At 33.4% G+C, this 72,089-nt stretch overlaps 3 protein-coding genes across 3 annotated transcripts; 2 read left to right on the top strand and 1 right to left on the bottom strand.

Moving 5' to 3' along the window:
- Nucleotides 1-33,537: 33,537 nt before the first annotated feature.
- Nucleotides 33,538-34,044, top strand: K441DRAFT_668789 (uncharacterized protein; the record flags this gene model as incomplete). The annotated part of the gene is made up of 1 exon (XM_067650051.1): nucleotides 33,538-34,044. A coding segment is annotated over one exon (171 nt), but the record flags the coding sequence as incomplete, so codon positions are not given.
- A 7,718-nt stretch (nucleotides 34,045-41,762) lies between these two features.
- K441DRAFT_668787 (uncharacterized protein) lies at nucleotides 41,763-42,491 on the bottom strand. The gene is made up of 5 exons (XM_067650050.1): nucleotides 42,360-42,491; nucleotides 42,184-42,276; nucleotides 42,061-42,117; nucleotides 41,976-42,027; nucleotides 41,763-41,945 (listed from the first exon to the last, which is right to left on the bottom strand). The coding sequence occupies exons 2-5, from the start codon at nucleotides 42,241-42,243 to the stop codon at nucleotides 41,887-41,889; spliced, it is 228 nt and encodes a 75-aa protein (XP_067498165.1). The 5' UTR covers nucleotides 42,244-42,276; nucleotides 42,360-42,491; the 3' UTR covers nucleotides 41,763-41,886.
- A 3,991-nt stretch (nucleotides 42,492-46,482) lies between these two features.
- On the top strand, nucleotides 46,483-47,024 carry K441DRAFT_668784 (uncharacterized protein; the record flags this gene model as incomplete). The annotated part of the gene is made up of 3 exons (XM_067650049.1): nucleotides 46,483-46,815; nucleotides 46,846-46,927; nucleotides 46,994-47,024. A coding segment is annotated over exon 1 (235 nt), but the record flags the coding sequence as incomplete, so codon positions are not given.
- Between the last annotated feature and the right edge of the window lie 25,065 nt (nucleotides 47,025-72,089).

The raw sequence follows: 72,089 nt of genomic DNA, 5'->3' as shown, positions 1-72,089 counted from the left end.
CTATAAGACCCCTACTATTTGCGACGTACTACACTATACAGTATAGCAGACATTAGTAAGCAGATTAATAAAGGTTAAGAAAAGTAGAGGTAGGGAGTTAACCTTAAGTCTATAACTGACGTTAACAACTATATTAAATTTAAAATCCTTAAATACGAATACTTTAAGCTTATAAATAATGACCTATGGGAGTAATACTAGGAAGACTTTGCGGACTTTACGGAAGCTATTTTTAAGACTTGTGACCGTATAGCTATCTATAATTTACGAACCCTTTTATGTTACTAAGGTATATAGGTTAATAAGTGAGTTACTATTACATGGTCTTTATATAACATACTATATAAAAAGGACTAAATGGAATGGACTAAAGAGGAGATCTTAGACTATATTAATACTAATAGATTCTTTGCCTCTTTTAAACTTAACGAGATCTCTGGTTTTATAGGACCTTTAATATATATAAATTCACCATAACTTAGAGAAATAGGACTTTTGCCATATACAACGTTACATTCTTAATTTGCCTAGTAGCCTACTTAGCAGCCTGCCTAGCAGTATAACCCTTAGCAGCTTAGCTAATAGCAGCATACCCTATAGTAGAACGGTTCTACAGAACGTCTTAGGGGGGTGGTCATACTAAAGGAAGAGCTGGATAAGACGTTAAAGGAAGAGACTATTAAGACGTTAGATAAGGACGAGATATAGGTAAACTCTAGTGGAAATTAATAGGTGGACTCTAGTGGAAATTAAGATCAAGCGATCGATTAAGAGAATGTCAACTTAAAAAACGATAACGTAATAGGCCCGCAAGCTCCGTCTATATAAGCTCCGCCTATATAAGCTCCGCCTATACAAGCTCTATCCGCGCAAGCTCCGTCTATATAAGCTTTGTCTACATAAGCTCCGTCTATATAAGCTCCGTCTGCACAAGTTCTATCCGTACAAGCCCTATCCGTATAAGCTCCGCCCGTACAAGCTCCGCCCAGAAAAGCTCCGCCCGCGTAAGCTCCGCTAGCTTTACCCTCTTTATTAAGTAAAGCTAAGGAGCTACGGCAGCCAAGCTTGTATAAACCTCCGCAACCTACCCAGTAATTACTGCCTATAGTAACCACCTCTACCCTACCCCTAGTAATTGCTCTTACCCTACCTAGTCTTCCTCCCGCCTAGTATCTTTACTCTAGTACTACCAACACTAACCCTAATATGCAGCTGTATATAGACTAACCTACGTATAACCCTTACCTTTCCTAAAATAGGACCTCTATAAAAGTGGAGTAAAACAAGCCATATAAGGCAAAGCCTATAGCTAAGGAGCCCGTTATATAGGAGAAGGAACACCCTAGTTAAGGAATATACACTACCTTCTTTACGGACCGCTACTACCGCCAGCAGTACTAAAATCTACCGCCTATACCGCCGTTTCGGCCACCTATTAGCCAAAAAGCTCCATGGCTACTTTAATAAAAGCCGTTCCAGTTAAGGTGAATTAGTCTATTAGGCTTATTAAGTGAGTTTACTTAGCTTTATAGAGAGCTTACTAGATTATTATAGACAAATATAAGGACATCTAAAAGGAACTGGCTCTATAGATGGCCGTAAAAGCCGTTAATAATACCGCTAGCCCGGACGGACTAGTACCTACCCTTTTAGTCTACGGAGCCTACCCAAGGATAAGCAACCTAAACCCTCCTACCTTATCTATTACGGATTAAGTAGCTGTAATACGGAAGGCAATAGCTAAATATAGTTAAGCTATAGGTTACTAAACGGGTATAGAGAACAGGAGATAAGGAAAATAATATAATTAACTCAGTTAATTGGGGCATAGTACTTTACCATTACGTAACCGCAATTTGCTACCACGTAATAGCAGTCTACCGCTATCTACTATTCTTTGCTAGCACTATAACGACTACTAGGGCAGAAGCTTATTTAGTTAAAACTAAATACTCCTAGTATCTAAATAAGCTTAAACAAGAACTTATGGAGCAATTAACCTATAACCCCTGCCTCCTATACACCCTATTAAACGGCCTTAGTATTATTAGACTTTAAATAAACAACTTCCTGCATAACAAACTTATTATAGCTTGCCAGGAAGTAGAACCTTATAGGTAATACTTAAGCCTTTATTACGGACCGCCGCTACTACCAGTAATACCCGCACCAATTTAAAGTCCCTTTATAACCGCCTAGTTAAACTAGGTACGACACAAGAAAAGAGGCTCATGGTCGACCTAATATGCTTATGTTAGGCCTATAAACAACGTAAGATTACGGAGGTTAAATAGATTAGCGGCGGAAACAACTTAGTAGACGCCATGACTAAGGCAAAGCCGTGTTAAGCCCTTAAAACCCTAATTAATATAAATAAGCTTAATCTAAAGGTTATAAAATAGGTAAAACGAAACTAATGGAGTACTTATAGTTCGTTTACGGCCCGTTAAAAGGCCGTATGGTTTATTATACGGTTCATTTTATAGGCCGTAGGCAGGACTTACGGCCAGCTTGGGGTACTATTTGGAAGGCAGCCCGTAAGGTACCTTGGGAGGAATTTTCTATATATTTCTTTTATATTTTATAGTTTTATTAAAGTAATTACGGAAGCTATACACAAGTGGTTTTATTTTTTAAGTACCGCCAGTATATAATTATAGCACCTATTATACGGAGGAATTTCCTATATATTTTTATTTTTATAGTTTTATTTCTTATATATATTTTTTATATTTTATAGTTTTATTAAAGTAATTACGGAGGCTATATATAGGTGGTTTCATTTTTTAAGTACCGCTAGTGTATAATTATAGCACCTATTATACTAACCGCGTGCTTAAGCGTTCGGTACACTAAGTACGTATTTACGCGTTTAGTGCACTAACCACCCGCTTACGTGTCTAGTACACCCCTAAAGCACTAACTAATTAGGGGGGAGAGGCGCATTAGTATATTGTAAGGGTACTTTTAGTCCCTTACTTGGCTACATCCTGGGAGCTCTTAGGGGCTGCTAAGGCTAGCCTTCGGCTAGGCCTTGGCCACCCCTTATAAGCTCCTCGGGCTTACAGCCTCCTTCCTCCCCTATCGGTTTGTCTCAGTACAGGCTATTGCCTACCCTTATTACCATATTGTCCTCTTCTATTAACTCCCTATATAACTCATGCTCGGCTTACCTGCTCCCTACCGTACACCCTAGCAATACTGCCTTACATATATAGACTACGTAGTCTGCTTTAATATAACTAACAGTCACCATTATCTAATAAGAGTATACGATACTATACCTATTTCGTGCCCCTAAATATAACTTACTTATATTATTAAATTAATATAAACAATATAGAAATGCTAAATACATATATAGATAGCATTTAGTAAAGGGACCAGAATTAGATAATTTAGTACTTTAACTAAGAAGATTCCTAATAGAAAAATGCCTAAATAAATAATAGTAGTGGGAATGCCTAGAGAATATATATCTATAGTATATTAAAGAAAAGAAAATAAATAAATAAGATATTAGCTAAAGAAAGAGCTAAAATTAAGCTAATAATTAGGAAAAGAGGAGGCCTATAGGACTAAAGGGAGCTAGTAGTAAACCCTTAAACCCTTAAAGGAATTTAAGGACAGCACCTAAATTTAAAAATTAAGTAGTAAAATTAATAGTTTAAAGTACTAATAAATAGTAGAGTAATAAGGAACCATATTTTACTAATAGCAGTTAAAAAAATAGGATTACTATATAGGCAGAAAAAGAGGCCTTACTTATTAGTTACTGTTTTAGGAGATCTAATAGTCTATAGAGAAGGTATTATTAACCTTAAAATAGGACCAATTTAGATAAATATTAAAGGAAGGGTAATTATAATATTATTTAATATCCTACTATTAGGGAAGAATAAGCTAGTTTTAGAAATACCTTAGTTACGGGAATATAATCTAAGAAATAATTAAAATACAAAATAGGTTAATATTAGAAATACTTAACGCCGTAAAATATAATAATAAACTAAGTTAGTATAGTATTAAGTAGGCGCAATATATAAAAAGGCTAAAGGCAATTTAAGCTATATACTAAAGAGATACTATAAGTATAATAAGCAGCTATAGGGCCTAGAAAGTAAAAAGCTATTAAATTATATAGTATAAAACTATAAAATAGAATTAAAACTAGAAATAAGTTTAAGGTTCTTTCTAACGTATAAGCTAACCTAGGAGGAATTAAAAGCGTTAAAGGAGTTTATTTAAGAAATTTTATAAAAGGGATATATTAGACTATTATAATTATTAATAGGTTATCTAGTACTATTTATACCTAAAAAGAACGGAAAACTTAGGTTATATATTAACTATAAATAGTTAAATAATATTACTAGAAAGGATAGGTATCCTTTACCCTTAATTAGTAAAATTTAAGATAGAATAGAAAATATATAAATCTTTATAAAGATAGATTTAAAATAGGCGTACTATTAAATTAAAATTAAAGAGGGTAATAAATAAAAGGCAGCCTTTAAATTACAGAAAGGACTATATAAACTATTAGTTATATAATTTAGGCTTATAAATGCACTAGTAACATTTTAATAGCGTATTAATAATATATTAGAAAAGCACTTAGATAAATTTATTATAGTATACCTTAACAACATTATTATATACTCTATAAACGAGGAGGAATATAAAAAACACATTAAATAGGTCTTAAGGAGACTATATAAGGAAAAGATACTAGTAATAATTAAGAAATGCGAGTTCTTTACTAGGAAAACAGATTTTATTAAATTTATTATTAAATTAAACCAACTTAGTATAGATCTAAAAAAGATTAAGGCTATAGTAAACTAGTAAAAACTAAAGAATATAACGTAATTAAAGTTATTCTTAGGGTTTTGTAATTACTATAAAAGGTTTATAGTATAATAGTTAAAAAAATATATATAACTATTTATACGACTAATAAAAAAAGAGGAACTATAGGTTTAGAAAAAGGAATAAAGAAAGCTATTTAAGGAAATTAAAGAGTTATTTACCTAGGAACTAGTTCTTAAGATCTATTAACTAGAACTAAAGACGGTTATAAAAACAAATATATTAAACTTTATACTAGGGGTATACTTTATATAGAAATACTAAAACGGATAGCACTTAGTAGCATATTATAGTTAAAAGATAACACTACTAAAGTTAAACTATAACATCTACAATAAGGAGTTATTAGGTATAGTTATAGTATTAAAGAAATAAAGAGCATTCTTATAAGGTATAAAAGAACTATTTATAGTTAAAATAGATTATAAAAACCTTATAGGATTCTTAACAACAAAAAAACTTAATTAAAAATAGGTTAAATAGGTAGAGATACTTATAGAATACTATTTTAAGATTTAATATACTAACAGTATAGATAATATATAAGCAAACGCTCTAAGTAAAAAGTGGAATTATAAAGTAATAATAAACCATTAGGGGCTTTACTATAAAAGGATATAAACGGATTAATTAGGTATAATTATCTAAAAATTATAGTAACTTAAGAAGATAAACTAAAGAAAAGAGTTTATAAGATACTAAAAAGCTTTTAGGTATAAAGGATTCTAAAGGTATAACTAGAAAATCTATAAGTAGATATATATATAAATTAAAAAGTAAAGTATATTCTAAAAAGCATAGTAAAGTACTTTATAGAGGACTTCTATAAAGGTATAACCTAAGGATATAATAGAGCTACAGGCTTAGTATTAAAACTCTAAAAGGAGTATATTATTAATAAAATCTAAAATATAGCTTAAAAAATTATAAAAGAATATCTAAATTATTAAAGAAATAAACTAATAAGGTATAAGCTATATAGAGGGCTATAACCTATTAAAATACTAAAGAGACTATAGGAGGTTATATTATAGGACTTTATTATAAAGCTACTAAGATTAAAGGTCCCTATTACTAAATAGATATATAATATAATTTTAGTAATAGTAGATAAGCTTATAAAGTAGGGATACTTTATAGCATATACGGAAGAAATCTTAGTAAAAGACGTTACTAAAATCTATATTAAGGAAGTGTTTATAAAATATAAAGCATTAAGTAAAATTATATTAAATAGGGATATAAAATTTATAATAGCATTTTAAAAGGTATCTTTGGCAGAATAAGAAGTTAGAGTAGTAACTTTTACTATATATTATCTGTAAACGGATAGATAAATAAAAAGGCTAAATTAAATATTAGAGTAATACTTAAGGCATTATATCAATTATATATAGAATAATTAGGTATTACTACTACTAATAATATAGTTTATATATAATATAACACCATAAAAAGGAATAGGGACTTTACTATTTAGGGCGAATTATAGATATAAACTAAGAATATTATTATTGCTACGTTAAGTAAAGAAAATAAGTAGTATAGCTAAAGAAAAAATAAAGACACTAATAAATTTTTATAAAAACCTTATAGAAATAGTAAAGGAAGTATAGTAAAGAATAAAAAAGTATTATAACGCTAAGAAATCTAAGGGACTAGATCTTAAGGAGGGGGATAAAGTATAGCTACTACACAAAAATTTTAAGAGTTAACGACTAAGTAAAAAGTTAAACTATATTAAACTATGACTATTTAAAATTATAATAAATTTTTTAGAAGTTATATATAGACTTAACTTACTAGCTAAAATAAAGATTTACTCTATATAGTATATTATAATACTAAAGCTAGTATATAGAGATATAAAGCCACTAGTTTATAAATTAGATACGTATAAAGGGCAAAAAGAAGATAAATAGTAAGTTTTAAAGATTATTAATTATAAAGACATTAATAATAAAATATAGTATAAAGTAAAATAGATAGGCTATAATAAGACTACCTAGGAGCTACTAAAAAATTTAAAGAACGCTATAAAAAAGGTATAGGAGTATTAAAAGAGAATAGGTTAGGTAGTATTAAGAAATACAAATTAAAAGTAAAAGGATTAGTTAAAGGCAATAGAGAAACTAAAAGACTTAGAGGATCTACAACTAGCGTATAAACTATTTCCGCCTCTTCTTAATTAAAATCCTTTTTAGCTTCCTTAGCTTCTAGCTTATAGATACCCTACTTAACAAGGTTCTACTCCTTAAAACGAACCTTTTTATAACCCATCTTAAGGCGAAGTAGACGGGCATAAGTAGCTATTTAGGCATTAAACACTTGCCGTTCCTTAGTATAAATACGCTTATTATTATTATAAAGCTTATAAACTTTAGTAAAGGCTAAAGATAGCTTACCCTTAAGGTAAAAGGCCTTAGATTAAATATAAGACCCTAAAATAAATTAAATAAGGAATAAAACGTCTATAGTAAAGAATTAGACGCTTATATTTAGTATTAAAGATAGATTAAACATTATATAATAATCGCATATTCGCTTACGTATACTCTATATAAAAAGAAGATTAGCAACTAGTTAGGGAGACAATTATAATATATACTAACTTCTTTTTAGTATAATAAGAATAGGACGGTATAACTTTATTAAAAGAGAGTATAGTAGTTACTAGCTAGTTATAATAATTAGATGTAAAGGATCTAATAAAAGGTATTATAAATTAAGGTTACTAAATTAAAGACGGGAATGCTATACCTCTAATTAATAACTTAAAGATAGGAGATATCTTTAAGGGTAAAGATAAAAAAGAGGGGGATAGTATTACTGACCTTATATTAGCAATAGTATTACTACTTAAAAGGGATATAAATAGGTTAATTAAGATAGTATAGAAAGCAATAGAACTAATTAAGCTATAGGATAAGGGGTAGCTAAGTTATATAACGTGTTATATTATTAGTTTAGAACGTAAAAAAGTAAGAATGTAGGAATATAAAACGTACTAACGTACTAATATACTAACGTACTTAGTATATTTTATAGGAGTAGGATTACATATTTAAAGGACCACAGTCCCTACTATAAATAGTTCTCTTCTTTATAGTAAATCTTAAAATATAATTAGAGTTAATCTATTAGGTAACCACTCTACTAGTTATTATTATATTATTAACTCTCTCTTTACCTATATACCCGGCCTATTAACGCATCCATTATAGTATTTCCTATAAGGTGTTATTATACTACTGCTAAAAAAACAATATAAAAGCCGTTCTATAATTAATTGCGAAGCTATTAATAAATTTATAAATACCTAATTTATATATACTTATAACCTACCTACCTTACCCCTTACTAAAGCCCGCGCCCTATAACTTACTAACGGTAGTTATACCATATAAAAGATTACCTATATAGTATAACTCTACCTAGATATAAATAGGCACTAGGAAAAACTTTAGGCCTATATTATACTACTTACTAACTACCCTATTATCCTTAGAATAAACTAGCTTAAATAATACAAACCCGTCATTACCTAGAAGAAAAAAAAGTAACCCTTAACTCTAAATACTGTAAAGAGACTTGCCTAGGGCATAGCCTAGCCGCCTTAATTTACTCCCAAGGATATTAACCTAAGGAACCCCTTATTACCCTACCTATAACTAACTACTACTATATAAGTGCCCCGGCCTTCTACTATATAGCATATAGGAAAGGCTAAACCGTTACTATAGCTTCCTAATTATAACTATATAAGCTTAATAAAGAATAAAACTACGTTATTTATAGTAATAAGATAGACATAGTTAACCTTTTAGAAGATAACGCCCCTACGAAACTTTACGAACTTTTACCTTTAGACTTTAAAAAGTTTATAAAGCTTAAAAAAGGACTTACTAATAAAGAACTTCGCAAGCTCCTCTCTAAGAGGTACTATAACTTTACCGACATATGCTTATAAAAGGGCGTAGATATACTCCCCCTATATTAACCTAATAATTATACCATTAATATTAAATAAGGAAAAATGCTACTTTATAAGAGACCCTACCTAATATTAAAAGATAAACTTTTAGTTATAAAAAAGTATATTAACAAGCACCTTAATAAAGAATTTATTTATCCTAGTATATTACTAGTAGCTACCCCTATCCTTCTTACTAAAAAGCTAAAAGGAGGTATTTAATTTTATATTAACTATAAAGGACTTAACGCTATTATAATTAAAAACTAATACCTAGTACCGCTTATACATAAGACCCTTAAGCGGCTTAGTTAAGCCAAAATCTATACTAAGCTTAATATTATTACCGCCTTTAACTATCTCTAAATACGAGAAGGTAATAAATAAAAAACTGCATTCGCATTACGCTTTAGCTAATTTAAATATACTATTATGCCCTTTAGCGTATATAACGGCCTAGGCACCTTTTAAAGCTATATTAATAACGCCTTATAGAACTACCTTAATAACTTCTGCTCTGCGTACCTAGACGATATACTTATTTATAGTAATAACCCTTTTAAGTATACTAAACATGTTTAAAAGGTCCTATAGTGCCTTAGGGACGCAGGACTTTATATTAATTTAAAGAAATGCAAATTCTTAGTTATAGAAGTAAAATACCTTAAACTAATTATTACTACTAAGGGTGTTTATATAGACCCTAAAAAGGTATACACAATTACTAAATAGTAAGCCCCTAACTGTATTAAGGACGTATAAGCCTCCCTTAGTTTCGCTAACTTCTATTGGAAATTTATATACAATTTCTTAAGTGTAGTAGCACTACTTATAGCAATAATATAAACAAAGGGCCTTTCTGCAAAAGAAAGAAAAATGTACTTACGCTTTACCTAGACGCCTAAATGTAAGAAGGCGTTTTATTACGGCACTGACCTAACACGCACTATCTTGTACTATTTCCTACTGTTAGCTAGCCCACCACTAGCGCCTTGGCGGCTGGCCCTACTGTTTATATATAATACCCCCTTTTACCTTCTTCTCCCTCTTTATAGCATAATATAGTTTATTAATCTACTTTATTACAGCACTATAACAGTTTATACTATCACTAATTGCGCCCTATCGCGATTATCGATTCCCTATATCCTAGTTATCTCCGCCCTAAAGCAAATCGCGACCTATATACACCGACGCGTCTATATATTATAACCTAGCACAGTTTTAAAATAATTCTTAGTTTTTTTTTGCGCTAAAAACCACCTAAATAGGCGATATTAATAACGCCGAAATGGCCGAAACCTAAAACCCCCACGAAGTTTTTGTAGACTTCTTTATATAGATATACCCTAATATTATATAAACAATCCGCCGCTCCCTACTATACCCTTATTAACTATACTAATAAGTTTTTTAGTAATATTAAAGCGGGACTATAGTTTATATATAATATAAACACCGCTAATAAAAAAGCTAACGAAAGCCTTAACGCCCTTATTGCTTTTTAGATAGGAACTATTAACTCCTAGGTAGAGACTATCGCTATTCTAAAATAATTAACCCCTATAATAACGGTAGTAACCTAGTAGAAAAAACAGAAGTCTAAAGACCCGCCAATATTTAGCGGAAAAGGTACCCTACTAGAATAATAAGCTAACTTTAAGACCTGGTATATTAAGATTAAAGGAGTCTTTAACTATAACTAGGACTACTTTAATATAGTTTAATCTTAGATCCTTTATATCTTAGATATACTAGAAGGTAAAGCCTATAAGTTTATTAAGGAGGGCCTAAAGCTTATATATAATATTACAGTACTGCAATAAAGTAGACTAAATAACTACGTTGTGCTATAAAGAAGAGAAGAAGGTAAAAGGGGGTATTGTATATAAATAGTAGGGCCAGCCACCAAGGCGCTAGTAGTGGGCTAGCTAATAGTAGGAAACAGTATGCGTTAGGTTAATGCCATAATAGTACTCCCCTCCCTAGAAGGTTTAGTCCCCAAATTAAACAAATAACTTTAAATAGGCAGTATACGGGACCACCTATTTTCGCTGCAAAAAATTTTAAAAAATCCTAATTGGTCGGCTTAATAAATAAAGTTTGGCGTATAGCGCTCTTAGCGAGAATCTAACTAATTAGACAACTTTAACCGCTAGTTAAAGTTCTATAATATCTTAAACACCACAAATTTTAACCTTAACCATTATAATTTAATATGGTGGTCGGCTACAACCTTAGTATAACTTTTTCTTATCTTGTACTTAGTCTAGGGGTTTTAGTTTCTTAGGGTATTGCTTATAAAAGCGCTATATAGCTTATTTATAACCCTTTAGATCCTCTTCTAGCTACTAGGTTATGTTCTTATAATATTTCCATTTAATCTTATAAGTTAGGCCTTAGGGGTCTTTGTTATATACATTAAGGATTTTTTTAAACTCCTATTTATCTTCTACGTTGCTATTATTATCTCTTTCTACTACTTGTCCTTATATATTACGGTGCTCTATAGTATTAATATTTGCTTAGCTAGGGATCTCTTTAGCAGCTTAAAGGCGGACCTTAGATATATAAAAGGATTTATTTACTTAAATATAGTCTAGGAGATTTACTATAACTACCCCTTAGTATACTGCAAGTACGGGGTATAGGCCATCCTATTTATCGTCCTATTTCTTCTTAGGTTTATTTATCTTTATATTTTTAAGCTAACTATAACTATATCGCCTTTATAGAATAATAAGCTCTTATCCATATAGGTATTAGTATTATCTTTATAGCATTACTATAAAATCTAGGTTAAGGCCTTAAGCTATATTAATATCCGCTTAAAGCGGTTAGCTATAGAGTTTACGTAAAAGAACTCCTTCTTTACTTATACTAATAGTATCGGTAAATAAGGGCCAGTAGGCTTAATTCTAAGGTAAGGGTTAAAGCTATAGTTTACAAAAAATGGGGAAATGCCTATACTCTTATTAACTTAATTATTTATAGTAAACTTAGTAAGTAATAGGTAGTTAACCTAGTTGTTTTATATAAAGCTAATAAAAGTATAAAGATACTTATTTACGGCAGCGTTAATAATTTTAGTTTAGCCGTTTATTTTAAAGTGTTAGGCTAAGCTTAGTTATAAGGTTGTTTTAAGGCGTTTACTTAATTGTTATTGGAAGTCGCTAATAAACTATATGCTATAATTAAAGATATTTATATCTAGTGCGCTATAGAGCTTATATATATTATTAATAAAGCTATTAACTAGCTCCTTTATTAAGAGTTTTATTACTAAAATAAAGTATTGTATTTTAGTTAAGCGGTTTATAATAATAAAGATATATTTATATATCTTGCCGTAGCGTTAGTATACTAAAAGCATTATAATATAGTTAATTAAAATATCGGTTTATAGGTAAGTAGGTAGTTTTAATAGTTTTAAAAAACTAGGCAAAGCAAAGTAAGGGGTTTTAGTATAAAAATATAGGGTATAGTCTTTAATGAAGGTAGCTATAAACTTAGAGATTCCTAGCTACTAGTATATTTAGTTTAAGAGGTTAAAAGTTTTAACCCGGCTAGGGTAATTAGCGGGGCTGCTACTATAAGAGTAATAAATAACTTTTAGGTAGAGGTCTAAAGTATTAGGAATAAAGAGGCGTTAGTAAAAGTAGATTTATCTATTAATAATACTATATTCTAACTTATTGCAATAGAGTAATTTCCTAATCTTCTTTAGCTAATAGCGAGCTTTCTAATTATATAGGGCCGCTACTATATCTCTTATAAGTTTATTCTTCTAGTATCTTAACTAAATTGGCTTATCTAGTAACTTTTTAGCTATTTTAGGGTTTAAAGCGGCTATAAACTCTATATTATTAAAGTTATAGGACTTATATAGTAATTCTTTTAAGATTATAGGGTTAACTTTTTAGGGCGGTATAATAACCTAGGCTTAGTAGTAAAGGCATTTATTATTAACGTCCTTAGCTTAAGGTATTAGGGGGCGTAGCTTTGCTACTAGGTCTATATATAATTATAAAGTTAAACTATAAAAGAAATTCTACCTACTAGACTTAGTATTAGTTTAGCTGCTTAGTAGTTATAAACGTCTATAGGTTTTTATAGTTAGTAATAATTTTAAATAACTCCTTAGTCCTTTATAGCTTAGGACACTATTCTTCTAAAGCCTTAATAATAGCTAATTGTTCTTTATTATAGATCTTATAGTTATACTTTAACGTAAAGTACTTTACGGAGAAGAATACGACCAGTCTTAGTTTGCCGTTATTATTATACTAAAAAAGGACTCCACTAAAAGCCTAATTTAATACGTCTATCTCTACTACTATTTTCTTCGTATAGTTATAGTATACTAGTACTAGTGCTAAAGTAAAGGCTCTCTTAAGGGCCTTAAACAACTTAGCTTATTTTAGTCCCTATAACTATTCAATGTCCTTTCTTAGGAGTATTATTATAGGTATAGTAATAGCAAAATAGCCTTAAATAAATCTACGGTAAAAGTTTATAAATTTAAGAAACTGCTATAATTCCTTAACTAAGATTGGGTTCTCCTATACTTATAAGGCTTAGACCTTTTTAGGGTCTATACTTATTTCTTTTATTAAGATAATTAAGCTAAGGTACTTTATCTTTATTATATAGAACTCTAACTTACTAATATTAATTTAAAGGCCAGCAGCTCTAAGGTGGCGAATTACCTCTTTAACATGCCTAGTATACTTAGCTTAAGTTTTAGAAAATATAAGGATGTTATTAAGGTATGCTATATAATAGTCGTTTAATACATTATAAAGAATATAGTTAATATAGTTTTAAAATATAGCTAGGGCATTATAAAGGTTAAATAGGGTTACTAGCATCTTATAAAGCCTAAAGTAGGTAATAAATACTATAAGCTACTTATAGTCTTTAGTAATACGAATTCTATTAAACGCGGTAATAATATTAAGCTTAATATAGAATTTAGTGCCGTATAGGGCATTGAGTGTCTTATAGATAAGTAGGAGCGGGTATTAGTTCTTAATAGTAACGTTATTAAGTCCTCTATAGTTATAGTAAATTCTTACTCCTTTTTTTTTAGCTTAGTAGTAAGTAGGAGTAGGGCTATAGTAAGAGGTGTTAATTCTTAGATAAAGCCTTTATTAAGCATCTTATTAATCTATTTCTTAGCGTATTAGAGCTTAGTAAAAGAAAGTAGGCGGTTCTTATAGTATAGGGGCTACTTTCCTAGCATAATTTTAATTTTATAGTCCTATAGGCGATATAGTAGGAGCTTATTAGCATTTTTTAGGAGAAACCCCTTAATATAGTGCTTATATTCCCTTAGGTGGCGTTATATAATATTATCCCTAATTAAAGCGGGCTTACTTTTTATAAACTTTTTAATATCTATATTTATAACTTTATAGCAAAGAAACTTAGTATTTATAGTCTAGAGGTTTTCCTTAAGAAAATAGTAAAAATAACTAGGGAAGACCTTACAGGCTTCTTTTATTATATAGTTACCATTAACTAAGCGGTAAAAGGATTCCTCTATTAGGTCCGGTATCTTAACTAGTTTAGTAGGGCGTTTATCTATTAATTATTTCCGTTCTTCTTATTTTACTAATTTTACTAGCTCCGCTATATAGATCCTTATTACTTTTATACCTTTTTATTTATAAAACTAGGCGAAATTTATAGCGTGTATATTTATAATATTATCTAAATTAGGGCGTATTTAGTTTTCTCCTAACGTTATAGCGGGGTTAGCTCGTCTTAGTTAGCTCTTAGGAGCGGTTTTTAGGCAGTAGCCTTATATAAGGTATGCGGGGAGTAGGTATAAGGTTAGGCGTTATAGTGGCGCGGTTTTTATTATCCGGGTCTTAGTAGTTCTATAGCCAGTCCTTATTATAACGTAGGCTATAGTGTGCGTATATAGCATATAGCATAGTTTTAGGTATTAGGCTAGGCGGCTAGGGTTTAAAGGGTGTCTAGGTTAGCGTTAGATTATTAGTAGTAGCGGCGTAAAGCGGACCTTCTTTCTTAGTCTTAGTAAGACTAGCTAGCCCATTATTTTAGCCTTAAGTGCTAAAGTAGTCCAATTTTCTACTATCTTGTTACTTTATAGCTATATAGGTTCCCCTTTATTAGGAATATCTTTTACTATTAGGGCTTTATATATAGTCCTAGGCACTAAGCTTAATAGTGCTAAGTATCTATATAGGGCGTCTCTACTATCGTCGGCTATTCCCTATAGAAGGTAGTTCCTAAAGTAGTAGTCTAAGTTAAAGTAGATCTTAAGCTCCCTAAAGCTAGGGTAGGGCTTATGCTTTTAGAGCTAAGGTATACCTAAAATAATTAAGGTAGTAGGTAAGAGTTTAGTAATAAGAAAAAGTATAGCTTTAGTATAGAGGCCAATTAATATTTAGGCAGTAAAGTAGTCTATAATAAGTAAGGTCGGAATACTATCTATAAGGTATAATAGCCTAGGCGCTAATGGTTTCTTAGTTATAATATTATACTTTCTTATAATAGACTCTTTATTAGTAAATACTATCGCTATACTGCTAAAGTTTATTAGGCTTACTATATTAATATAGACTTAGGGGTATAGGTTACGTAATAAGGAGAGCTAGGTTTAAATAAGGATTAATTTCTTATTACTATTTACTAATCTAAGATTAAGTAGCAGCTTACTAATAAAAAGGACTAATTAGTCTAGTAATAGGGACCTACTTTTTTTTATCTTCCTCTTTATATGGCTTAGACCCTTAAACGTAACTTAGTTTAAGGGTTTACCTTTTAATAACTGGGGTATAGGGCTATTTTAGTGGGGTGGTTTAGTGTTAATCTAGCTAGTGGTATTAGTCTTAGTTAGGGTATAAGAAGATAATACCTCGCTAATAACGTGGCTATATTTATATTTGCTAGTATAGAGTTACTAATACTAAGCGCTATTAATAGGTTAGGCTCCTATATAGGGTATTATTTAGAGTAGCTAAGCTATAGGGTTAAAGGGGGGGGGTATCTACTACGGCTATAGTAGACTTTACAGTCGCCGCGTCTATAATAGGCTCTATAGTTTCTAAGTCTATAATAGTCTCTACAGTTACTGCGTCCACGGTTATTAGTTTATATTATTTAATAGGCCGGCATTAGGACTAGGTTTATTATCTTATTAAGGTTATAGGCATCCTTTTAGTGGCTAGGTAGGCTATAGGTAAGGTATAACCTATTATTAAAGTGGCGCTTACGCTCTATATTTAAGATTCTATTAAGGTTTATAAGTTCTTTAGTTACTACTAAGGTTAATGTTAGTATAGGGGTAAGGGCTTAAATAGGTAGGTAGTAGTTAGTGTTCTTAAGGTTAGCTTAGTATATATAGTTTATAAGGTTCTTAGCAAATATATCTATCTACTTACTTTAACCTATATGGTTACTGTTATTAATTTTATAGTTAAGTCTAAGTACTAGCTCTTCTATCTTTAAAGAGATAAACTTTTAAAGTAAGTTTACCTTTTATTTATCTATCTTCCTAGTATAAACTATTAACTTATTAAGCTCTCCCTTCTAGGACTAATAATTACGCTCGCCCTAGGGGAAATAGTTAAGCTTATTTTTTGTAACCTAGGTTATATTAATAACCTTATAGTAAGTAGCAAGCTCTTTAAGCATATTTTCCTTAATAGGCTATTTCTATATAAATATATTGTTTAGGTTCTTATATATAAGCTCTAAGCCTTACTTAATAAACTTTTAGGCCTTACCTTTTAGTATATCCAAGATATAAAGGATTTAAGATTAAACTATATTAAAGTAGTCCTAGTTACGGTTAAAGACTCCTTTAATCTTAATATACTAGGTTTTAAAGTTAGCTTATTGTTCTAATAGGGTGCCTTTTCCGCTAAATATTAGTAGGTCTTTAGACTTCTATTTTTTCTACTAAGTTACCACCGTTGTTATAGGGGTTAATTATTTTAGAATAACAATAGTCTTTATTTAGAAGTTAATAGTTCCTATCTAAGAAGTAATAAGGGTATTAAGGCTTTTATTAGCTTTCTTATTAGCGGTATTTATATTATATATAAACTATAGTCCCGCTTTAATATTGCTAAGGAACTCATTAGTATAGTTAATAAGGGTATAGTAAGCTTTGTCGGCCTTAAAGGTCTTAGGGTATAGTAGGGAGCGGCGGATTATTTATATAATGTTAAGGTGTGTCTATATAAAGAAGTCTACAAAAACTTCGCGAGGGTTTTAGGTTTTAGCCATTTCGGCATTATTAATATCGCCTATTTAGGTGGTCTTTAGCGCTAAGAAAAAACTAAAAATTATTTTAGAACTATACTAGATTATAGCGTATAGGCGCGTCGGCTGCGCGTATAGGTCGCGATTATTTTAAGGCGGAGATAACTAGGATATAGAGAATTAGTAATCACGATAAGGCGTAATTAATAATAGTATAAACTATTACAGTGCTATAATAAAGTAGATTAAATAACTACATTATGCTATAAAGAAGAGAAAAAGGTAAAAGGGGGTATTATATACAAATAGTAGGGCCAGCCGCTAAGGCGCTAGTAGTAGGCTAGCTAACAGTAGGAAATAGTATACGTTAGGTTAGTGCCGTAATATATAAGAACCTAAATAATATATGTATATAGAAATAGCCTGCTAAAAAAAATATGCTTAAAGAGCTTACTACCTACTATAAGGTTATTAATATAACCTAGGTCGCAAAAAATAAGTTTAACTATTTCTTCTAAGGCGAGTGTAATTACTAGTCCTAAAAGGGAGAGCTTAATAAATTAATAGTTTATATTAGGAAGATAGATAAATAAAAAGTAGATTTACTCTAAAAGTTTATTTTTCTAAAAATAGAAAAGCTAGTACTTAGACTTACTTATAAAATTAATAATAGTAACTATATAGGTTAGAGTAAGTAGATAGATATATTTACTAAGAACCTTGCGAACTATATATACTAAGCTAACCTTAAAAACACTAACTACCGCCCACCTATTTAAGCCCCTACCCCTACACTAACCCTAACCTTAGTAGTAACTAAAGAACTTATAAACCTTAATAGAATCTTAAATATAGAACGTAAGCGCCGCTTTAATAATAGATTATACCTTACCTATAGCCTACCTAGCCACTAGAAAAACGCCTATAACTCTAATAAGATAGTAAACCTAGTTTTAATACTAGCCTATTAAATAATATAAACTAATAACTACGGACGCGGTGGCCGTAGAGCCTATTATAGACGCGGCAATTATAAAGTCTATTATAGCTATAGCGGACAACCCCCCCCCCTTTAACCCTATAGCTTAGTTACTTTAAATAATACCCTATATAAAAGCCTAACCCATTAATAGCGCCTAGTATTAGCGACTCTATACTAGCAAATATAAATATAACTATGTTATTAGCGAGGTATTATCTTTTTATACCCTAATTAAAACTACCACTACTAGCTAGATAAACACTAAACCGCCCTATACCCTAGTTATTAAAAGGTAAACCTTTATACTAAGTTACGTTTAAAAGTCTAAACTATATAAGGAGGAAGATAAGAAGATTAGGTCCTATTACTAAATAAATTAATCCTTTTTATTAGTAAGCTACTACTTAATCTTAAATTAGCAAACAGGAATAAAAAATTAATCTTTATTTAAACCTAGCTCTCCTTATTATATAACCTATACCCCTAAGTTTATATTAATATAGTAAGCCTAATAGACTTCAATAGTATGGTAATAGCATTTACTAATAAAGAGTCTATAATAAGAAAGTATAATATTATAACTAAGAAACTATTAGCGTCTAGATTACTACGCCTTATAGATAGTATTCCGACCTTACTTATTATAGACTACTTTACTACCTAAATATTAATTAGCCTCTATATTAAAGCTATAACGTATTCCACCACCGAGCCGGCAGAACCACCGAGCCGGCAAGTCCATTTCCCCACCAAAAATCGTATAAATCACAATATAATATCTTAACAACCACTTAATAATAAATTTTAAAAATTTATATTTAGACTTTTATATACGCTTTGCAGCTTCTATTAAAGCTGCATAGTAATTAGTTTAGTAGTTTTTAAGATATAGTAATTTGGCTATATTTTGGCCCCCAAATTATAATATTTTAAAAACCACTTAACTAATTACTATACAACTTTAATAGAAGCTGCAAAGCGTATATAAAAGTCTAAATATAAATTTTTAAAATTTATTATTAAGTGGTTGTTAAGATATTATATTGTGATTTTTACGATTTTTGGTGGGGAAATGGACTTGCCGGCTCGGTGGTTCTGCCGGCTCGGTGGTGGAATACGTTACTCTTTTTTATTACTAAACTTTTACTTACTACCCTAATTATTCTAGGTATACTTTAGCTCTAGAAGTATAAGCCTTGCCCTAGCTTTAGGAAGCTTAAGATCTACTTTAACCTAGACTACTATTTTAGGAACTGCCTTTTATAGGGGATAGCTAATAGTAGTAGGGACGCCCTATATAGATACTTAACACTACTAAGCCTAGTACTTAGGATTATATATAAAGCCCTAATAATAGAAAATATTCTTAATAAAGGGAAACCTATATAGCTATAAAGTAATAAGATAGTAGAAAACTAGACTACTTTAATACCTAAGACTAAAATAATAGGCTAGCTAGTCTTACTAAGACTAAGGAAGAAGATCTACTTTATATTACTACTATTAAAAATCTAACGCTAACCTAAATACCCTTTAAACCCTAGCCGCTTGGCCTAATACCTAAAATTAAGCTATATGCTATATACGCACACTATAGCCCGTGTTATAGTAAAGACTAGCTATAAAACTATTAAGACCTAGATAATAGAGACCGTGCTACTATAACGTCTAACCTTATACCTACTCCCTATACGCCTTATATAAGGCCGCCGCCTAAAAACTACTTTTAAAAGCTAACTAAGATAAGCTAGCCCTACCGTAATATTAAATACGCCCTAATTTAGACGATATTATAAATATATACGCTATAAATTTTATCTAGTTTTATAAATAAAAAGGCGTAAAAGTAATAAGGATCTATATAGCGAAGCTAGTAGAATTAGTAGAATAAGAAAAACGGAAACAATTAATAGAACTCCTTATTAAACTAGTTAAGATACTAAACCTAATAAAGAAATCCTTTTACCGCTTAGTTAATAGTAACTATATAATAGAAGAAGCCTATAAGGTCTTCCTTAGTTATTTTTACTATTTCCTTAAAAAAAACCTCTAGACTATAAATACTAAGTTTCTTTACCGTAAAGTTATGGATATAAATATTAAGAAGTTTATAAAAGGCAAGCCCGCTTTAACTAGGGATAATATTATATAACGCCTCCTAAAGAAATACAGGCACTATATTAAGGGGTTTCTCCTTAAAAAAATGCTAATAAGCTCCTATTATATCGCCTATAGGACTATAAAATTAAAATTATACTAGGAAAGCAGCCCCTATACTATAAGAACCGCCTACTTTCCCCTACTAAGCTCTAATACGTTAAGAAATGGATTAATAAAATACTTAATAAAAGCTTTATCTAAAAATTAATATCCCCTACTATAGCCTTACTTTTACTTGCCGCTAAGCTAAGAGGAGGAATAAGGATCTACTATAACTATAGAGGACTTAATAATATTACTATTAAGAACTAATACCTGCTCCCGCTTATTTATAAAACACTTAATACCCTATATAGCGCTAAATTCTATACTAAGCTTAATATTATTACTACGTTTAATAGGATTTGTATTATAAAGGGTTATAAATAGCTTATAGCATTTATTACCCGCTTTAGGCTCTATAAAATACTAGTAACCCTATTTAGCCTTTATAATGCCCTAGCTATATTTTAAAATTATATTAATTATATTCTTTATAATATACTAGATAACTATTATATAGCATACCTTAATAATATCCTTATATTTTCTAAAACCTAAGCTAAGTATATTAGGTATATTAAAGAGGTAATTTACTACCTTAGAACCATTAGCTTCTAAATTAATATTAGTAAATTAGAGTTCTATATAATAAAGATAAAATACCTTAGCTTAATTATCTTAATAGAAAAAATAAGTATAGACTCTAAAAAGGTTTAAGCCTTATAAGTATAGGAGAACATAACCTTAGTTAAGGAATTAGAGTAGTTTTTTAGATTTATAAAATTTTACTATACGTTTATCTAAGGCTACTCTACTATTACTACACCTATAATAAAACTCCTAAAAAAGGATATTAGATAGCTATAGGGACTAAAATAAGCTAAGTTATTTAAGGCCCTTAAGAGAGCCTTTACTATAGCACTAGTATTAGCGTACTATAACTATATAAAGAAAACAGTGGTAGAGATAGATGTATTAAATTAGGCTTCTAGTAAAGTCCTTTCCTAGTATAATAACAATAGTAAACTAAGACTAGTTGCATTCTTCTCTATAAAGCACTCTATACTAAAGTATAACTATAAGATCTATAATAAAAAACTCTGAACTATTATTAAGGCTTTAAAGAAATAGCGTCCTAAGCTATAAGGGACTAAGGAGCTGTTTAAAATTATTACTAACTATAAAAACCTATAGATATTTATAACTACTAAGTAACTAAACTAATACTAAGTCTGGTAGGCAGAGTTCCTTTTATAGTTTAACTTTGTAATTATATATAGACCAAGCAATAAAGCTACGCTCCTTAACGCCTTAAGCTAACTACTAAAAATAAAACCTAAGAATGCTAATAATAAACGCCTTTGCTACTAATCTTAAGTTATTATATTACCCTAAAAAGTTAACCCTATAATTTTAGAAGAATTACTATATAAGTCCCGCAACTTTAATAATACGGAGTTTATAGCCGCTCTAGACCCTAAAATAGCCAAAAAGTTACTAAATAAGCTAATTTAGTTAAGATATTAGGAGAACGAACTTATAAAAGATATAGTAGCGGCCCTACGTAATTAAAAAGCTCGCCGTTAGCTAAAGAATATTAGGAAATTACTTTATTATAATAAGTTACAATATAGTATTATTAATAGATAAATCTACTTTTACTAACGCCTCTTTATCCCTAACGCCCTAAACCTCTACTTAGAAGTTATTTATCGCTTTTATAGTAGCGGCCCCGCTAAATACCCTAGCTAGGTTAAAACTCTTAACCTTTTAAACTAAATATACTGGTAGCTAGGGATCTCCTAGTTTACGGCTACCTTTATTAAAGACTATACCCTATACTTTTATATTAAAACTCCCTATTCTGCCCTATCTAGTTTTTTAAAGCTATTAAAACTACCCGCTCGCCTATAAACTAATATTTTAATTAACTATATTATAACTGCTGCTAGTATACTAATGCTATAGTAAGGTATATAAATATATCCTTATTATTATTGTATAATTATAGCACCTAGTATACAAACGCGTATCTACGCGTTTGGTGTACCAACTACCTGCATACTAACTAATTAGGGGGGAGGCGCGTTATTATATAGACTACATAGTCTACCTTAATATAATTGACAGTTACTACCATCCAAATAAGCATACAATACTATACGTATTTTGTGCCCCTGGATACAACTTAATCGTATTATTAAATTGATACGAATACTAATTAGTAAGCGCGCACAGATTAGCAATTACTTAATACTTCCTCCTAAGCGATACTTAACAGCGACTACCCGTTTAGAATCTTAGTACGACCTACTAGAAGGTTAGAAGTTAGGGATTACGGAACTATCTCCAACTCTATATACTTATTTAAGTCTCAGTATAGTTTACTAAAAGTATAATAGACGCGAATACAGACCTATACGGAACCCCTACCCTTAATCTACCTTTAAACCTTAAACCCCTATTCCTACTATACCCTTTAACCTCTTTTCAGACCCCTTAGAGAGACCTCTTACCCTTCTGCGAACTACTATAGACCTATTAATTACTTTTATAGACTGTTACAAGACCTTACGGAAACCCCCTACCCTCCTATAAACCGTTATAGACCTATTAACCGCCTTTACGGACTACTACAAGACCTTCCCCACCTGTAACGTACTATACTACACTATATAGTATAGTAGACCTAAGCAAGCAAGTTAATAAAGGTTAAGAAAAGTGGAGGTAGGGAGTTAATCTTACGTCTATAACCGATATTAACAACTATATTAAATTTAAAGTTCTTAAATATAAATATTTTAAGCTTATAAATAACAACCTATGGAAGTAATACTAGGAAGACTTTGCGGACTTTACAGAAGCTATTTTTAAGGCCTACAACCCTACTACTATCCATAACCTACGAACCCTTTTACGTTACTAAGGTGTATAGGTTAAAAGGGATAAAGGAGTTACTGTTATATAGTCTTTATATAATATAATATATAAGAAGGACCAAATGGAATAGACTAAAGAGGAAATCCTAGACCAGGTTAAAGCTACTAAAGAACTCTTTACTTCTTCTAAACTTAATAGGATCGCTAGCCTTATACCTAACCCACTTAACTAAATTTGTCCTATAAACCTAAGTAGTTTTAGAATTAATTTTATGGGCTAAAGTATACCTAGTACTTAAGTTACAGACTATAATACCCCCGTAACCTAAATTACGGACTATAATACCCCCGTAAACCAAAATACGGACTAAAATACTTCTGCTACTTAAGTTACAGATCCGTAAACTACCTAAGTAAAGACCTATGGTAAGAAGCTAACTAACTTAGCTAAGCTCTATACCGACTAATCTAAGTACAGTAGTAAAAATAACAACTTTAACTTTAAACTAACTATCTTTACGGACCTCTGTTAGAAGGCTGATATTTTTAAATAGGAGTTTAGCCAAGCCTACTCTACCATACTACGCGGCCTAGCCCTTAACTACTATTATACTAACCTTAAGAGCAACCCCCTTGGTGTTCCCTTTAATAAGCTATATAAGGCTATACGTAACTATTTTAAAGGGCCTAAATATAAGCTTAATATCTTTACCTAATAGAATGCAATTAAGCTACGGACCATAATTAATAAGAATACCGAAAAGTTAATTATAGAGTGCCTGCAAATTCTTATTAAAGACCTCCGGCACCTATAGTACGGCCTTAATATTAAGCTTTAAATAGACGACTTTTTATATAATAAGCTTATTATAGCTTGCTAAGAAGTAGAACCTTATAAATACGCCTATTATAAGTCTGCAGATACCTTAACTGGCCTTATTAACGATTTACGGTCCTCTATTACAATATATAAAGTTTTAAACCCGCTAGATAGTACTTAAGCCTTTATTATAAACCTACAAAACCTATAAACTAACTTAGATGCCTACTTTACGGACCGCCGCTACCGCTAGCAGTACCCACATTAACCAAGTCCTACCCATAACCCCTATAGTAACTCCTATATAAAAGTATACCCTTATAAATAAACCAGTTAAAAGTGCTTTATATACAGTAAAAAAGGACGTTTGTTTATAAGGTATACCTAGGAAGAACGTAATAAGTCTAAGAAGAGATTTAATAGATGGATTAACTAGTTTATCTTAGACTATAAAGGAGAGGAAGTAGAGGAGTCTCTTAACGAGTTAATGGAAGCCCTTATAATTAAATTAAATTTAGATACTTAGGAGTAAGAGACCTTAGAGACGTTTCTAACTACTTTTAGACCTTTTACGGATAGCCAACCGCTCCATTATACACTTAATTGCACCCAAAAACCAGCCTATAAGTATACCCGTTAGACCTATTACGGACGTTACGAACCGTAAACAGGACCTATTTGTATATATTATTATAGAACGCTATACCCCTAAAGAATTCTATAGCGTTATAATCGATATAAATGTCTTTAAGAAGTCTACTATAGGTTACAGATAATACCTTGCATATAAGACTACCGTAAATAATAATACGGATATTAACACTATGCAAACTAGGGCCGTAAACGTCTAATTCGGCATCGGCTTAACTACATTAATTAGATTAGTTATAGTTAAGACCCTAATTAGCCTAATTAACTTCCACGTAATAAAAGCAGATACCCCTTTTCTACTCTATTTTACGGACATAGATAGGTTGTAGGTTTACTATAATAATATTACAGACACCGTAATTGGCCCTATAACTACCCTAGGAAGCAAGTATATTACCCTACTAATTGTATAATAATTTAGACACCCGTTCCTTATATAGGGAGAGATTTTACGGACCTATATTTAGGAATCTTTTAACTATAACCCATGCTACCTTACTAGTACTAAAATCTACCGCCTATACCGCCGTTTTAGCCACCTATTAGCTAAAAAGCTATATAGAGTCCTTAAACGCTCTAGATATAATAATATTAATAGGAAGGTAATTAACCACCTAACTAAATACTGCTCCTTTTGCTAGAAATACAGACGTTCCCTAGGCCAATTTAAGTTCACCCTTTATAAGGATCTTAACTTTAACTACTTAGTATACGTAGACATTATATATATTAACGGCAGCCCAGTATTATATATAATTAATAAGGTAACCCACTATTAAGCCGCCTATTAGTTGTAAAATATATCCGCAAAATATACTTAGGATATTTTACGGACCTACTGGATTAATATATACCTTGGACCTCCTAAGTATATTACCTATAACACTAGTAGAAACTTTATTAGTAAGGAATTCTAATAGTACGCTATAGCTATAGCTATTTTAATAAAAGCTATTTTAGTTAAGGCGCACTAGTCCGTTAAGCTTATTAAGTAAGCTTACCTAGCTTTATAAAGAGCCTACTAGATTATTACGGATAAGTATAAGGATATTTAAAAGGAACTGGCTTTATAGATAGCCGTAAAAGCCGTTAATAACACCGCTAGCCTTAATAGACTAGTACCTACCCTTCTAGTTTACGGAGCCTACTTAAGGATAAGCAAACTAGACCCTTCTGCCCCGTCTATTACGGATTAAGCAGCTATAATATGGAAGGTAATAGCCGTAATAGTTAAATTATAGGCTAAATAAACTGTTAATAATGCTTTATATTACCGTAACGGACCTAATATAACCTTAGTATATAACCTCCCGCTTAATTCTAAAGTCCTTATATAGCGTAAGAGCGGTAATTAAACTGGACCTTACTGTTTACTAGCTGTAGAAGATAAGACGTATTACGTATAACTTTCTAGCGAACTAACTAACTTTAAAAGCACGTCTATAAAACCTTATTTTCGGTCTAAAAATACCTATAACGTTAAACTAGACGAACTAGAAGCACCCGCCAAACTAAATAAACTAGAAGTACCTCTACCTACTTTAGAAGTCCCCTATAAACCCACTAAACCTACTAAACCTACCGTAAAGCGTGGCTGAGGATGCCCCTAAAAGCACCCTATAACATAGAACCCCGTAATAAAGAATTACCTAACCTCTATAGGCATATCCGTAAAGCAACTCCTACCTATAGATATATTAGTCTTAGTATTAAAAAACCCTTTTGCGGACTTATAACGCAAAGAGATTAACGAACTACTTAAAAAGGGCGTCTTGGTGGTTATAATGGAGAGAGATATTCCGTAAGGCGTCCGTATATTTAACTTACGCTTTATTAATAAAATTAAGCACCCTAGTACTAATAAAGCCTTTAAAAAATTAAGGCTTGTTATATAAGCTTATAACGACTAGAAAAAAGACTTAATCCTTATATAATTGCCTATACTTTAACGGGTTAGTTAATAGATTATACTTGCACTTATACCGGAACTATAGCAAACTAAACCCGTAGCCCTCTACTTATAGGACATCTTATAAGCCTATATATAGTCTAATACCTACCTAAGTAGGGACATCTTTATACAACCACCCTTTAAGCTTAATTTACAACTAGGAATAATTTTATAGGTTATAAAACCACTTTACGGAGTACTAAAAGCTAGAAACTACTAGTTTAAGATATACTACTAGCATTACGTCTATAAACTTAAGATAGAGCAGTTAACCTATAACCCCTACCTTCTATATACCTTATTAAATGGCCTTAGTATTATTAGACTCTAAACAGATAATACCCTCTTTTTAGCGGACTAGACTTTTATAGATGCTAAAGAGACTAAATTATAAGAAGCTAAGTTCCTAGCAAAGCTATAAGAGTAGTTAACTAAGTAAACCCCGATTAAGTTTAACAGAGGCTTAATTATATAAAAGGGCAACTTAATCTAGCTAACTTAGAAACGCCAAGCTTAAAACTTAAAGCCTATTATAGTAAGGCCTACGGACCTTACTAGTTCCCATAAAGAGACCCGTAAAACTATAAATATAAAGGACTAATACGTTATACAGCGCGTAAGAGGCGCCTATATTGCTATAGTCTATTAACCTAAATCTGCCTATAACTTATCCTTTACGGCCTAGGTAATAGATTTATAAGAAAAAAATATTAAGCAGCTTAATAAGCGCATTTAGTGGCAAATTAACAGTATAATAAGAGGATTTACTTTTGTACTACTAGACCTAAATTTCCTTAGTATAATAGTATTTACAGACGCCTCCTTTACTAATAATAAGGACCTATTATCGCAAATTGGCTTCGTAATTATACTTACGGACCGTAATTAAAACGCAAATATACTATATTAGTCTTTAATTAAATGCAAATAGGTAACCTACAATGTACTAGCTTTAGAACTATATATACTAGCCTATAGCTTTAATATAGTAGCCGTAATTAAATTAATAATCTAGAAGATTTTATAATTGGAGTAACTACCCCTAGTTTTATACACCAATTTAAAGTCCCTCTACGACTACCTAGTTAAACTAGGTACGACATAGAAGAAGAGGCTTATAGTTAACCTAATATGCTTATATTAGGCCTATAAACGACGTAAGATTACGAAGGTTATATAGATTAGTAGCGGAGATAACCTAGCGGACGCTATAACTAAGGTAAAGCCGTATTAAGCTCTAAAAACTCTAATTAATACAAATAAGCTTAACCTAAAGGTTATAAAATAGGTGGAACAAGACTAACGGACCACTTATAGTTCATTTGCGGCCCGTCAGAAGGCTGTATAGTTTATTTACAGCCCGTTAGAAGGCCGTACAGTTCATTTTACGGGCCGTAAGTAGGACTTACGGCTAGCTTAAAGTACCGTTTGGAGGGTAGCCTAGAAGGCATCTTAGGAGGGATTTTCTTATATATTTCTTTTATGTTTTACAATTCTATTAAAGCAATTACGGAGGCTATATATAAGTGGCTCTATTTTTAAGTGCCGCTAGTATATAATTATAGCACCTAGTATACGAACGCGTATCTACGCGTTTAGTACACTAACTACCTATATACTAACTAATTAGGGGGGAGGCGCGTTAGTATATAAACCACGTAGTCTACCTTAATAGAATTAATAGTTACCACTATCTAAATGAGCATATAATACTATACGTATTTCGTGCCCCTGGATACGACTTAATTATATTATTAAATTGATACGAACAATTATAAACCGCCTAACTAAAATATAATACCTTATTTTAGTAATAAAACTCTTAATAAAGGAACTAGTTAATGGCTTTATTAATAATATATATAAGCTCTACGGTATACTAAGTACAATTATCTCTAATTACGGTATATAATTTATTAGCAACTTCTAGCAATAACTAAGTAAACGCCTTAAGATAACCTTATAACTGAGCTTAGCCTAGTACTTAAAAATAAACAACTAAACTAAAATAATTAACGCTGCCGTAAATAAGTACATTTATACATTTATTAGCTTTATATAGAATAACTAGGTTAACTACCTACTGCTTATTAAGTTTGCTATAAATAACTAAGTTAATAAGAGCATAGGTATCTCCCTATTTTTTGCAAACTATAGCTTTAACCCTTACCTTAGAATTAAGCCTACTAGCCCTTACTTACTAACATTATTAGTATAAGTAAAGAAGGAGTTCTTTTACGTAGACTTTATGGCTAACCGCTTTAAGCGGATATTAATCTAGCTTAAGGCCCTAGCCTAGATTTTATAGCAACGCTATAAAGATAATATTAATACCTAAAGGGATAAGGGCGTGTTATTCTATAAAGGCGATACAGCTATAGTTAGCTTAGAAAATATAAAGATAAATAAACCTAAAAATAAATGGGACGATAAATGGGATAGCTTATATCTCGTACTTATAGTATACTAAGGAGTAGTTATAGTAGACCTTTTAAACTATATCTTAGTAAATAAATCCTTTTATATATCTAAGGTCCACCTCTAGGCTACTAAAGAGATCCCTAGCTAAGTAAATATTAATACTATAAAGCGCCGTAATATATAAGGATAAATAGCAAAAAGAGATAATAATAGTAATATAGAAGATAAATAGGAGTTTAAGAAAATCCTTAATGTATATAATAAAGACCCCTAAGGCCTAACTTATAAGATTAAATAGAAATATTATAAGGATATAACCTAGTAGCTAGAAGAGGACCTAAAGGGTTATAAATAAACTATACTGCGCTTTTATAAGCAATACCCTAAGAAGCTAAGACCCCCAGACTGGGTATAAGATAAGGAAAAGTCACGCTAAAGTTATAGCCAACCACTATATTAAAATTTATGGTGGTTAAGATGTTATAGAACTTTAATTAGCGGTTAAAGTTATTTAATTAGCTAGATTCTTGCTAAGAAGCGCTATATAGATTAATTTAGATAGCGGTATAAAGTTTTACTAACTTTACTTACTAAACTAACTAATTAGGATTTTCTATGCCTAGTATAGAAAATCGCCATTAGCTTAGTTAAGGGCGGTAAGCGGAACTAATATCTTCGCGGTAAAAATAGGTATTTTAAAGTTATTTGTTTGGTTTAGGGACCAAACTATCTAAAGAGGGGAGTACTGTTATGGCACTGACCTAACACGCACTATCTTATACTATTTCCAACTATTAGCTAGCCTACTACTAGCGCCTTAGCGGCTAGCCCTACTATTTATATATAATACCCCCTTTTACCTTCTTTTCCTTCTTTATAGCATAACATAGTTTATTAATCTACTTTATTATAGCACTATAACATGTTTTAAGACCTTAAAAATGCCTTTACTAAAGCACTTATCCTAGCTTACTTTATATTAGGATAACAACTCTACCTTAAAACTAACTCCTTAGACTACGTTAATCTAGGCATTCTCTCCTAAATAGGTAATAACGGTCTCCTTTACCTAGTCGCATTTTACTCGTCTAAGCTTATATTATAAAAGTATAACTATAAGATCTATAATAAAGAACTCCTTATAATTGTATAAGCGTTTAAAGAATTCCAATTAAAACTCTCCTTAGTAAAGCCTAATTAGCCAACTAAAGTCCTTACGAATTATAATAACCTTAAGTACTTTATAACTATAAAGCAGCTAAACTAACGCCAAGTATATTAAAATAAGTTTCTCTTTAGTTTTAACTTTAAAATTGTATATAGACTAGAAGTATAAGGTACTAAACCTAATAGCCTAAAACGTTGCTTATAAGACCTTTCTTAGTCTAAAAATAACCCCTATAATTAGTTCTAACAATAAACGATCCTAAAAGTACGAAATTTGGCCCTAGGTATACTACCTATAATAAAGCTAACTATACCCTAGCTTTATACCACAGAACTAAAATTACCTTCTAAAATTAATAAGCTTATTACTACGGTATATAACACCTCTATTAACCTATTACTATATTAACTTATTACCGTAAAGACCACTAGCGCCTATACGCTACCTACTAACCTCTAAAGCTTAGGCTAGATTAATATAGCAGCCTTAAAAGTAAAAAAAAAAAACGCTCTATTATAGAGGCCGCCTATTTATCCCTAACTTAGAAAATTTATAACAGTAACTAATCTAAATGGCCTACGACCTCCGATTAAGCGGCTACCTAGGTAAAAAAGAAACCTACAAGCTTTTTAGCCGATACTACTTCTAACCAAAAATGATAGACTTAGTTAAACGCTTTATAGGCGCTTACTATAGTTATAAGCGCGCTAAGGCCTTTAATATAAAGTACTAAGGATTACTGCACCCTCTACTAGTACTTATATAATAATAGGTAGATATCGCTATAGATTTCGTTATTAACTTACCACCCTATAAACGATACGGCTATACTTATAAAAAAGCGCCACTACGTCCCAACTAAAGGCGTAGCCGTTAGTAACATTACTAACGCCTTTTTTTATAAAGTTTACTAACTATATAGGTTACCTAACTTAATTACGTCCGACTAAGGTATATAATTTAACTCTAATATATAGAGACGAATTTGCTAACGCCTTCGTATCTCCGTTAAGATATCTATATTCTTCTACTATAAAACTACTAGGTAACCGGAAAACGCTAATACTAGTATAAAAGCGTACCTATAATAGGTAGTCGCCTATAGTTAAAATAACTAGGTAGATTACCTCCTACTAGGTAAATTCGCAGCAAATAACTATATCTTAACTACTATAGGACTTACCTTATTCTTCGCAAATAAGGGTTATTACCCCTAATCTAATATAGAGCTACTAGAACCTATTAATAAAAAACTACTATATAAAAAACGCCTTAAGATGCTACTTACCAACTAGTATATAAACTATATAAAAAATCTACTTAACTACTATAAGGGAGAAATGGCCTAGGCTTAAGTAAAGTAGGCCTACTTCGCCAACTATTATAAAACGCCACCACTGGAGATACGTGTTAGCGACTAGGTATAGCTAAATATACATAATATCTCCACGTAGAGGCCTATAAAGTTACTCGATTATAAAAACCTCGGCCCCTATTTAATTAAATAAGTCATTAATAGAGGAGCTATATATAAACTAAAACTCTTACTTACCCTAGCTACCCGTAGAATATTGCCTATATTTTACCTATAGCTACTACACCTCTATTAGCCTAACCCCTTACTGGAGCAGATATAGCCTAAACCCCTACTAGTACTAATCTAAGATAAAAACGAAGATAAAAACTATAAGGAGTGGACCGTTAAACAAATAAATACTTTAGTAAAGGTAAAGGACGACAGCTTTACTACAGAGCGATATATATAGGATTTGATATAAATTAGCCAGAATAGCAACTATAGAAGGACTTTGAAAATATAAAGGATCTAATTAGCGACTTTTACTACGCGAACCTATAGAAACTAGGCCTAAGCAGAGATTTTATACCTAATCCTCTATAGGAGCCCTTATAGAGTTAAACCGTTATACATTACTATATAAGGGTAAATTGCCGTTAAATTACCATTAGATTGCGGTAAAGTGCAATTACGTGACCGGAATATCGTTAAAATGTCTAGGATCTTTAACCGGCGGTTAAAGTTATTTAATTAGTTAGATTTTTAGATGCTAAGCCTTATTATATAACGTTGTTTTAAGCCTTTAGCAATACCCCCCTTTCTTCTTTTCTATACCTTAAGTGTCCCTTTTATATATATATAATAACTATAGCGTCGCCAGAGCTCCGCCTCTATAGGAGAGCCCCGTACTCTTATATATACCTTATATATAGCTTACGTTAGCTATACGTAGGTATATTACCTCCTTACGCCCTTAACCCTTACAATTAATTATATAACGTCTTATAGACTCCTTAAATACATACGCTTTATAGCCACTACCCCCGTCCCGTAATATATACCACGTTATATAATATAGTAGATATAAGTAAGCAAATTAGTAAAAGTTAAGAGAAGTAGAGTTAAGGAGTCGACCTTACGTCTATGAACGACGTTAATAACTATATTAGGTTTAAAATCCTTAAATACGGATACTATAAGCTTATAAACAATAATATATAGGAGTAATACTAGGAAGACTTTGCAGACTTTATAGAAGCTATTTTTAAGACTTATAACCTTATAGCTATCTATAACCTACAAACCCTATTACATTACTAAGGTGTATAGGTTAAAAAGGATAGGCAAGGTATTATTACACAGTTTTTATACAATATACTGTATAAGGAGGACTAAACAGAATAGATTAAGAAGGAAATCCTAGACCATATCAAAACTAATAAACTTTTTACCTCTTTCAAACTTAATAGGATCTTTAGTCTTATACCTAACCCATTTAACTAAATTCGCCCTATAAATTAAAGTAGTTTTAAAATTAACCTTACGGGCTAGAGTATACTTAATCTTTAAGTTACATACCGTAACAGACCTAATACAACCTTAGTTTATAACCTCCCGCTTAATTCTAAAGTCCTTATATATAAAAGCGGCAAGGGCTCGCTAAAATCGGCCTCTGTACCTCCACGCGGTGGAGCCCGGGAACCTGGCAGCTACTATTGATGTTCCATTTAGATCGTGTTAATAGACTACCAGAGCAAACGCAGAGACGTGTGTACGGCTGCGCAGCGCCTGCGCAGCGACGTGGTGGTAGTGGTGCGAAAATTTTTTACTAGGGGGTGAGCCCTAGCAAAAAGGTTGAATATAGCTACATACCACGTCTATCGTTACACGTTCGGTCATTTAAATTAACAGGCAATTATCCCTCCGGCGTACCCCCTCCCTCCTATAAATACTATATACACTGCGCAGCACCCACATATATACGCGAATAATCCGCGCCCTAAGCGTAGTAGAGGCCCCCTATTTTAACATTACCTGGTAACCTAGGTATCTAGTTATAGGGACTGGTCCCCCCTATTAAATACTAGAGCATCCTCCTATACCTCACGAATAGGTGCAAGGGCCTAGGTTTAGGCCCTAGGGTAAAAGCGATACTAAGTTATACACCCCGTTGTAGAAACCTTTTAATAAAGGAAAGGATAAGAGACCTTAGTATATAGGCCCAGGCGGAGCGCAAGCGTTACTATTAGGAGATATTTATAGGAGACTTGGAGAAGGAGCTAGGGACAGGTATATGACTTAATATAGGTAATATATAGCATAGCAAATTGGTTCAAGTGGTAGACAGGGCAAGACAGGCATTTTAGACACTCCCGCGCAAGGGGAGTCTCAAAGCAGCAACCTAACGGTATTTTTTCCCCCGTTAATGTAGTATGGATGCTATCTGGAAGTACTACCTCTCACGTTTCCCTTGGGGGTTTTTTATTCACCCAAAAAATGGGTTTTTCTCAGTAAATATTGAGTTTTTACCATAGGAATTAGTCTGCGTGGACCCATTAGGGGGACCGGGTCGGACGGTAAATTGAATCTATTATTATATATAAAAGCGGCAATTAGACTAGACCCTACTATTTTTTTTTTTATATCCATTATATTATACTACGTATAATACTACGTATGCAGCCTCTAGGCTATAGCGCTATAGTTCTATATACATAAATCCTTTCTAGGCAGCTTAATATACACTAGTAGCTATGTCCTAGTAGTTTATAAACCTCTAAACTAGAGGTTTACCGCTCCCTAGTAAAATACTAGGTTACGACAACTATTAGGTAGTATTAAAACAGTAGAAAAACGGTAAAAGAAACGGTAAAAGAATCCTAACGCCTGCCCCTGTACTTTTTTTATAGTTTATTTCTATCCTTTTGCTTACTACTATCTATTTACTAGGAGTTTAGTAGGAGCTACCTCCTTCTAAAGATCCTGCTTCCATTAGCTACTTTCTAGTAGCTATTTTTATCCTACTTAGAAATAGAAAAAGCGCCCTTCTTCCTTTCTCTGTGTAAAAAAGCTTCTCTAGGGAGAGAGAAGAGCTTAGTTGTCTTTGCATTTCTTTTCTTTCTTCCCAGTATAATCTATATTCTAGTAATAGGTGCTTAGGAGTCTGTATAGCTCTATAGTCCTTAAAGCATCTACCTTCTTTATCCTTCCCTATTGTCTTAGAGAAGGATTTAAAGACCCTACTATTTACTAGCTATAGAAGACGAAATATACTATATATAACTTTCTAGCGGATTAACTAGCTTTAGAAGCACGTCCTTAAAACCCTATTTTTAGTTTAAGATTACCTATAATATTAAACTAGATAAACTAGAAGCACCCTTATCTACTTTAGAAGTCCCCTAGAAACTTACTAAACTTACTAAACCTACTAAACCTGCCGTAAAGTATGGTTAAGGATACCCCCAAAAGTACCCTATAATTAAGAACCCTATAATAGAGAATTATCTAACCTCTATAAGTATATCTATAAGGCAACTTAGCTAATAGCAATATACTCTATAGTAGAACGGTTCTATAGAACGTTTTAAGGGGGTAGTTATACTAAGGGAAGAGCTAAATAAGACGCTAAAGGAAGAGCTAGACAATACGTCTAAGGAAGGGATTATTAAAATATTAGATAAGGATGAGATATAAGTAAACTCTAGTAAAAATCAATAGGTAGACTCTGGTGGAAATTAATAGGTGGACTCTGGCGGAAATTAAGATTAAGCGATTAATTAAGAGAAGCTTAACTCTTAAGACAATAATATAATAGGCCCATAAGCCTTAAAGGACGATCCTCTACCTAACCTTCCTACCCCAGCTTAGTTACTAGAGCCTTAATTAAATACTATATAAGCTCCGTCCGCATAAGCTCCGTCTATATAAGCTCTGTTTACACAAGCTCCGCCCGCGTAAGCTCTACTAGCTTTACCCTCTTTATTAACTAAAGCTAAGGAGCTACGGTAGCTAAGCTTATATAAACCTCCGCAATCTGCCTAATAATAATATAACCCCTTAGTAACTGCTCCTACCCCACCTAGTCTTCCTCCCACCTAATATTTTCACCTTAGTACTACTAACATTAACCCTAATATATAGCTACATATGGACTAACCTACGTATAACCCCTACTTTCCCTAAAATAAGACCTCTATAAAGGCAAAGTAAAACGAACTATATAAGGCAAAGCCTATAGCTAAGAAGCATAAGCAACCTATATTTTCAGCCGTTATATAGAAAAAGGAACACACTAGCTAAAGAGCATATACTACCTTCTTTACGGACTGCCGCTATCGCCAGCAGTACTAAAATCCACTACTTATACCGCCGCTTCGGCCACCTATTAGCCAAAAAGCTATATAGAGTTCTTAAACACTTTAGATTAGTAAGGAATTCTAATAGTGTTATAGCCATAGCTATTTTAACAAAAGCCGTTCCAGTTAAGGCGTATTAGTTTATTAGGCCTATTAAGCGAGCTTACCTAGCTTTATAAAGAGCTTACTAGATTATTACGGACGAGTATAAGGATATTTAAAAGGAACTGGCTTTATAGATGGCCGTAAAAGCCGTTAATAATACCGCTAGCCCTAATAGACTAGTACCTACTCTCTTAGTTTATAAAACCTACCTAAAGATAAGAAACCTAGACCCTTTTGCCCCATTTATTACGGATTAAGCAGCTATAATACGGAAGGCAATGGCCGATATAGTTAAGCTATAGGTTACTAAACGGGTAAAGAGAATAGGAGATAAGGAAAATGATATAAATGACTTAGTTAATCGGGGCATAGCACTTTGCCGTTACGTAACCGCAATTTGCTACTATATAATGGCAATCTACTACTATTTACCATTCTTTGCTAGTACTATAATAACTTTACCTAGTGGATACTATAACTAAGCTTAATCTAAAGGTTATATAATAGGTAAAACAAAACTAATGGAGCACTTGCGGTTTATTTACGGCCCATTAAAAGGCTATACAGTTTATTTACGGCCCGTTAAAAGGCCGTACGGTTTATCCTACAGACTATAGGCAGGACTTACAACCAGCTTAAAGCACCGTTTAGAAGACAGCTAAAAAGGCACTTTAGGAGGGATTTCCTTCGCATTTCCTTTATGTTTTATAGTTTTATTTCTTATATATTTCTTTTATATTTTACGGTTCTATTAAAGCAATTACGGAGGCTATACGCAGGTGGTTCTATTTTTTAAGTACCGCTAGTATATAATTACAGCACCTATTATACTAACCGCGTATTTACGCGTTCGGTACACCAACCACTTATTTACGCATTCGTTGTACTAACCACTCGCTTACACGTTTAGTGCACTTACAAAGCACTAACTAATTAGGGGGGAGCGCATTAGTATATAGACTACGTAGTCTACCTAAATAGAATCGACAGTTACTATTATCTAAAAGAGCATACAATACTATATGTATTTCGTACCCCTAGATATAACTCACCTTATATTATTAAGTTAATATAAACACTATTGCTTGTCAGAGTATTAACGATATATAATTTTTGTATTTTGGTAGGGTTTTTCCTAATCGTGCTAATATATTCTTATTGGGTATTTCCTATGTTTTGCTTTAGGTATACTATATATTTTATAGTAATTGTCTATATATACTATATGCCTTTAGATTAACTTTAGGTTCATCTTCTTATTAAGTTTTAAATTTAAGTCTTTTGGTAAATGGTAGTGCAAACTTTTTTATTAGGACTTAGATCTTCTAATCTCCCCTTAATCCTTCTTATAGCGTTTCTAGATCTACTATAACTATAACTAATACCTACTTAATATGTTTTATTTTCCTAAGTATAGATAGTTGTTTGTCTAAAACGTAATATTCTATCTATTTATTAAAATATTTCTATACGTCTAAGTTCCTTTACTTATACCACTTTTAATATACCTATAATAATATAAAAAGTTCTCCCTTTATACAGTATTGTTCTATTACTACTTTATAATAGACCTTAATATATCTGTTTTTATATATAGGTATTATTAGTAGTTTATCTTTTTATTTAAGATCTCTTAACTACTTTACTCTTAGTATACCTATTCTAGGTCGACTTATAGCTTTATAAATCTATTATCTCTAGCCAACTTCTAGGTAGCTTTATAAATCTTATTATTTCTTAATATATTTACTAAATCCTATCCAGTCTTCTCTTAGTAGTCTTTAGGTTTCTTTAAACTTTAAATTCTCTGGTATTTTAGGAGGTATATCTAGTATATATATATATATATTTCTTTTATAATCGGGATCTTATTTTAACTGCCGAAGTATCTTTCGATTAGTAGCATTTTGCCTTTATTAAGTGATAAAGTAGTACTAGTATCTTGCTTACTTAAACTATCTTAGTTACTCTTCCTTTTGTTTTATAAAGTGATAAATATTATATCTAACGGGGTCTTAATTCCTATTACTAAGTTATTATCTATAACTATCTTAGTCTTTACCTCTAATACACTTATAAGTTTTATCTATTTCTTATAGTAAGCTATTATTACTTTATCCTTACTACATATATCTATAAATAGATTTAATCCTTTAACCTCCTATTCTATACCCTTTTCTACTAATTCCTAGCTATATCATATTATAGGATCTTAGTCCAGTTTAAAGAGGTAATTTTTCTCTTTAGTGCCTTTAAGTTTATTTAAACTTAGTTCTTATAGCTAGTAGCTTATATTATACTTTATATTCTTATAAATATAGTATATATTGCTGTAATAAACGGCGAAATGCTTGATTATACACTCCCTTATACTTTTTAACTTATTTATATCTTGGGGTATAATAATTCCCTTTACCGTGTTAGTGTTTTAACTACTTTTGCAATCTCTAGCGAAATATTTTTATTTCCTATACTTTATATAAGCTCCTTCTTTAAACTACTTTTCCTATTATAGAGTCTACTTAAATATCTTCTTCTATTAAGATCTTTAGCTTAGCCTTTACTCCCTAGACTTTTAATTATTAAAACTTCTGTCTTTAGGCTTCTATAATTTCCAGTTATTATTTTACTTCTTAGATTCTTTTGTTCCGCTTAAGTTTATTAGTTTTAGCCCTCTATATTACTGTTTTTAAACTTGCTAAAGTACTTTCTGCACTACTTTACTATAACTCTTATTAGCTCTTTCTTATTAGTAGATCTAATTGTCGATCTTAATTACTTAATTACTTAATCCTCTTATATCTGTTATATCCTCTATAAGTATTAATATGTCCTAAACTTTTGCTCTTAATCTCTTTTTATATTATGCTATAAATACTTATTATTCTATTTAACTTATATTGCTAATAACTGAAATTTTATTATATATACTATTGCTAAGGTTTATTATTATATCTTTTAAAGCCTCCTAGTTGCTATTGCTTTTCTAAGTTTTTAAATATTTGTGTTAGTCTATTGTAAAATCTATCCTATAATAAGAACATATATCTTGCATTTAAGTTAGTAGTAGTTAATCTATTTTCCTATACTTCTATAAGGTAAGGTTTAAACCATTCCAATACTCTTTTAGCTAGAAATATTCCTATATATATAACCTTTTCTAATAGTATAGGTAGTCCTAGTCCCTTATTGTTGATCCTAAGTTTAGTTTAAATTAGGAATCCTTTTAACTTGCCCTTTTACCTTATAAATTGTTTAATTAATAGTATCTTAATAGGTTGGTATCTTTATACTATAATTCTTGATTTAAGGCTTGCCTAATTATGTTGAGTGACTAAAACTATTCTTTAAACTATTGCATTAATTATTCTTTAATATTGCTTATATTTGTATTATTTGTTATCCTTAACGCTAATACTAAGATTGCTACTTTAAGTAGTATTTTATTGAATCGTTCCTGTCTACTATAACCTTAGTAGTGAATATATTACAAAGCCTTATAGGAAATACCACAGTGGACTTATAAATAGGCTGGGTATGTAGATAGACAAAGATATTCAATACTAGTAATTGGTGGAGTAAGTACCTAATAGATTAACTTTAATTGTATATTGAGATTTACTATAAAGAGTGAACTATCTAGTAAGGAACGTAGTAGTTAAATACACTTCATAACTCCTATGAGATACTGAGTACGTTGGTACGCCGGTACGTCGGTACGTCGACCACATTCTCACGTTCTCACGTACTGAGTTTCGTAATGTGACTCGCTTACCCCTCGTCACATACTAGTCTTCCCGAGTTGGTCAATCTCCAGGCTCAACTCGTCTAGCATTGCCAGTAGATGTGACATTGCTCCCATAAGGACCGTAACATAAAACCCGTGGAATCTTTAATCTGATGCTGATGCAAGAGCTAGGGCATGCGTTCGAACATTTAGCAACCTATAAGCTGGACGGAGAAGTAGCTCGCGATATTATAGCAGGAATGTAGCGGGAGGATGATGCCGCCGGTGCTGCAGTCTCCGGAAGTGTAAATCATAACTGTGGGGAGGAGGGGGTTAGTAAGGTGACTTGCTCGGCGAGAGAGAGAGAGTGGAGGTGAAGGGATAGGAAGAGACTAAAGAAGTTGAAGGTGGTAGTGGAGGAAAGGCAAGGCAAGGTAAATGGACGAAACCCACCTTGACCGCAGGTGTGGAACAACAAGTCAGCACCACCGTACGGCAAGTTATAGCAGGTGCTCGGGGCCAGGTTGAACTCGGCTACAAAAAGTGTCGTGTTGCAGCCGGCTCGTTCGTAGATGCGCAGGACGGTATCGGTCAGGGGAATCCTTTTGGGCGGATCCGGGGCGACACTAAGAGGGTCTTGGCAGTCTGCGGGGGCAAGCTTTTGGGGCGAGGCGATAGCGACAGTGGCCATGAGGACGGTGATGAGATGGGTGAGTTTGAACATGATCTGGTTGTGGTGGTGGTAGTGGTGCTGTTGAGCTGGGGCGTTGGCTTTGGATTGCTGATTGGGCTGTAAGGAGCTTAGAACAATGAGAAAGCAGTGCGTGGTGAGGAGATGGTTGGAAGGAGATCAAGGGGGATTATCAGAATTAAGTACAGTATCCCCAAGTCCAGTCCAGTCTAGTCCAATACCATCACTAGATGTGCAAGCGCTTCAAGCTAGCGAGAGGCTTGCTACAGAAGTGGGATCTAGTAGTCATGACAGCAGCCATTGAACTTTGTAGCGGTGATTGAGGCCTGCGGGGTGAGAACTCAGGTGCCTTGTTCGTCTGCCTGATTCGTAGCTAAGAGCGTCGAGCTAGGTGCCGATCGACTATGAACATAAGAACTCTTCAGCTCATGCAAGGCTCCCGTGTCCCGCCAGCGCGAGTGGCCAATGGGGCCATCCTGGTTGCCAGACATAGTGTTGAGGCTATCGTCGAACGCAGTCGATAATTGTTCGGTTGGTTCATGGAAATAATCCAAGCGAAGACCTGGTGGTTCAATTTTTGCAATTAGCTGAATCTTGTCCGTTGCTGCAATTTGAGATGTCTTCCTAATAGCGCGCGTTTTTTGAGAAGTTGCGGCGGGAGCTGAAAAAAAAAAGAAAACCAAGCGCAGTGAACAATATGAAGGGCCCAGTCTTTTCGTGGCGGCCGAGACGTCAAGCCGTCGCTAATCCAACTGAGAGGTGGGAGGACGGCTTGTCATCAGCTTGCCGTCCAGCGAAAATGCCATGGCACTAACCTAATCCAAATAGCCCTTGAGCATTACCAGCGAAGCTCCTGTGGCCGAGTTCTAGAGCCTGACGGCATTAGAGAGCCGAGATATCATAGCCTGGTTATCCACTCTAAAAATTTCTACCAAACAGAACGATTTATACGGAAGACGGCAAGAAGGAACTGGAGAATGGCTACTGGAGGACGACGCCTTCAAGAATTGGCTAGATGGGACTGAGAGGACTCTGTTGTGTCCTGGACTCCGTATAATTGAACAGCTATTACACTATTGCTCTATACTCTCACTCCAGACAATGGCCCCCGAAACCTTTGCAATGTGTACTACGAGGAGGAAGGTCTCCCTCTGCACGATAGTTATGAAAGGAAGAGGTAAAAGGAGGAGATGCATAATATGATCGAGACTAGGCTGCTCCTGTCGAGCGGACGGTCAAGAATGAGACCTCTGTCGATTAAAGCTGGCTCTAGAAGCTCTATATGTACATGAGGTAGGTGCAGGCGGCAAAGGAACGTAACAGGCAACAGAGACAGATAGTAAGCAATACGATGTAAGAAACAGGGTGGTGAGCCATAACGTGACTCACCCCCAAGCGAGACAACCCCCCCAACGAGACATATGCACCCAAATACATTTATATTAATAATTAAGCCAACAACGCCTATATTTAAAAACCAAATAGCCCAAATTAAAGCGAATACGCTTCTTATTACAGAAGAAAACGGCTTAGAAGTTTCCGGGTACGTTATGGGCGTGATATTGCACCTGGCGTTAGCCAATTAGATGGCTTACTACTACACTCTTCTAAAGCTCCTTTCTAGATTAGCTTATCACCAAAGTCCTCTATAGGCTGGGGATTACACTGAAAGACGTGCGCAAAGGCTGCCTAGTCTTAATTACGTTCGCCAAGGTTTAATACTAATCTAGTATATAAAGCAACGTTAAGCTCTAGTAGAGAGGTCCCTTCCTTATACTCCTTTTAAGCTAACTTTTAGGCGGCGAGCTCTTATTTTTCTAGGTCCTCTGCCTTTAATTTATCGACGTCTTCCTGGGTAAGGACTCTGCCCTTGCTAAAAAGTCTCCTACTACTTTTCTTATCCATTTTGAATGCTTAAAACTTCTTATTCTCTTCTCTCTGTATATGCGCATTAGTCGCAAAGCCTACAGTAGCTTTAAATAGCTTTTTAAGACGTCGTTGAATGGGGGATTTAAGCATACCGTCTAGTCGCTTGGTAGTTAATTCGGCAATCTAATTTCGTAGAGACTAAAGGTCCTCTACCGTTTTAGGTGTCCTTGGCGTTTAAGAATTTATATTTATAATTAATTGTAGGCTTGTAGGGGGCCCTACATATAGTAGGGTCTTTAAAACAGCTGTAGGATTATATGGTAGAAGACCTATAGCTTTCTAGGCGTTGCAAATTATCTCTTAGGTGAACGCCTTTATACGCGCCGTTAGGTAGAGCTTTATAAAATACTCTTTGTTTACCCCTATATAGCCATATTAATAGAAGTTATCTACTTCTTCGCCGTAGTAGTATTAAAGAGGTCTAAAACAGCCTATATCTAGTGGCTAAAGCTTATACGTTAAATAAGGCGGGAGAGCTACTAGGACAATCTTACGCGATAGTATATACTAGATGAACTGCTAGGTAAGATAGCTTAAATAATTATCTATTAGAAGCATACGGTAGCTTTAAATATTACCCTTAGCGTCCTTCACAAGCTGTCTCGTATATTTATCGTAGTATTTAATGTAATATAGGCCTAACGAGTCGTCCGTCTAGCCATTAGTTAAGGTCGTATAGGCATATCCGCGAAGGCGCTCATTATGCTTAGTAATTTAATACTAAGTCTCTTAGTATTACTGCCCTTTTCAAATTAAGAACGGAGGTAGGTAAGAGCTATTGGCGGTAATTATCTCTATAATAGAGACTAACTCTTAAGATCCTAGTTATTGAACAGTCCAATTCTTTAACCTCTCCCTACTATTCTTACCAGAGACAATTATTTAAGCCGTTGCTGCTTAGCCTAGCATAACCCCTTTCTCGTTAAAGTTAGCTATAAATTTTAAGTGCTTAATTAAATATTTATTTTGTACGCTTTAAAAGAACTTAAACTAATTATAGATAATAGTTAGATTATTATTCCAGGCCCTCTAGCAATCTAATTAACGACTTATAATAGTATAGAGCCCATAGCGTTGTATAAATTTCACCCCCTAGTGTTTGCCTATTACCCTGCCTTCTACTAAGAACGAGCTCGCTATTATAGGAAGCATATTAACCTTTATCGCAAGGCCCTAGGACTAATATTTGTGTATCCATTTAATAATTTAATCCTCCTAATAAGGATACAGTAGCGTTTTATGAGCTAGGTATTAAGGGAGACGCCCAGTAAGACAATGCGTAACGGTAGAATGGGGTAATACGCGAACGCTGGAGGCTTTGCGAATTAATGGCTTAACGCCCAATTCGACGTCTTGTATAGCTTTTTATATAGAGACTTTAGCTTCACGAGAACTTAATTAGGGAAGGGACATGTTGATTTGTACAAGGAATTTCGGGTTTAGGTGTAATTTGGGAGGGGAAGAAGAAGAGCGCGTACGAACGCGTATGTCTCGTTGGGGGGGTTGTCTCGCTTGGGGGTGAGTCACGTTAGGGTAACAGGCAACTGAGGTCGCACTTCACCCCGTCACGCTAAAAACTCGCTAATTCTTGCTTAATTTGGCCCACCATCAAATATATTAACCTCACTAGCGATCCGAGACAGCTTCAGCTGCAGACCCGACAAGGCAGCCATCAGGCGACCATGGTAGGAGTGGAAGAGGGCTTGCATGAAAGGCTGTTGTGCGCCTCACGCAGCGATTGGGGGTATAGCTGGGGTTTTGCAAACGGACGAGGATTATGATATTGTCCCTGGAAGATGCGGTCAAAGTGAGTTCGACTGACTAGAACTCTGCCAACTCAACTCCAAGTTCAACCAAGTTTGCAAAACATTCTCTAACCTTGCTGATCAGACTGATGCCTTTACGAGATGGATGAAAACTCCCCAACCGTCCCACGGGACTCCAGCCCCAGCGGCGCTCCTCACCAGCTGCTTGGCGCTTGGCATCACCTACTACCAAGAGCCACATTTCCTCACCTTAGCTGAAATTTGCTTTCCGCCCAGAACCTCCTCCGCCGCGCATCATCTGGCGATCAGGCAAAACCTCTTGGGTAGTGATGTTGCCTGCAGAGTGAACGCGATCCCATCCAATCCGGTCAGAAGCGGAGACCACAAGCGGAGAGTTCTATCATCCGATCTGACTTCACTGGTTTTGCTATTTCAAAAATCGGACACCCAAGATCACCACTATTTCAGCTTTCTGCGCCATGTCCTGACATTGCTAAAGCAACTGGCGGGGTAATGATCCATAGGGCAGACATTCTGCACACAAAGTCTGGTGACGGTAAGCCACATCACACAGTTACCCAATCATTCCAGTTTATCTCAGCTACAGTCCTTGGTCGCTAAGGCCGAGACGATGAGACGTTTCGAGGCCAGATGCGAGGACGGCAGAGAATCAGCTTTGCTTATCCAAAACGCGCCGTCCTTACCTCAGTCCCAAACTCATGACCATGCATCATCAGTGCCTCCGCGTAAGTGATCACATTCGCAAAATGTCCGGCTCGTCACTCCAATGAAGTCCTATTCTATTTATGCCTAGCTCTGTGATCTCCATCGATCATAAGCTGAACGTCAAGAAGCCACGCATTTCTGAGGTCACTCTACCACCTCACCTCGCATATGCTGAATACTACCGATTAGAAGGGAAAAAGCACTGGCGCTGCAATGCTTCAAGACTCAGCCGCGCCTTCGATCATGAATGCCATGGGCGCTGGTTGTATACATAAGGTGCCATAATTGGAGAAAAAAAATTCAACGGACGGCATACTCCGAATAGTGGTGAAAGAGTATAAATGGAAAGACAGTTGACCGATTCTGCCAGAGGAAATATAAATACATCCCTCAATCCCCCAGTCAAGACCAAACTTCTGCAATTACGCCGAGATTTTTCTCGAAAAGTTCCTCTCTGGTCATTCAATAGTCAATCAACACAACAGCTTCAAATCAATTTTTCAATCTCCAATATGGGTTTTAAAAGCAATACTCCCTCGTCCGGCGATAAGCCCGACATCATTCCTAATCGACTTATCGTCACCCTAAAGCCGTTTCTAACTTCCTTAGAGGTCGGTGCCTACTGTATATAGATTTGCGACCCCTACAGCCTAGCGGGGATTGCTTTAACTAATAATAGAGCTGCTCCGCTAAGCACTTTCCTTACGTTTAGTCTTAGCGGTTCTAAAGGAGTTTTAATGGCCTCTGCTAAGGATTCTAATCCCTAAGATACTCTTAGAGGGTATTCTAATGTTTTTATTAAAAAAGTATTAAAGACAATCTAAAAGTTAAATAAAGTAACTTAGTCCTTTTTAAGAACTTAAGGTTCTTATAGTTGTATATATTTATATAAAGGCTATTAAGATTAAATCTAATTAATATATATATCTTTATATTACCTTACTATTCCTAAAACCTAGACCTCTATTTAATAGCTATATTTAAGGACTTTTTTAGATCTTGTACTATAAGTAGTTTTTTACTACCTCTAATTAATATATCTATAGCTTTTCTAAGATTGATAATAGGGTTATTATATATCTTATTAACACTAATATCTAAAAAGATTATTTTAAGTTTAAAAGGCACGCTTTCTAAGGAGTTAGTATTATATTTACTATTTTTTAAATAAATATAAATAGGTATAGTATTTATATAGCGGGTATAATTATAAGTAAAATATATAGTATTGTTAAAAAAGCTAGGATTATTAATATAAATATTTATTTAAATAGTAGTTTAAGTATAAGTACTTTTATATTTATTATAGGGCTTAACTAAGTCGTTAATTATACTTTAGCGAATAATATAATTTAAAAAATATTATAAATATCAGCTTTAGTGGAGGGAAATTAACAGTTTTTAATTATATAGTCGCGGCAATATTATAAAAGGAGAAAGTTATTATTATTGCGGCTAATAACGAAAAAGTAATTAAAATAATATTACTTAAGTTTTTCTATACGGATTACTAATAATTAACTAATTAGACGCTCTTAATAGGTCGCCCTTTTCGGCCCTTAAAGCTACTACTATTGTCGGAATATATGGACAGAAGTTACGTGGTTACGTGTCGTTGACGTGTCTTTGATTAGTCATCCTTATGGTGACTAATCAACCCCCTACTTAGGCACCGCGATCCTTACGATCCTCTGCGAGAATCATATACAACCTATCAAGACTACGATTACGACATTACGTGATATTAGCCTTAGGTCATGTGTTCCGACATTGATCAATGAATGCGCATAGATCAAGCACTTGACCTAGGGCATTCTGCGATTACAATTCAAGAGGACGTTCGGCAGTCTTGTGGATTGAGCAAGTTGTATAACGTTCGGCAGTCAGCTACTTGCTTTGTCGTAAAGAGTAGTAAAAAGGCAAAAAGCGTTCGGCAGCTTTTTAGAGCGTTCGGCAGCTCTCTTTTTACTATTGCTACCTTCCTGTCGATCTTTAGAGCGTACGGCAGCGAACTGATCGATTCTGGTGTCAGGAACACTACCAGCTAGGCTTTTACAAACGACGCCCTGCCAGCCTACCATACAGTCAATCGACGGGCCCTACCAGCCTACCACACCTCAATCGACGGCCCTGCTAGCCTGCCCTTCCCTATACAGTCAATCGACGGCCTCCAGCCTACCACACCTTAATCGACGCCCTGCTAGCCTGCCCTATCTTATACCTCAATCGACGGCCCTGCCAGCCTACCATACCTCAATCGACGCCCTGCTAGCCTGCCCTCCATTACCAACCGACATCTACTGCTTCCACCTGCAGCTAAACCAACACCTGACTGCCCTTCCTACAGCGCCACAAAGAAAGAACTGCCAGTGTTGGAATATATCGATAAAGGTTACGTGGTCACGTACGCCCTAAACGCCGTAACCTACAAATGAGACAACTGCCGCGCTAGTACGGCCTACGGACAGACAAGAATTCGTGCCAATACGCCTACGAATACGACCCCGTTGCTGGCATTATACTGCCACCCGAACGACCCTATCGCTGGTATCCGTACTACTACCTACACAGACAATAATTGTGCCGATATGCAATATGATACATTAACCCCGATAGCGCCAATTACGCCTGCTATCACGACCGACCGAACGATTTGTGCCGATGCGCCTGCGATCTACCGACCGACCGATAGACGAGCTCTACGTTCAAACCAACTATATCACTACCCGATGCTCGCACCGTTACCGCTACCTAAATCTAATAACTGTCGCGCTTAATAACGTGCGACCTTAAACACGACTAGTTAGAGCTTTACTCCCTGGAATAACAACCCCGTCGCTGGCACCGTTACTGCTAGCGTTGGAAATATATGGAACAAAGGTTAACGTGGTCACGTGTTTCTTAGATAGCTGTTTTACGCATAAAAGAAAGAACTGCCAGTGTCGGAATATATTGGACAGAAGTTACGTGGTTTACGTGTCGTTGACGTGTCTTTTGATTAGTTTCATCCTATGGTGACTAATCAACCCCCCTACTTAGGCACCGCGTTTACCTTCAGAAGCTCAGGACTAAGAAATCGATTGTGGGATATAGGAATATCCGCACCGTCCGCTAAGCTGATTTAGGACGGCAATCGTTTTTTAGTCTGAGGGACTTTGGCGAGATTTGTAGAAAACCTAAACAATCGTTTATATGAGAAGACCTCATCAACTTTAAACCAAATTTGGATCTTACCTCCCACAATACCTGTCGACATTATAAAAATTACACCCAATTATAGAGAAAAGCCTACTCTATAAAGCTATGAGATCTTTCAGCTCCTTATACGCGCGCGACGTTAAGAGGAATTCGTCGCCGGTAGGTGCCCTAATTCTACCTTCTGCACCGCCGAGCCGCGCAAGTAAACAACAACGCTGAACGCTTTACGCCAACGCGCCAGCCTCTGCGTAGAGCTTTGCGAGAGCTCTGCGGAACGAAGGCTCAGGGGGAGGACCTGCACGGAGCTCTGCAAAAGCTCTGCACGAAGCTCCGCACGAGGCTCCGCACGAAGCTCTGCCTCGAAGCTCTGCTCGGGGCTCTGCTCGAAGCTCTGCTGCTCGAAGCTCTGCTCGAAGCTCTGCTCGAAGCTCTGCCCGAGGCTCTGCTCGAGGCTCTGTTCGAAGCCCTTATATAGAGCTCCAAAGCTCTACTAACACGCAGCGCTAAATATACTAGGAAGGTTCTACAATTGCCCGTACGAACGCCCGTACGAGCGCCCATACAATCGTCTCTACAAACGTCTCTGCAATTAATCGCCCGTACGAACGTCTGCACGTCTGCACAGTTACACGTCTGTACGCCTGCACGTGGCTCTGCACGAAGCTCTGCACGAAGCTCTGCACGAGGCTCTGCACGAAGCTCTGCACGAAGCCTCTGCACCGAAGCTTTGCACGAAGCTCTGCACGAGGCTTTGCACGAAGCTCTGCACGAAGCTCTGCACGAAGCTCTGCACGAAGCCCCACACGAAGCTCTGCACGAAGCTCTGCTAAGGTTCTGCACGAAGCTCTACACGAAGCCCTGCATTAAGCTCTACACGAGCTCTACTAAGGCTCTGCACGAGGCTCCTGCACGAGGCTCTGCCCCTAGTAGTAGCAGAGACACTCCGGGCCAAGGAGGATATTTTTAAGGAAGGACCCAACTATAGCACCTACTAGGTGTTGCAATAGCTTTAAGTAGTAGATATCTATATATCTGTATAGTTTTATCTATATTAGTAGACTATTTAATAAGATATAATATATGCTTACGCTTTTAACAACGCGTTTTTTAACTTTAACGAAATTAATGTCAGGACCAAGCAATAGCCGTATAATAAAATTAATACCATTTAGAAGCCCTAAGTCTTAAAAAAAATGTGACTATGGGGGTTTAATAATAACGCGTTGTGTGAATGAATAAATTAGATATCCGCAATATCCGTTTTGCGGATTTTGCTTACGTTTTTAACAAAACTCGCCAAACCCTCTCAGACGTGATTTTGCAATTCGGAAGACGGCGTAGGTTATTCCGACGCTAGCTAAAAAAATCAGTCTGAGCTCGCTGAGGTAAGGCACCGCGATCCTTACGATCCTCTGCGAGAATTATATACAACCTATTAAGACTACGATTACGACATTACGTGATATTAGCCTTAGGTCATGTGTTCCGACAACTATTAAGGCTACTAATATTAAAAATAGATTTATTAGGTTTTTTAATTAGGACAGAAGTAAGTTTTTATATTAATTATTAGTTTATTAAAAGTACTAACCGTAATAATCTTAGATATCCTCGCTTTAGGGTAAGGTATTATATTAACCTAGCATATAGACGCAAATCCGATTAATATTATTAGTTGGGCATCTATAGGTAAGTTTAACCTCTTTGCCTTTATATAAAATTTGGAATCTAAGTTAAGCTAATATATAAATTTTATAACTTCTTTATATATTACCAGTCTCGTATACTGCCTTTATTAAAACCCTATATACTTAACTACAATTTTAGTTATTTAAAAGCTTTGTGCTCACGCCAATGGTAGCATTTTAATTCATTTTTAGAGCTATCTTGGTACTCTAAATCTTATTGTATATAATAGATCTAGCGCTTAAAATAGGACTACTATTAACGTCCCTTTATTATATTAAAGCTTTCCTCTTATTTCGTGCCGCTTGGAACACTTTTGTCTAATTATTTGCAAATATTACTTTATAGTAAAAGTTAGGTCTTTAGGATAGCTAATGCGGAAGATTTTTAACAATATCTTTGCGTTAATATCTTTGGAATTTATAAATATAATAAGTTAAATATAACTATATATCTTATAAAATAGCTACTAATAGAGTACAGATAATAAGGGTTTTTAATTATAAATATTTTTCTATAACGTAAAATGGTTTACGCGATATAATAAATTAATAATTAAAGAGGCTCCCTTCTAAATATACTGCTCTAGTCTTATCTTCACACTAAAAATAAATGTTATTTGACAGTATTTTTTAAATCAAATCCCAAATTGGATCTGTAGGCTGTTAGAGGTCTTAAGTAATTGGAGCCCTTTATAGTAAACGCTTGAGGGCTATATAAACTCTATTATTATAGTAATATTCTCGTTAAATAGCAAGCTAGTAGCGTCTAGCTCTTAAAATTGTATAATTAAGTTTTAAAATACAGCTATAGGAGCTCTATAGTAGACGCTTAATATTAATGTAATAATTAAAAGACTATTCTTCTTTATATATTGTTTATACTTAAAGATAAATAAAGAATTGTTAGGGATTTAGAGCCCTTACTTTAATACTCTTTCTTTATAGTTAAAACTGGTATATAACATATTTATAAAGGAGTATTAGATATATTAGGTAAAACCTAAGTAGATAGTTATATAGCTATAAGGTATAGGCGACCCTAGGGCAACCTAGTAATGACTTGCCTATAAGGTACGTACGCTATACGTGCCTAGGGAAAACCTTTCCTACCTTATATACAGACTCCTCCTTTTCCCTTAAGGATTTATCTATCTATATAATATACCCTATTATTCTATTATTGGACTCCCTATTTATATCTATATCTTATATTTAAATCCTTACTAATCCCCTTAGGAGGATAGCTGGTTTAATTTTTCTATAATCTATAATGCCTCTAAAAAGAAAACCGATACCTATACCTAATAGTAATGTACTAGCAATACGACTGTAAAACGCCTTAGGGTCTAGTGTAGATAAAACCACTAATAGCATACTAGTAGTATCTAAGCCACCTCCTAAACCTTAAAACAATTAGATATCTATAAACGCTAAAGACTAGTTTAACTTATATACCTAGGCTTAATAGTAGCTTAATAAGGTTATTAGTGTTATACCTAATACCGCTAATATAAAGGAGCTAGATCAGCTAGCTAAGAAAATAGCTAACTTATAGAGTATTATCGATTTAATAAAGCCCTCCTATCGCCTCTTTAGTAAAAAGTATAAGATATATAGCAAACGCATACGCCGAATAAATCTTAACGCCCTAGTTAAGAAGTTACTACCTAATATTAGCGGTACTACTTAATAGTATTTTAATCGCTAGATCGCTACAGTTAAGAACTACTTTGAGGTTAATAACGCTAACTGTGACTATAAGTAATGTATACGCTAGGCCATTAAAGGTCTTATAAAAGAAAAATAATTGCCTAACTAGTTTATTACTAGTTAGGTACTAAGGATAAAGGTCCTTTACTATAGGATAAATTTAAGACTATAGTCTAGGACTAGATTAGAAACCCTATAATAAAACACTTTAATAACGCTATAATATATTATATAGCTATTATAAAGGAGAATTAAAGGTTTAATATCTTCCTAGCCTATATATATAGCTTAGAGGACCTCTTCTTATATACCCCTTTTATTAATCCTAAGTAATAGGTAGACTTTTAGTTCTTATATCTTTTAGCCTATCTATAAGCAAAGCTCTTCTAATAAAACTTCGCCTAATAGGTAAGAACTACTAAAGACCTCTTTAATAAAATCCGATATATAGAGTAATTGCTTAATACTATAAAGCTTATAAAAGATTATATAAGTAGTAGCGGGAAATTATCGCGTTTAAAGCGTAGTTATAGTATAGGCTCTATAGAATTAGGTTTAGGGAACAGAACCTAAAGAGGGCGACGCTTTAAGTAAATCTCTAGGGAAACTACTTAAAAGCCAGATAGCTTAGGGAACCCCCTAAACGCCAGTGCTATATATATAAGTTAAAGGACTATAGGCGGCTATTATAAGGATTACTAGAAGCAGGTTAATAAAGAGAAATTAGTCCAGCCTTTGGAAAACCTAAAGCCCTAATAGCGTATCTCTCTTAACTATAACTAGGGCCTAATATAAAGGGAGAAAAGAAATATATTATGGTATATATTGCGATAGATACACTCTAGGGTAGAGTCTGCCTATATGCTCTATATAATAATAGGTGCTAAATTAACCTTATTAATTAAGACATTATTTATAGGTTTAATCTGCCTATATACTATAAGCTATATTTATATAAACCTATTATATATTTTCTTAATAGCAACTAAATAACAATCTAGGATGCTTATAATTTAATAGTCACTACTAGCGACTCTTAGGGTACACCTTATACTATTAGCCCCTAGACCTTTTAGGATGGCTTATTTAATATTTACAATATAGTCTTTAGATAGGATTGGCTTGTGGAAGTAGATCTATTAATTAGCTTTTATTCTAGACAGCTTATTAGAATACTTTAGACCCTAAACGCCTCTAGATAGTTATCCTTAATACTCTTCTAGTAGATATTAAGGCCAGCGAAATAGTCTATTTACTATAGCCAGAAGACTCCTTCTTTATATTAGTCGTAAATATAATAGAGGACCTATTATTACTAGTAGTAAGTACCTATGCAGACCCTTTAGATATAGAGATACTGTTTATAAATATAGTAAAGGACCTGTTATTACTAGTAGTAAGTACCTATAAAGACTCTCTAGTACTAGCGTAGATTACCTATACTTAAGGAAGATGTAATTAAAACCCTAAAACTATTAAGTATACTATAGTAGAGCTATATATATTTTTAGTGCAAGTATACCTATAAAATGCATATTCGCTACACTTTTCTTTTTACTAGCTCCTAGAAGTATATTACTATATAATAGTCGCTTTAACCTCTATAGCCCCTAGCCTACTAGATATATATAAAGAGGAAATTAATATCTTTTTTAACGAGTTAGCAAGTATACTACTGTAGAACTTTGAGTATAACTATATAATTGACTTAGAAGAAGGCAAGACGCTACTATAAATGCCCCGCTATAAATTTTTATAGAAAGAGTTGCAGATCTTATAAAAGTACCTAGATAGTGCTCTTGAGAAGGGCTAGATTAGGCCTAGCAAGTCGCCTACTAAAGCGCCTATCTCTTTATGCTAAAAGCAGATAGTATAATATGGCTATATATTAACTATAGACGTCTAAATAAGATTATAATTAAGAACCAATACCCCTTACTACTAGTTATCAAATTCTTTAATAGGCTTAGCTATATAAATATATTTACAAAGCTAGATCTTTATAATATATACTATAGAATTTGCATTAGAAAGGGAGATAAATAGAAGACCGTATTTAAGATATATTACGGTTACTTTAAGTACCTAGTAATGCCCTTTAGTTTTACTAATACCTTTATAACTTTCTAGAGCTATATTTATAAGGCTCTAGGAATCCTAGTAGATACTATTTATATAGTTTACCTAGATAATATTCTTATTTACTTAAATAATAAGGATAAGTACGTCAAGTATATTAAATAGGTACTACAACCGCTCTATACTTAGGGCCTATATATTAAACTATTAAAATATATCTTTTATACTAAGAATATTGAGTTTCTAGGCTTTATTATCACTCCTAGGAGTATTGTAATAGACCCTACCTATATAAAAGTTATTAAGGAATAGCCTAAGCCTAAGTCTTATAGGGATATCTAGGTCTTCCTTAGCTTCGCCAACTTTTATAAGCAATTTATCTAGAACTACTTAGATACTATATACCCCCTATATATATATCTTATATAGGCGTATCGCGACTTAATATTAGATAGGGAGAAAAAGTAAAAGCGTAAGTCAAAAGGGCCTACTAAATAGTATTAACTTTAGTCCTAGCCTTATAATGCTTAGTAGGTATTTTATAAGCTATATACTGCGTTTATATAAGCTTTATTACTTTATTACTTTAACCTAAATCTACTCCTAATAGTAATTACTAATACTTTTAATTATACCTATAGCGGTATACTTCTACAGCCTTTAGGATAGGGAGACTTACTCTATTAGTACTTAATTACTTATTATAGTTAGAGGCTTACTAGTCTAAAGGTATAGTATAATATATATAATAAAGAACTGCTTACTATAGTATAATACTTTAAGATGTAGTACTATTACCTTAAATATACTATATATATAATACATATACTCCATAATTATAACAATTTTAAGTACTTTATAACTACTAAAAGCTTATCTACTTACTAGGCCTAGTATACTAAGGAACTAGCTAAATTTAATTTTAAGATTAAATATAAGCTAGGTAAGGCAAATTCCGCTAATATACTATCCTAGCACCTAAATTATACTAAAGGCTTTAAAAATAGTAGTTGTTACGGACCTTATAGCGGCAGTAATAGAACTACTAAGAAGAGATATAGACGGGTTAGTTAAGATAGCGCTTAAGGCAATAGAACCGATCGAGCTATAGGATAAGGGGTAGCCGAGTTATATAACGTATTACGTTATTAGTTTAGAAGGTAAAAACGTAGGAATGTAAGAACGTGGGACGTACTAACGTACTAATATACTAACGTACTTAGTATATTTTTTAGGAGTTAGATTATATATTTAAAGAACTACAGTCCCTACCTAGATAGTTCTCTTCTTTATAGTAAATCTTAGAATACAATTAGAGTTAATCTATTAGGTACCTACTCTACTAGTTATTATATTATTAACTATTCTATACCTATATACTTAGCCTATTAGCGTACCTACTATAGTACCTACTATAAGGTATTGTTATATATTTACTACCTTAGTTATAGTAAAAGAAGTCAAATAATATACCACTAAAAGCACCAATTATAACGCCGTCTATAATAGTAATAACCTTAGGAACGAGCGGAGACACTAGTATAGCAGAAACTAATTCACAACTAATAACAAAGGGTTAGTTGCAGGAAGTAGTTAATTAATTAATAGATAATAATAGAATACTTAAAGATAGGCTTAATAGAATTAGAGTAGTAAAGGTTAAGTTACCCTCTATTAAACGGTTTATAGGAGAAAAATTAAAACTTAAAGGATTCCTTATATAAATGCACTTTAAGGTTATATAGGAAGGGGTAAGGCTAGCGATACCTACAGATTAGGTGGCGTATGCAGGACTATTCCTTACGGGAAGGGCCTTAGAATGGGTTAAACCCTACCTTACCAAGATATAGCTAAACGGCATGACAACTGCTAACTAGGAGGTACGATTTATATTTTTAAGCTAGGTAGGATTTATAGAACAATTAATATAGATATTTGGGGACCTAAAGGTAATAACTATAGTAAAAAAAAACTTTAAAACCTAATATAGAGATCTTTAGCAATTAAGTATATAATATAGTTTTAGACGCTAGCGATATAGGTTAAGTAGAACAATAGTATACTTATAGCACAGTATAAGTAAGGGCTTAAGGCAAAAGTTTAAGATATAATTATTTTTATAGAAGATATAAAGACTATATAAGAACTAATTAATTAAGTAATTAAAATAGATAATAGGATCTATTAAAGGGAATAAGCTAAGAAAGGGTAAGATAGAGTTTTATAGTTATATAAGGCGTAAGAGACGTATTAATAAAAATAGAAATTATAGTATAGCGTAGAGCTAATAGACCTAAGCAGTACTAAAGAAAATAAGAAATAGAAACAGCTATAGAAACCTAAAGAATAAGGATTAAGTAATTAGAGGTCTAAGAAGTAAAAACTAAACTAGGGATTTTAGTAGTAGAAGATATTTAAACGGGCTCTATAATAGGAGATATAGTATAAAGAAGAAGCTTATATAAATTATAGAAAATAGGGTTACTTTACTAGAAACTATAAAGGTAGTTAAAATAACTATATAGTAAAGGGAACTAGACTAATAGATAATATATACGTATAAAGGGACGATAATGTACTGTAAGGAACTAAGGAATGTTTAATTAATAGTTTTGCATATTATTATAATAATATATACTAAATTTATAAGGACGCTAAGTATAGCGTAAGCTATTGGCTATAAGAGCCTAAGTTAAGAGGACTTTAGGGTATATAATAATTGGATAAAGAAGCGGTCTAACTCTTTAAATTAGATAAGAATAAAGACGGTATATATAACCAGTTGTTAGCGGAGAAGTTTCTTATATACTAATTTTATTAGGCGGTAGGATCTAAGGATTAAGATAATTAGACTATTAGTAGTAATGGTAAGGTAATAAAGGCGGCTTACTAGGAGTATATAAACCTTAAGGACGTAATAACTAAGGTAGAGGCTAAGTTAGAAACGAAAACTAAATCGGCAATAGGGATTAACACTCTATTAGATATGGCGTCTATTACTTTATAAAATAGGAGAAGCGGAATATTTTAGAATAAACTTAGTAGATAACTATTTACTATAGCTACCGCACTACTTAATAAAGGTAAAAGGCTATAGGCTTAAGATTTTTAAGACTAGATAAAAGATAACTAAGATTTTTAAGATAAGATAAGGATAGCTTAAGAACCTATAATAGATGAAAACTAGTAGTTAAGAGTAGAGGCTTAGTTTAAAGATATATGAATAAGTATAGGACGAAAATTCCCTAAATATAAATATGGAGAATAAGTAATTACTCTAATAAGAGGCGAAAAAAGCATTTAGCTAAAGAGTTAGAAAGATAATATAAAGGTTATAAAGTTTAAGGATTTAAAGAGTCTAAACGCTAAGCGCAAACTAGAAGAAGACTAGTTAGGATTTAAAAGTAGGATTAAGCTATAATAAGAATAAAAAGGGTATTAAGAGTTTAGAGGAACTAGAGGTAAAAGACCTATATAAAAAATTATAAATAAACCTAAGATAGGTATACCTAGGGCTAAATAGCTAGAAGAACTAGAGTAAGAGGAGGATTTAGAGATCCCTATTAGGTTTAAAGAAAGATATATAAAGGGCTATTATAATGCAGCTATAATAAGATATTTCTTTATAGATAAACCAAATATACTTATATAGCTATATTAGAAGTAGTATAAATAAAGATATAATAATAAGTAGGAAGATTTCTATATATAGTTAAATAAAAAGGTTATTTAAAATATACTAATTACTAAAAAACGCATAAGTTATATTAAAGGAGTATTAATTATAATGTTAAAAGACTTAAAAGGAAGATTAGAGGATTAGAGAAGTAAAAGATAAATTTTAGTATCTACGAATAAAAAACTAATGTTCTAATTATCTAGATAGAGGTTTAAACTTAAGGATAAAGATAAGCCGAGAGATAACCTAAAATATATAGCATATTATATATTAGTATAAATTATATATATAAACAACTAGTGCGATATATATAAGGTACTAAAGGCTAAAAATAAGAAATACCCTATTAGAATATATTGGGCGCTAGATAAGCGTAGATATAGGAATATTAAGTATATATATAGATAGTATCTAGTAAAAGGACTAGAATTAGACAATTTAGTACTTTAACTAGGAAGATTCCTAACGGAAGAATGCCTAGATAGATAATAGTGGTGGGATTGCCTAGATAATACGTGTTTATAGTATATTAAGAATAAAAAATAAACAAGATATTAGCTAATAGAGGAGCTAGGATTAAGCTAATAGTTAGAAAAAAACAAGGCCTATAGGACTAGAGGGAACTAGTAGTAAAGCCTTAAAACCTTAAAGGAATTTAAGGTTAATACCTAAATTTAGAAATTAAGTGGCGAGATTAATAATTTGAAGTATTAATAGATAGTGGAGCAATAAGGAACTATATCTTACTAGTAGTAGTTAAAAAAATAGGATTACTATATAGGTAGAAAAATAGGCCTTACCTATTAATTATAATTTTAGGAGATCTAATAGCCTATAGAGGAGGTATTATTAATCTTAAAATAGGACCTATATAAGTAACTATTAAAGGAAGAGTAATTACAATATCCTTTAACCTCCTACTATTAGGAAAGGATAAGGTAGTCTTAAGGATGCCTTAGTTATAGAAATATAATCTAAGAATTAATTGGGTTATAGGGCAGGTTAATATTAAAGATACTTAACGCTGTAAAATATAATAATAGGCTAAATTGGTATAGTACTAAGTAGGTACAACGTATAAAGAGGCTAAGGATAACTTAAGCTATATACTAAAAAGATACTATAAATATAGCAAAGAGCTATAGAGCCTAGAAAGTAAGAAGCTATTAGAGTATATAGTATAGGATTATAAAATAGAATTGGAACTAGGAATAAGTCTAAGGTTCTTTTTAATCTATAAGCTAACTTAAGAGGAGTTAAGGGCTTTAAAAGAATTCGTTTAAGAAAACCTACGAAAGGGATATATTAGACTATTATAGTTATTAGTAGGTTATCTAGTACTGTTTATACTAAAGAAGAATAGAAAACCAAGGCTATATATTAACTATAAATAACTAAATAGCATCACCAGAAAGGATAGATACTTTTTACCCTTAATTAGCGAAATCTAAAATAGGATATATAACGCGTAAATCTTTACAAAGATAGATCTAAGGTAGGTATACTATTAGATTAGGATTAAAGAAGGTAATAAATAAAAAGCAGCCTTTAGGTTAAAGGACTATATAAACTATTAGTTATGCAATTTGGACTTATAAATATACCAATAATATTTTAGAAGAGAATTAACAATGTATTAGGAGAACACTTAGATAAATTTGTTATATTATATCTTAATAATATTATTATCTACTTAATAATTAAAGAAGAATACAAAGAATATATTAAATAGGTTTTAAAGAGACTATAAAGAGAAAAGATATTAGTAGCAATTAAGAAATACGAGTTCTTTATAAGGAAGATAGATTTTATTAGATTTATTATTAAACTAGGTTATATTAGCATAGACCTAAAGAAGGTAGAAGCTATAGTAAGTTAGTAAAAACTAGAGAATATTACGCAGTTAAGATTATTCTTAGGGTTTTATAACTACTATAAGAGGTTTATTATATAGTGGTTAAAGAATATTAAACCCTTTATAAGACTTATAAAAAAGGAGGAACTATAGAAATAGGATAGTAAATAAAAAGAGCTGTTTTAAGAACTTAAGAGGTTATTTACCTAGGATCTAATGCCTAAAATCTATTAACTATAGTTAGATACGGTTATAGAAACGGATATATTAGACTTTATACTAGGAGTATACTTACTATAAAAGTACTAGAACGCATAGCACCTAGTAGTATACTATAGTTAAAAAATAATACTACTAGAACTAAACTATAACATTTATAATAAAGTGTTATTAGGTATAATAGTAGTATTAAAGGAATAGAGATTATTTTTATAAGGTATAGAGAAACTATTTACAGTTAAGACGGATTATAAAAACCTAATAGGATTCCTAATAATAAAGGAACTTAATTAAAGACAAGTTAGATAGGCAGAGATACTTATAGAATTTTATTTCGAAATCTAGCACACTAAAGGATTAGATAACGCTAGAGTAGATACACTTAGTAGAAAGGCAGAACTATAAAATAATAAAAACTATTAGGAGTAATGCTACGCAAAGATAAAGATAGATTAATTAGATATAACTATCTAAAATAGTAATAACGTAAGAGGTATAAACGTACGAATTACTAGAGAGCGAGTGGGCTTAGAAGATTTAAGAGGTATAACTTAAAGACCTAGAAATAGACTAGTATAAATAGTATAAGGCTATATATATTCTAAGAGGAATTATAAAAAAGTTTATTAAAGACTTCTATAAGGAAATAATATAAGGATATAATGGAGTATAGGCTTTAGTATTAAGACTTTAAGAAGAATATATTATTAATAGAATCTAGGGTATAGTATAAAAAACTATAAGGGAGTATTTAGATTACTAAAGAAATAAGCTAGTAAGGTATAAACTATATAGGAAGTTATAACCTATAGAGATACTAGGAAAACTATAGGAGACTATATTATAGGACTTTATTATAAAGTTACTAAAGTTAAAGAACCCTATTACTGGATGGATATATAATACAATCTTAGTAATAGTAGATAAGCTTATAAAGTAGGGATACTTTATAGTATATATAGAAGAAATCTTAGTAGAATATATCGTTAAAATCTATATAAAAGAAGTATTTATAAGATACGGAGCACTAAATAAAATTATATTGGATAGAGATCTAAGATTTATAGTAGTATTTTAGGAGGTATTCTTAGCGGAATAAGGGGTAAAAGTAGTAACTTCTACCTTATATTATTTATAGATAAATAGATAAACAAAACGACCAAACTAGACATTAGAATAATACCTAAGGCATTATATTAATTATGTATAGAATAATTAGGTATTATTATTACTAGTTATATAGTTTATATATAATATAATACTATAAGAGGGTATAAAGATATTACTATTTTAGGTAAATTATAGATATAAACCTAGAATATTATTATTACCTAAATAAGTAAAAAAAATAAGTAGTATAATAAAGTAGAATATAGAAACTCTAATAAGCCTTTATAAGGACCTCTACTTTATAGCAAAAATAATATAGGAGTAGATAGCTAGGTATTATAACGCTAAGAGATTTAAGGGATTAGATCTTAAGGAGGGGGATAAAGTATAGCTACTATACTAAAATTTTACGAGTTAATAACTAAGTAAAAAGTTAGACTACGTTAGACTAGGACTATTTAAAATCGTAGTAAATTTTTTAAAAGTTATATACAGACTTAACTTACTAGCGAAAATAAAATTTTACCCTATATAGCGTATTATAATACTAGAACTAGTATATAGGAATGTTAAATCACTAGTTTATAAAGTAGATATATATAGAGGTTAAGAAGAAAACAAATAGTAAGTTTTAAGGATTATTAGTTATAAGGACGTTAACAACAAAATATAGTATAAAGTATAGTAGATAAGCTATAATAAGACTACCTAGAAACTACTTAAGAACCTAAAAAACGCTATAAGAAAGTGTCGGTATACTCGCTTTATCAACGTGCACGAATATCACTTATAGTGGTACGTATGCGGTGTTAAAGTTGGTAGTTAATTATTTTTACTAGAAGTAAGGGGTTGCTCTAAGGTTAGGTTAGCTAACCTTACTATATAGTCCCGTAACCACGTTACATAATTAACATTCTAACACTGGAGCAACTCTAAAAAGAAGACTAATCTATACTTTAAAGTTAAGTCTACTTCTAGGCTATTTATAGTATATACGCAATAGCGACTTTCTGCCAAATTCTGCCATATTACCAAATTCTGCCAAATTCTGACATGTTACCGAATTCTGCCGAATTCTGCTATAATACCGAATTCTGCCAAATTCTGCCAAATTCTGCCGAACCTAACTTCTGCCAACTAATTAGGATTTTCTATCCCCGGGATAGAAAATCACTATTAGCTTGCTTAGTACTAGCGCCAACGCTAAACTAAAGTCAAATCCATTCGCTCAACCCACCCTATAGCCCATAATTTAACTTAATTCATATTAATAAGCTATAATAGTGCCGTATAGGGCTTACCCTTTGTTATAGCGTCCGTAGGGTTAGTATCTCCATCGATCTACTTGACTTTAGTAATCTATCTTCGTTTATAAGCTTAGTAAAGGCACATTATATCAATCATCAAGCATTTCTCTTACGTAGTTTCTAGTCGGATAAGATAGTTATATAAAGACTTTAAATTAGTATAGAGAATAAGTAGCAAGTTGACCTATAAGACCTTATCTAGCGTGGATTTAATTGCAGCGCCTATATCGAAACTATGCGCTATGCCGTACAACTCTAAGGCTAATACACTCCTAGTAACTCTTTTGCACTTAACTAAGGACCAGTGGACAATATTTGCCTTATTTAAGGCGTCTGCTAGTATAAGTATGTAGCTAATTTGCGAAGATAAGTCCTTATTATTGGCGAAGGAAGCGTCCGTAAATACCAGGAGTTATAAGGTATTAACGTCTAGCTTAACGAACTTCAGGCCTCTATTTACGTTCTTAATCTGCCAGCTTAATTGCTTATTAAGACTCTTTACATTGTCTTTAACTGAATTAATTACCTAGGTAGTAAAGGATAGGTTAAATAAGGCCTTTGGCTGACAGACTAAGGCGATATAGGCTCCTCTGGCGCGTTAAGCGATATACTAGTTCTTTAGCGTAAGCAGGCCACGCGTAACTCCTCTAGAGCTAGTGCTGTCTACTAGCGTAGTATTAACCACACTAAGGTTCTTACACTGGCGCTTTTGCGTTAGCGTAATACTCCCGTCTTATATTAATTAAATAAGTCCTCCATTAAACTTAATTGGTATATTAGTAGTTAATTACTCTCGCTCCTTAGCCATAAATTTGGCCTTATGTAGTTCGCTTTATTTAGCCTCTATAAAGGTATTATCTACGAGAAATAGTGTATTGTTAGTCTATAGGCCAATAATTCTAAAAGGCTTATCGCTGTAGAGCAAGTAAGGGTTATATATAGACTGGTTTATTTGCAGCTAATTAATATAGTATAAATAGTAGGTCTTAAACCAGTAGTTTCTAGCTTTAGGTACTTTATAAAGTGGCTTTATAATCTTTAAAATGGAGTCCGTATCAATTCCCAATTATTTATTTAGCTTATATAGTGGTTATATATAGAACTCACGGTTTAGGTTTATAGTAGACTGGATATAGGCTTATAAGATATCTCAGAGGTAGAGTCATATCTATAGTAGCATAGCAGCAATACAGAGAATTAGCCGCTGGCTAACCCGTTAAATTGTTAGTGACTAAGTAAGGACTAGCTCTTTCTCCAAATTATTATAGGCCTATACAACAAGTCGTGATTTCTTAAAGGCTCTATTAGTTCCCTTATTCTTAATCTTATTAACAAACCGTAAGTTAAAGAGTCTGACCCCCTTTGGCATATCGCGTAGCTTAATAATCTTAAAGACGCCTTTCTTAAGTAGGCCTATGACCTCCTTTTATCGTAAAGCACTAAATTAGGTATTATCATCGTTCTATAAGTAGATAGCGATATCAGCAATATCTGCAATATTACCTATAAAAGCACCTATATCTATTATAGCGTCTATAATAGCCGTGTCTGCGATAGCCGTAAGCAATAGGTATTTACGGGGGCGACCTCTACCTCGCTTTGGCGGTAGCTATAGTTTAGCTTTAGGTAACAATTAAGGTTTAGCTGGTAAAGGTACTAGTTCAGCTAATTTAATAGGCTCTCGTGGTTTAACTAGGTCTTATAGGTCCAGTAGGTAAGATTTTATAACCGTAGAGCGGAAGGTTATAGGCCTATTCGGTAGCTTTACGGTGTAGGTCTTACCGTTAACGGCAAGTAGCGTATATAGCCTATCCTAATAACTACTCTGGCCAGTATTACCTTCTCTCTAGACTAAGACAGGCGAACTAGGTAGGAGGCCGTAAATGGCGTTAGTTTATAGTCCGTTTCGTATATTAAAAGCATTAGCGATCTATTATTTAGCTTATAGCTTCTAGATTTCCACCATTACTTTCTTAATAGCCGCAGCTCGCTATATAACTAAAGGTAATAGCGCGTCTAATTTAACCATTTGGGGGTAGGCTCTAAAGACTAGGAGTGTAGGGACTAGGCCTTCTAGGCCAGCCGTGTTATTAATAGCTTTAAAGGCCATTTATAGGGCCATCTCCTTGCTAATTTTAGGGATTTTAGTTATAATGATTTGGTAGGCTCATTGTAGCGGACCGTAGTAGCGCTCTACCATTCCAATGGAATTGTGTGATTTGACTAGAACTAACTTTATGGTTACTCCTATAGTGGCAGCGTAGTGCTTAAACTCCTTGCTAATAAAGTTCTTCCCAGCGTCTATAGTAATTAGGTCTAGTAGTCCTAAGTAGCTATTAATCCAGCACATCCGTAGAATGTCCCAAGTATGCTTGGCGCTAATATCTTATAGCTATCTACCAGCTTAAAATCGAGTTACTTCGTCAACTATATGTAGTAGGGGGGAGCCGCTAATATATATAATGTCAACAATAATATTATAATTAAAATTAACGTTATCTTATAGGGTAAAGCGAAATCTACCTAGAGATCTGCTATACTTCTAGCAATAGTGGCAGAGTCTAGTTAGCTCTTTAATAGCGGATCTATTAGTGTTATAGCCATAGCCAGCCTTATTAAGAAGCTTTTGCAGTCTATTAACTAACGGGTAACTAAATTAACGGTGTAGACGTCGTAGTTCTACGTTAGTTAAGTAGTAAGGGTTTATATTAAAAGACTCGACTAAATAAGACTATAAGGAGAAGCTCCATAAGAGAAATAGGTGGCCAAATCGTCTAACTACTAGCACCCTTTTAGTGCGAGTAATAATAACGTCCTTTAGGTTATCGTATTTAATATAGAGTCTATCTATATCTACTAAGCAAAGTAGGAAGGAAGTATCTGCTTTAACGATATGGAATTATACCTTGCCTATAGGGCTATTAACGTCTATAGTTCCGATAAATATAGAGGCTCTAATCCCAAATTAGACAGTTACTTAGCCCTTAGTTAACGTGTTAAGACTTACAGACTTATCTACAGCCTATAGAGCTTGGAATTAACCGTAGCCAGCTATAGACTTACGCGAAGCACCTATATCAATTATAATTCCTATAAAGACCGTTAAGGTGTATTGTAACGCTGTAGCTATAGCCATACTATAGGCAAATGGGTTGGTCTCCGTGTAAGGTTCCGTGGTAAACTCCGTGGTAAGTTCTAAAGCCGTAAGCAGGTGTATATAAGCCTTATTAGCTAGTTCTACGCTTATAGAGGTTGCTTCCTCTATAGTAAGTATTCTAAAGGTAGTAATATAGGTAGAACTATCGTTAGGTTCTCCGGCATTGCTTCTAGAGTTATTAGCGTCGTGTATATAGGCTTTAAAGTCTAAGTTATCCTCTTTATCTCTTTCGCAGACGGCAACGTATTGTTTAAAGTAGTTATTAAAGTTGCCCTTATTACGGCCCTTAATATTAATAAAACGTCTCTTATAGTCATCTCTAGACCGATTACGCTCCTCCTCTGTATATTTCTATAAACGGCAGTCCTCCTTCTTACAGACGTAGCACTTAGCCTTTAGTCTACCGTTGGTTCTATGGGGGTAATTACTGCCATAGCAATTAGTGTTTCGGTCTCAATTCTAGTTATTTCGGTAATAGCATTAATCCGTAAAGAAGGCTTAATAAGACGATCTTATTAAGGCCTATAGGGGGTATTCTTTTTCCCACGCAATAATAGAGGATTGTAGCTTGCTAATTAACTAAGAGAGGTCTTCTAAAGGGTTAGAGACAGTAATACGGCATACTAGTACTCCCTGGCAAGCAGTAACTAGCTTATTTATAAAAATGCGGTTTATATAGAAGTCTAGGTATAGTCTATAGCGTTGCTTTAGCAGCTTATCTATAAGTAGTTAGAAGTTCTAATAGATTAACTTATTAGGGTTCTCATCCATAACTCCTTAGAGGGTTATACTGTTCCACTCCGTAAGATTCTTGCGGTAGTATTCTAGCCCTTTAAAGAACTGTCGTATATAGTTGTAGGCTTTAGTAAAAGGTCTCGACTTAAGGTTGCTGTTATAGTAGTGGTCCTAAGCAAGCCCTTTTAGCATACTAGGGAATGCCACTATATAGCCTTCTGGTAGTAAGCTAGATCTCTTACAGATATTATAGAAGATAGTTAGCTTAAAGTCAAAGCTGTCGTTAACTCCATTGTACTTTTAGTCGTCTATATAGATCTTTATAATTATAGCCACCTCCTTACTGTATCCAGATCCTTACTTAGGTCCTTACTCCACGCTAAGTATAGCTGGTTCGGGTAGTATATATATATATAGCTGCTACGGTTACTATAGCTGCTGCAGTTGCTGCTCTCTTAGCCATAGCAGTTAGTTAATAAGAGCGTGGATTTAGTTATAATTAGAGGATTAAGGACCAAGAGGGGTAGCGAGGTTAGCAGGGGTAGCAATTAAAGTAGCTGGCGGTGCAGCAATCGGAGTAGATCTAGGGGGGGTAGTAGGGGTAGTAGGGGCAGCAACCGGGGTAGCTGGCGGTGCTACAATTAGGGTAACTGGCGGTGTAGCAACCGGAGTAGCTAGTAGTACAGCGGCTAGAATAGCTGGTGGAGTTAGTAAAGTACCTAGTGGTGGGGCTAGAGGTATAGCAAGCTTATCTAAGGTCGAATTAAGTTAGTCTTACAAAGTTATTATAATTATTAGCTTTACCTCTGCAAGGGCCGCGATAAGCTCCTTATCCGTCCATTTATAAAACTCTTCTTTATAGGCAACGTCCGTCAGCACCTTACTAAGGGTGTGCCTCTTATCTTACTTAACAACGTATACTCCTCTCTTAACTAGGTAGTTACGGATTCCCACTCTAATTTCGGATTATACTCGTTTAAAGAGCTCTAGTATAAAGTCTTTAAAGTCTTCCTAATATACTATCCACAGTGAAAAGTCTATAAGGTTATGCCGTGTATATAGGTGCATCTTAGTCTCCACATACTCCGCTAGATTATTATCCGTAGCTATCTCCAAGTTAATTCTATAGCCGTATTTAGCAATTCTTTTCTTCCAGTTAATTTCTATATTATCGTGTCTTTATATATAAGGGTAGTCGTCGTTTAGAAGTTAAGGTTAAGGTTAAGGTTAAGGTCGGGGGTATAAAGGTAAGGGTATAAGGGTGTGTGCGTGTCCCCTTAACAAATCTATAGTTTTTAAAGACTAAAGACTAAAGACGATTCTTAGCAAAGATACGGTCCTCTAGGCGATCTTACGCGTTAGCAGTTAAGTTAATATGTGGTCTTAAGCTTTAAGGTCCTCTAGGCAATCTAACGTGTTAACAGTTAAGTTAATACGTAGTCTTAAGCTTTAAGGGGTAACGTAGCTCTCTCTAAGTAAAGATACGATTCTCTAGGCGATCTTACGCGTTAGTAAGCTAATACGTGGTCTCGAGCTTCAAGGGTAACATAGCTTTCTCCTTTAACTAAAATAGGGCGATAGCTCTACAATCTAACGCGTTAGCAGTTAAGCTAATGCGTGGTTTCAAGCTTTGCTATTGCGTATTTCCTAATCTATACGTCTACTAATCAGTATTAGTATACTCGCTTTATCAACGTGCACAAATATCACTTATAGTGGTACGTATGCGGTGTTAAAGTTAGTAGTTAATTATTTTTACTAGAAGTAAGGGGTTGCTCTAAGGTCAGGTTAGCTAACCTCGCTACGTAGTCCCATAACCACGTTATATGATTAACGTTCCGACAGAAAGGTATAGAAGTATTAAAAGAAAGTAGGTTAGGTAGTATTAAGAAGTAAAAATTAGAAGTAAATAGATTAGTTAAAGGTAATAAGATTACTAAAGGACTTAAAGGACCCACTACTAGCGTATAAGTTATTTCCGCCCCTTCTTAATTAGAATCCTTTTTGGCTTTTTTAGCTTCTAGCTTATATAACCCCTATTTAATAAGTTTCTACTCCTTAAAATAGACCTTCTTATAAACCTTTTTAAGACGAAGTAGACGGGTATAAGTAGTTATTTAAGTATTAAATACCCGCCGTTCCTTAGTATAGATACGCTCTTTATTATCCCGGAGCTTATAAACTTTAGTACGAATTAAAGATAGCTTACCCTTAAAATAAAAAGCTTTAAATTAAATATAAGACTTTATAATAAATTAGATAAGGAATAAAATATCTATAATAAAGAATTAGACGCTTATATTTAGTATTAAAAACGGATTAAATATTATAGGACAATTGTATATTCGCTCGCGTATATTTAATATAAGAGGAAGGTTAGTAACTGGTTAGGGAGGCGATTATAATATATACTAACTTCTTCTTAGCGTAATAAGAATAAGATGGTATAACTTTACTAAGTAATAATATAGTAGTTACTAGCTAGTTGTGATAATTAGATATAGAGGATCTAATAGGAGGCATTATAAATTAGAAAGGTTATTAAATTAAAAATAGAAATGCTATACCTCTAATAGATAACGTAGAGATAAGATAAATCTTTAAGGACGAAGATAAAAAGGAAGGGGATGGTGTTATAGACCTTATAGCGGCAGTAGTAAAACTACTAAGAAGAGACATAAACGGGTTAGTTAAGATAGTGCTTAAGGCAATAGAATTGATTAAGCTATAGAATAAGGGGTAGCTAAGTTATATAACGTATTACGTTATTAATTTAGAACGTAAGAATATAGGACATACCGACGTATTAACGTACTAACGTACTTAGTATGTTTCTTAGGAGTTGGATTATATATTTAAAGGATTACAATCCCTACCTAGATAGTTCTCTTCTTTGTAGTAAACCTTAGAATATAATTAGAGTTAATTTATTAGGCACCTACTTTACTAATTATTATATTGTTAACTATTTTATACCTATATACCTAGCCTATTAGCGTGCCTACCGTAGTACCTACTCTAAGGTGTTGTTATAGTAGTAAGAAAATAGTCCTTAATACTATACTACCTAGATTATAATAAAAGTTATAGGTTATAGGCCTTATAGGCGGTCCTAGTACTACTATACTATATTAGTAAGTAATATATATATAGTATATAAGCGACCTTTATAAACTTAGCGCCGGCAGACTAAAGTGTCCTACTATTCTCTCTACGACCACTTTAACTAGACTAATAGCGCTTAATCCTAAGGAAGATCCCTTAGCCTAGGCTATAGTCCCCTATAATAACTTAGTGAGTTACTTATATATTATATATTACTTTACTAGCACTAACTTTACGCAGAGTCTTATACTATAGCAAAGAGGTAATAGTAGCTGCCTTAGCTAAAACGCTATTTATAAAATACCCCCCTAAGTTACTAGTTAATTTTATTTACAAAGTATAAAAAAGGGACGCCTTTATATACTTAATATATAATTAGTTAACCTAAGGGCAAGTTCCTACTAGTAATAAGAACTACGCCCTTAATAATTAAGGACTCCTAAGGTAAAACAATAAGGTCTAGATGCTAAATTATATACTACTATAATAAAAGATCCTTAAGTAGAATTATAATAATCCTATAGGCGGCTACTATGGTTTTAACTATACTTTTAAAGTAATCGCGATAAAGTATACTTAAAACGGCTTTACCTAGGACTTTTACAAATACTTAGATAACTACAATACCTACTAATACTTTAAATCACGCCGTTATAAACCCTATAGTAAGCTATAGTCTCTTTAAATCCCTTCTTAAACCTAGTAGCATTATTTACTTAACTTTTATCGGGAAAATATTCGTAGGATGAGATTCAAGTTGACTTTAGTGTTCGCGTTTCGCGTAATTGACATGCAATTTAACCAACTCGACACGCAATTAACCAACTTAATACGCAATTAACTAACTTAACACGCAATTTAACTAACTTAATACGCAGTTAACCTACTTAACATGCAATTTAACTAACTTAATACGCAGTTGACCTACTTAATATGCAATTTAACTAACTTAATACATAGTTGATTTACTTAATATGCAATTTAACTAACTTAACACGCAGTTGACCTACTTAATATATAATTTAACTAACTTAACACGCAGTTAACCTACTTAACATGCAATTTAATTAACTTAATACGCAGTTGACCTACTTAACATGTAATTTAACTAACTTAACACGCAGTTGACCTACTTAATATATAATTTAACTAACTTAATACGCAGTTAACCTACTTAATATATTTAAAAGTTAAATAATACGCAGTTAACCTACTTAACAACTTTAAAAGCTAACTGTATATTCCTTGACATGTAATTAAGGTAAAGTTATATACTAATTACGCAAATGAATTTTTACATAGTTTTATTACTTAGAGGCTCTGCATAAGGCTCTACACGAAGCTCTACACAAAGCTCTACGTATAGAGGCTCTGCATAAAGCTCTGCACGAAGCTCTATACGAAGCTCTGTACGAAGCTCTGCACGAAGCTCTGCATAAAGCTCTGCATAAAGCTCTGCATAAAGCTCTGCACGAAGCTCTATACGAAGCTCTGCACAAAGCTCTACATAAAGCTCTGCACGAAGCTCTGTATAAAGCTTTGTACGAAGCTCTACATAAAGCTCTATACAAAGCTCTGTACAAAGTTCTGTACAAAGCTCTATACGAAGCTTTGTATAAGGCTCTATATAAGGCTCTATATAAAGCTTTACGTATAGAGGCTTTATATAAAGCTCTGCGTACAGAGGCTCTGCCTAAAGCTCTATGTATAGAGGCTCTGCGCGAAGCTCTGCGTACGGAGGCTCTACACAAGGCTCTACACGAAGCTCTGCACAAGGCTTTACGCGAAGCTCTGCGTATAGAGGCTCTATATAAAGCTCTGCATCGGGTCCCCGCTATATTCCCGATAGCCTCTCCTATATAGCCACCTTATTTTTTTTATCCATCTATCCTTTCTTATATCCTCCCTACCTAGGGAGGCACCAGAANGGCAGCTAGTAGAGGACCGTCGCTAGAACTAGACGACTGTTACTAGAACTAGATAACCGTCGCCATCACTAGAACTAGAACACCGTTACTAGAACTAGATGACCGTTGCTAGAATGAGACGACCGTTGCTAGAACTAGACGACTATCGCTAGAACTAGACAACTATTACCAGAACTAGACGATCGTTGCTATTGCTAGATAACCGTTACCAGAACCACATAACCGTCGCCAGATGACCATTGCTAGAGCTAGACGACCGTCGCCAGAACTAGACGATTGTCGCTAGAACTAGACGACCGTTACTAGAACTAGATGACTGTTGCTAGAACTAAACGACCGTCGCCAGAGCCAGACGATAATAACTAGCTAGCGAACACTATAAACAATTTAATCGATCGATCGAATTAAGGCAGTATAGATAGGTAGGCATAAATAGGAAGATGCTAACGGGTAGGTAGATGCTGATAGGTAGGCAGATATAGACTAGTAATTAGATATAGACAGGTAAGTAGATGCAGATAGGTAAGTAAATGCTAATAGGTAGGCAGATATAGATAGGTAGGCAGATATAAATAGGTAGGCGATATAGATAGGTAGGCGATGTAGATAGGTAGGCAATGTAGATAGGTAGGCGATGTAGATAGGTAGGTAATGTAAATAGGTAGGTAATGCAGATAGGTAGGCGATATAAATAGGTAGGCGATATAGACAGGTAGGTAATATAGATAGGTAGGCGATGCAGACAGGTAGGTAATATAGACAGGTAGGCGATATAGGTAGGTAGGTAGATAGGTAGGTAGGTAAGTTAATAGGTAGATAGGTAGAAGAGAACCATTGCTATATTATATTAAATTATCTAAAATAATATTTATTTTGCTAGCCTTATAAATAGCCTTAAAGTAGCTTTTATTTATTTAAAATATGCTATTAGTATAAAAGAGGTAAATATAATTATGGTTGCCAAATGCGCAGATTACTGGCAGGTTTCGCGTAGGTTACGCGCAGGTTGCGCGCAGACTGCGCGCAGGCTGCGTGTTAAAAAAACACGACATAGGCTAGTCGGTCGAGTTGCCAAATGCCCTCAACTGCGCGCCAATTGCGTCAACCACTAACCATTGAGGCCATTGGTAGGGTACTATATTTTGCCGATGTTATTATAGATCTCCTAGAGTCTAAAACTCCTAATAGCGTAGAGTATAACTCTATCCTTATCTTTATAGACTATTTTATAAAGCTAATATACTACTATCTAGTGTGTAAGATAATTAATACTATATAACTTATAGAACTTTTATCTAAAGTCTTTACGCAAATAGGGCCTCTAAATAATATTATCTCTAATAGGGGTATTATATTTATAAGCGAGTACTAAAGTACTATATACTACTATCTCCGCATTTAATGTAAACTTAGTACTGCATTCCACCTATAGATAAATAGTTAGATAGCCGTCGCCTCCTTTTCGTCTCTGCCGTCGCCTCCCTTTACTCCTCCACCGTCGTCGCAGGGGCGCCGCCGATTATATACCCCCTAAAGACGACGCTAGCCACCACAACTAAC

This window comes from Cenococcum geophilum (assembly GCF_001692895.1).
Source record: "Cenococcum geophilum 1.58 unplaced genomic scaffold K441scaffold_65, whole genome shotgun sequence".
NCBI lineage: Eukaryota > Fungi > Ascomycota > Dothideomycetes > Gloniales > Gloniaceae > Cenococcum > Cenococcum geophilum.
Note: the sequence above shows the minus strand (reverse complement) of the source record. Positions and strands in the feature narration are given on the sequence as shown.

What these genes read in the sequence shown, in the direction of transcription:
- K441DRAFT_668787 (XM_067650050.1), bottom strand. Translation starts at nt 42,243, where the DNA reads ATGGATAAGAAAAGTAGTAGGAGACTTTTTAGCAAGGGCAGAGTCCTT. An exon ending in TTGCTTTATATACTAGATTA is followed by an intron (nt 42,028 to 42,060) that starts GTATTAAACCTT and finishes AATTAAGACTAG; the next exon opens with GCAGCCTTTGCGCACGTCTT. An exon ending in CCAGCCTATAGAGGACTTTG is followed by an intron (nt 41,946 to 41,975) that starts GTGATAAGCTAA and finishes AAGGAGCTTTAG; the next exon opens with AAGAGTGTAGTAGTAAGCCA.